The sequence below is a fragment of the Pangasianodon hypophthalmus genome, chromosome 22 (assembly GCF_027358585.1).
Source record: "Pangasianodon hypophthalmus isolate fPanHyp1 chromosome 22, fPanHyp1.pri, whole genome shotgun sequence".
Taxonomy (NCBI): Eukaryota; Metazoa; Chordata; class Actinopteri; order Siluriformes; family Pangasiidae; genus Pangasianodon; species Pangasianodon hypophthalmus.
In genome coordinates this window covers 7,558,259-7,619,204 of record NC_069731.1, presented here as the reverse complement: position 1 = coordinate 7,619,204, position 60,946 = coordinate 7,558,259, and the positions used below count along the sequence as shown (strand labels likewise).

The window sequence follows — 60,946 nt, the reverse complement described above, 5'->3', positions numbered from 1 at the left end:
ACATATTTATGTTTTTCATATATATATATATATGTATGTATGTATATATATATATGTATATATATGTATATGTATATATATATATGTATATATATTTTGCTTTGTGTATATATATATATATATATATATATATATATATATATGTATATATATATATATATATATATATATATATATACACAAAGTAAAAGTGACAGTTCATTTTCAATTTTCATTTATATCATAGCTGGGAAGAAAGAATATAATATTTAAAAAATAATATAAAATGATACCTACAGTATAATATTATTATATTAATTATATTATTAGAATAGAGATAGAGATAAACAGTCACTGGCTCAGTGGCACAAGGACAACCATCGCCATTCTTGCACTGGCTGTTTAGTTCAATTTGTAAAAAGTCCACATTGCGTAGCATAGCTGCCTCACAGCTCCAGGGTCCCCAGTTTGAACCTGAGCTCGGGTTACTGTCTACGCGGAGTTTCACAGGTTCTCCATGTGTTAGAACCCAATATGGGCTTCCTCTAGGTTCACCAGTTTCCTTCCCCTGTCCAAAAACAACTTTTAGATGGACTGGTGACTCTAAATTGCCCTTTAGAGTGTATTCCTGTGTATTCTGCCTTGTGTCCAGTGTTCACAGGATAGGCTCCAGATCCACCATCATGCTTAATGAAGATAAATGAATGAATTGCACTGGCAACAAATTAATACTCTATTTTTGCTCAAAACAAATTGTTTGAATGCTGCTTGACCAAATTTTCAGGTCAGGTTCATTACTGAACAAACCCAAAACATTGCTCAGCACGTATCATCCAGATGGAAACAGTTATTCTGGTCTCATATACTTAAAGATTCTAAAGAATCAGTGTTTGTTTTTAAGTAAAAACATCATGAAACGCTTCAGACCCTGAGCTCAGGCTACTGTCTGTGTGGAGTTTCGCATGTTTTCCCGGGGTCCATGTGGCTTTCCTCCAGGATCTCCGGTTTCCTCCTGTCTCTATATAACATGCCAGTAAGTAAATTAATGACTCCACATTACCCTCCGAAACTATTGGAATGGCAAGGCCAGTTCTTTTGTTTGTGATATACACCAAAGACATTTGGGTTTGAGATCAAAAGATGGATATGATATGTTCTCCTTTCAGTCTCCTCTTCACGAGGTGAAAGGGTTCTCAATTGGGTTAAGGTCTGATGATTGATTTGGCCGATCTAAAACTTTCCACTTTATCCCCCTTATAAAGTCCTTTGTTGTGCTGGCAGTGTTTTGGATCATTGTTTTGCTGCATGATAAAGTTCCTCAAGATTAATTTGGATGCATTTCTCTGTAAATTGGCAGACAAAATGTTCCTGTAAACTTCTGAATTCATTCTGCTGCTACCATCATGAGTTACATCATCAGTAAAGATTAGTGAGCCCGTTCCAGGAGCAGCCATGCAAGCCCAAGCCATGACACTACCTCCACCATGTTTCACAGATGAGCTTGTTTGTTTTGGATCTTGAGCAGATCCTTTCCTCCTCCACACTTTGGCCTTTCCATTACTTTGGTAGAGGTTAATCTTGGGTCCAGAACTTTTCTGGATCATCTCTGTATTTCTTTGTGAATTCCAGTCTAACCTTTCAATTCTTACTGCTGATGAGTGGTTTGCATCTTGTGGTATTGCCTCTATATTTCTGCTCTCAAAGTCTTCTTCAAACTGTGGATTGTGATACCTTCACCCCTGCCCTGTGGAGGTTGTTGGTGATGTCACTGACTGTTGCTTTTGTTTTTGTTTTTTTCACAGCTCTCGCAATGTTTCAATCAGATGTGGTTGTTTTCCTTGCCAACCCATTTGGTGTCTGTTGTTCACCAGTACACCAGTTGTTTCTTTCTTTTCCAGAATATTCCAAATTGTTGTATTCTCTATGTCCAATGTTTGTGCAATGCCTCTGATTGATTTCCCCTCTTTTCTCAGCTTCAGAATGGCTTGCTTTTCTCCCATAGATAGCTCTCTGGTCTTCATATTGGTTTATCCTTTTTTAACAAAGATTGCAGTCTTCACGGGTGAAAACCAAGAGTAGATGTTCAGAGCTATTTATTGTTAAACAATCAGTCTAACAGGACACACCTGGGTGATAAGGAACACCTATCAGCCACATGTTCCAATATTTTTGCTTTCCTAAAAATCGGGTGGTCTGATACAAAATGTTCTATGTTTTATTTTGTTTAACACATTTCTTCTCATATTCGTCTTTTGATCTCAAACCCAAATGTCTTCAGTCTACAGCAAAAACAAATCAATTGGCATTGCCGCTCCAATAGTTTCAGAGCGGACTATACATTGCCCCTAGCCGTGAATGTGTGTGCATGTGTGCGTGTGTGTGTGTCTGTGTCTGTTTGGTGCCCTGTGATGAACTATACACCTATGCAAGGTGTATAAATACATTTATTGACATAAAAGACAGACAGGCTTATTTTTAGTCATGCATGTATATACACTTGGACCTCAATGTATCCCACAGGACACCACATGGGTGTTACATACAGTATGACTACATACAAGCACAAATTGCGGGTGTTAATCTTTTGGATTCTTTTGTTCAGTTCCATTTAGTTGAGTATCGAGACATGACTAAATGCCTCACACCCTGCTGCCGCCTCAGGAGAGGCGGAATATGAATTGGGAGTGAGTATAGAAACTGTTTCTGGCCCAAACCCCTCACCCCTTTCGTCCTCTTTATGCTAAACCCAGACACAGTGGAATAAATTCCTCTCCTTCTCACTGGACACGGCTAATTAACTAGCACTAAGCATGGCTATTAAAGTCTACTTAAACTCTGACCAGCTGTAATAACCTCTATTCCTATCACCACCCACACACACACATACACACACAGTTCTAATAGCCATACCCAATTACCACTGAAGTGCTGGGGGAGAGGGGACGATGAGATCTCCTACCGGAGTAATGAAGAACCTACGGCATACCTGCCTTATCTTCATTCACACACACACACACACACACACACACACACTTTCACCTACATCAGCTAAATGTCAGTAGTGTTTCTTCTCTGTGTGTGTGTGGCATAGAGACAATGGCCAGGGGTCCTGTTCCCAAATTCATGAGCACACACACACGCAAAATGCCCAGTATGCCTAGTAGGATGTTAGTGGATAAAGTCAAAACAGTTTTTCCAATTGGAAAATCATCAACTTCACAGTGGTAACAGTAACTCTGCTTCATGTCACACTGCATCACACCACACCATCATTGATTATTTTCCTATAACCGTATGCCCTGTGTGGGCTTTTTGCTAATCTTATACGCAATACATTCAATACATTCGATATTATACCATAACATGGGCTTGCATGTTAAGATTCTTTACTCAAAATCTTAAAAAGTGTGACACTTATGTGTCTGACTAACCGGATTAGTAAAACTATTTAAGCAAATTTAACACACTTTAAGTCTTCAGTTAACCACACAGCATATGTATATTGCAGTATTATATATTGTATTATATACTTAAATAATTAAAAAAGTTAAGAGTAGCAAACCAGTAAGAGTAGAAAGAGTAGAAGAGTAGAAAATAAAAACTATTAACACAATGAATATATTTTCTCTATGGGAATCCATTTGATAAATATTGTATATAGCCTTATAAAGTCCTTCCTTACTGTATAATATTTATAATACAGGTTAGATTAATGCTGAAGTATTGAAAAACACATGAACGTGAAGGTTTATTTCACCATATTTACACATTTGAATTCAAAAAAATATGTGACATCATCTGACGTCTGAATATGTTATCACCTGTGAAACTGTGTCACGTCATATCCTCATGTACCTCATGACCTACAGAAAAAAAAAATCGCAAGTGAGAAAAGGAAAAGCACATGTGGAAAAATAAAAACACATACACTCCATGTGAAACAAATAACATGAAAATGAACGAATCATGAGAAAATCACAGGAGAAAAATAAAACCATAAGCACTGCATAAATAACATGTTTATATACCACGTGTAAAATTCACGTGAAACTTGTTATTGTACATGTGGAGTTTGGGTGACTTTTCTGTAATTGTATACACACACACACACACACACACACACTAGACTGTTATGCTTAGAGCACTGAAACACAGACATGGTAATGTTAAGTGAATAAGGTTCATGACACTTACAGTATATGACAAATACACACACACACACACGCACAAAAAGAGAACGTATTACTCGATATAGTGTGTGTGTGAGGCTTCATCTTCACTTGTCAAAAGTCCTTCCAACCTGACAGCAAAGTGATCCCTGCAGTGATGCCCATCACTTTCACTCTCACACTTACATGCACACACACACTTTCGTTTATTTTCTCTCTCATACACACACACACGCACACACACACAGTCACAGACATACGCAGGGATCGATTGAGATGTGTGTTGCTCACTGTGGACAGGTCTGGCCTAATCTCTCTGAGTCCCTGTTCTCCCTAGGAGCCCATTATGAGCACGCGCCTTGTATTAGCCCATTAATCTGCTGATGGTGTGGCACGTTAGATTCCTTCCCCCTCCCTCCCGAGGGAAGGTGTTTGTCATGATGGATTGAGCCTGTGTGTTTGTGTGTGTCTTTGTGTGTGCATGTGAGCGATCTCCGTCTCTTTGTTTGACCAGAATTTTAAAAAAAGATGGAGAAACAATATCTTACTTTGCTCTCTGTCTCGCTTGGAGTCTGGTCCTGCCCTCTGAATGAATTCTGATATACAGTATCATCTTGCTTTAGTCAATAAATTCAGACAAAACTATGATAATATCATATTAATGTTAACATGGTATTTGCATACAACCAGACCATTTTACACAGAATGATGTTAAATATCATATAACATAATCATATATTAAAAATCAAATAAAAAAATCAACTTTAAATAAGATAAAAACCTAATGCTTCAGTAATGTAATCATTGTAAACATAAAGTTAGCTCTGAATTTCATCTGATATTTTTGTTCTTTTAAGTAGGGTACTGGATTACTTTGTACAAAGTAAAAAAAAAAAAAACAGGATATGTTTTTAAAATCTTTCATATTTCAAGAATTATGCTGCACTGATGTTGGTATTGGATAACATTAACAGTACAATTGTTTCATATTCCCTTATTATTACACAATTATTTCAAATTCCAGTTCATGTTAATGATGATTTAAATTAATGTAAATTATTTGGTAATGTTTTTTTGTGCCATAGTCAGGAGTCCGAATCCCCAAGATGCCACAGCCATCCGTGGCCGGGAGCAAAGGAAACTAAATTGGTATGTGCTCTCTGAGTGGGAGGGATGCAATACTCTCTCACCCCTGTCAATCACAAAGACACTAGCCAATCATAGGCATCTGTGAGCCCATGTATGTAGAAGAGGGCAGATAGCGTTTTCTTCCAAGTGTGTTACACTGCCCTGTGATGCAGCATGAGCAGCAGTTTGGAAAGATGTGGTTGGCTGGCTTCACGTGTCTCAGAGGAAGCCTTCACCTTTCCCGGGTTCCAGTTGGTAGGTGTCACATGATAGGGGAAAGCTGGCAGGTGGGTGGCAGTTGGCATGTGGAAGAAAAATGAAGGGGGGAAAAAGAATGTCAATTATTTATCCTGTACTGTGAAATGCAGTGCTTTGTATTATGTTATATTATGTTTGTAAATTAAATGCATTAAAAGTGGTAGTTGTAGTTTTGGAATGTTTAAGATGGAGTAAAAGATATCTAATTAAAAGAACAATGCCCGTGATTCCTGGAGTGTGCGAGTACTATAACTGATCTTAAACTAGCTATGTACATATACCGAAATAGTATAGTCATAAGTATATTTTAACTGCAATTGACATACACTGACGTGAAAACTAAAGAAATTTCATAGCTACCAAGACATTATTATATTTTACAAATATAGTCCCTTAAATAACATTACATGGTTATTTGTCTTCCTGCCGGTCTAACACTTTTTTTTCTAATACATCTATTGTACACCTGTCTCTTGTTTGCTTTTCTGTATTTTGTCTTTTCTGTGTTAATGCAGGTGTACTCAGCTAATCTGATGGCTTCGACCAGGGCTGTTGGAACACAAACACTGGCGTGTTTTCCGATCAATAGCTCCATTAAACACGAATTAGTGCTAACTTGATCAAACAGCATGCCTTAGTGCCAATCTCTGTCAATTACCATGGTAACTGTGAGAGGCTCTTCTAACCGGCTCCAGGAGCCACTCGATCCTCAACGGGAGACGCCAATCACTCTCCACAGCCCGCAGCAAGAGCAGAAGATGAGAAGAAGAGAGAGAGAGAGAAGAGAGAAAGGAAAGAGAGAGAGGGGAAGTAGTCTCCATGGCGTACTCCTCCAGCACATCTCCAACTTCAAGAGTTCTAAGATGGAGGGAGGGGAGGATGTGGGGAAGAAAGCCATTTCTTATTTTCTAAGTCAGCTGGATGGTGGGAAGATTTCTGTGACTGTGGCGTTTGCATTTGATCCTGTCATTAGTGTGTCCACATACACATACACACACATTTTGTGCAAATCTACCACTTACATAATACAAATGCACGATTAACACATCATGTACCTTTGGTAATTGGTTTTGTGGTACAAATAGTTCATCAAAGTCATTCAAACTCTTAATATAAAATTATTTACGGCCTTCATAATATAATCCTAGTAAATAACTGTGTAAATGTCTGTGTAAGGTCCTCAGCTAAACATATTATCTGTAGTACGCTATCCCATATAATATATAGCGTGATACAACAGCACAGTGGTGTTGAATTCTCTAATCTGATTGGTCAGAAGGAGAAGGTGTGGATTAATTTTCAGTTTTATATAAGTTATAGTTTCTACAGTAACAACTAATTCACAGGGACTTGTATGGTGGATGCTCCATATAATCTAAGTTATTATTTTTTGTTATTATTTAACAAAAAAGCCCACAATGTAGTGAAATTAACTTCGTATATAACAGTCAGTATATTTTCCGACATGGGAAGCAATACCAAGAGGGTGATCCAAAGAGGTCAGGCACAGCTCAAAGGCACAATAGACATAAACAGGCTGACAAATCCAAAGGCCACATACAAATGAGAGAACAGGATAAGGAGGCAAGATCTAGGCAGAATATCACAGATCGGAAGTTTCACAAACTAATACAATCAGCATTATGGTATATGTGACCATGGGCTATATATAGAGAGCAAACAGGAAATGAGGGTAACCATAGAGAGTTCTCATATACGCTCTGGTGGCATGGAGGTGAAACATCATGGGCTGACATAACAACTCCTTACTTAACACATACTGTAACACAGTATAATATTGTGAAAAATTACTCAAAGTGGGGAACATCTTAGTATAACACGTAATCCTAGCCTAACACTGGGCAGCTGTTATCACTCTGTACAGTCTTCAGTTAAACACAGTATACTATATAGTGTAGTATTATAAACAGTACAGTTTAGGGATCTGTGTCACAAATACTTCTTCAAAGTGATTCAAACGCTTAATGAAATATATCATATATCTCTGATCATTAACAAATAAGCACTTAAATTCGTCTACTTCAAATTCTTCTTAACAAGAATAATATAGAACTGTCAAGAGATTTCATTTTCAATACCCATTCTTTAATTCTTTGGGTCCCTGGAGGACTAGTGGTTAGGCCTCCGTGCTCTCACTGCTGCAGCCCGGGTTCGATTCCCGGCCAGGGATCCGACCCCAGCCACTGGGGTTGCACAAAACAGTGCACTCCCAGTGCTGGTCCCAAGCCCAGATAAAATGGGGGAGGGTTGCGTCAGGAAGGGTATCTGTGCCAAATCAAATATGTGGACCAATGATGCGCTGTGGTGACCCCTAACGGGAGTAGCCAAAAGAAAAACAACAATAATCCGTTCATTAACTCTACAGTATAGGAAGAAAGAGACCAAGCCTCAGACTCCTGTTCTTAGCTGACAGGAGTGGACTCTGATGTGGTCTTCTGCTGTTGTAGCCCATCTGCCTCAGTGTTTAATGTATTGTGCATCCTGAGATGCTTTTCTGTGCACCACGGTTGTACAGAGTGAGTTACCGTAGGCTTCCTGTCACCTCGAACCTGTCTGGCAATTCTCCTCTGACATTTCTCATTATCAAGGTGTTTCTGCTCGCAGAACTGGACGTTTTCTGTTTTTCACACCATTCTGTGTAGACTCTAGAGACTGTTGTGTGTGAAAATACCAGCAGTTTCTGAAATACTCAAACCAAATTGTCTGGCACTAACAGCCATGCCAAGGTCAGTCACTGAGTTCACTTTTTTTAAACATTAACCAAAGCTCTTGACCTGTATCAGCACAATTTTATGCATGGTACTGCTGCCACATGATTGGCTGATTGAACAACTGCAGGAATGGGCAGGTCTCCCTATGGTTGTGCAGAGACAATACTATAGCAGCTGGAGGTATTCATGGACAGTTGTGTAGCACAATAAATCAGAGCAGTGCAATAAATAACTAATACTAGCGGCATTGTTAACTGCTCAATGGTTTAACTGCTTGTTCTCCTTATTCACACAGCATCATTTGGCTAATCGGTTCTTTTACTGGAGTAAGTCGCAGATGAGTGTAGCTCCAGGCCTGTGTATTTGATATATCACACCTTCGCTATTACACAGACATGTTATCTTAATAAAATAAAACCAATCATTACTGTAATCACAAGCACTGATGAGGTAGGTTATCTTTATCATTATCACCCCCCTCCCCTACACACACACACACACAGTGGTATGAGGAATGCCCTGTCGTGGTGTGTGTTGCTGTAATTGATGCAGATATGAAAATAGCCCACAGTAAAAGTGATGGCACTGCAGGTCCTCCATTGGCCTTTGTAACAATGATGAATAAATATCATCAGGCAATATAACTCTTCCAGTGAACAGAATACACACTTTTGGAACTATACCAGTGTGTAAAGGTGGTTTTGTATATTATTAGACTGTATATAGATTATGTAAATCACACCATATCAATATATCAAGGAATGCAAGATCTGAAGTTTTAAATCAGATTTAAATCAGAGAAAGAAGAAAAGGGGGAGGAGATAGGAAGATAATTGTGTGAAGAGAAAGGAAGAGTACAGAAATGGCATGATGAATAGAGCAACGACTGGGAAAATAAAAATGAAAATACAAGCTCTCTGTGCTTTTGTCCAGTCTGACCCTCTCTGCTGACCTCCGGTATCCCATCATCCCCCGCATAGTGTGGGACAGATGTGTGCTGTGCTGTAGAGTGCTGTGATTTCCCATGTGTTCTCCCCTCACTGAACCTCTAATTCTCTCTCTCCTCTCCTTCCATCTCTCAGGCTCATAGATTCCTGAATGAGGCTCAGAAGGTAATTGAATATGTTACGCCTCTGTTTAGATGATAACAGAGAAAGAGAGATGGATCAGACACCTGCTGTTTGTTGTCATTTATGAGAACACTTATGAAACTTTTAGCATTGTAGTAGGTCGTATTGATACATAAGTGTTAGAATGTGTGAGAAAGGATGCAGGCTTGCACAGAGGGTAGCACTGCTGCCTCACAGCTCACGGGTCCCTGAGCTCAGGTTGTGGAGGTGTGCGTGTTCTACATGTTTGTTTGTGGTTTTCCTCTGGGTTCTCCAGTTTCCTCCCACTGTCCAAAACATGATTGGCCACTCTGTGTGCTGGTGTAGACTGGTGTGCCATCCAGGCTGTGTTCTGGATCCACCACAAGGCTGACAAAGTTGTTGCTGAAGATGACTGAATCAATAACAGTGTTGGATCATTTTAAAAAAGAATCTTATTGAGGACAAATTCAGTGTGTTTGGGGGCCTAATGTCAATAAATGAATCTTGCTACACATATTATAGTCTACATTTATGAACACACACACACACACACACACATACACACACACAGATGGGAAGTTGCCCCAAGCTGTGATTATCTGTGCAGGCAGCAAAGGGACCTCTCACATGCCTTCTAACCCCTGCCTGCCAATAATTAGCCTGAGTTAATTACAGCCTTACTGCAGGTTAAACTAGTGAAAAAAATCACCCAAGAGATATGGTTATATCACACACACACACACACACACACACACACACTTGTACATACCTCCTGAGACTGGTTTTATGAGCTCAGTGTCTATGCTCAGAGCAGAGTTTGACAAGGGTCAATATAAGAGTGATGGCAGTTCAGACACACACACACACACACACACACACACACTCACACACACACACACACACAATGTTATGCCTGCACCTACATCTGCCCCTAACCTTAATTTTATATCTAACTGATAGCCATAATTATTATTTTTTTTCAATAAAATAAAAACAGCTTTCCTCATAGGCACCAGTTAAAGTGCCCCACGAGTTCAAAATAATCTTGTACTACTATCATCATGGGGACATTCAGCCGTCATAAAGACACATACACACACGCACACACACGCACAGAAATGGCTTCTTAAAGCAGCAATGCAAGGACATACTGGAAGAACCAATTAAGAAATGGCTTAAGGTCCCAACATTCTTAGGGGATGCGTTTCTCTCACTCAAACTACCCCTTTCTCACTTTCTTCACGTTCTCTTCTCTCTTTTCCTTCTTGCTTACTTTCTATTCCCTTTTCAATATTCAAGCATAGGATGTTTTCATCTACGAACACACACACACAAACTGTAACACACCCCTGTAATAACCTCACACAGTTTCAACTGCTCACTGCTGTTTTTAAAAACCCTGTTAACTGCAGGAACTTAACAATTAGCCAATTAACAGTTACAGTCTATCACTCAACACTCTCAACACTCTGTATGGGACCACCTCTTCTCTTCCAGCACCACACTAATTATGTATCACTACCATGAACATCTGGAATACAGTTAGACATATACACCAGACATATATAGACATTTTTACAAATAACATTTAATGTTTGAAGTATGTTTTAAGGATTGGTCTGGCACACAAATTAGTAACAAGAAGGATTACATTGCTGGGCAAAAAAAAAAAATGTACCAAGCCCAAAATGGCAAATATTAAGCTTTTAATGGTCTTAACAACAAATCATTGGTCAGAAAATGAGCAAGAATTAAACAAATGCACTCCTGAGACCTCCTGTGCCACAATTTGCTTATTTACTTTTGCTGCAGTGAAGTGTTTGGGGAAAAGCTAGAAACAGGGAAATTCACTTATATAGTCTTCTTGTGTGCGAAGGTTAAATCATGATAATGATTAAAATGTTTGATGTAGAATTCAAACTAACACGTCTGTTTTTTCTTAAAAGATTCGTCATTATTTGGTTATCTGCCACACCAGATGCAGCCCATCAAGGGCCACAACATTTAGGGCTTAAGCATTTAAAGTAATCAAAGGGGAAAGCTATCCCGTAGTAAGTTCCTTTATCTATTTGTTTAATTCTTGCTAATTTCCTGATCAAAGATTTATTGGTAAGATCATTAAAAGCTTCATATTTTGCCATTTTTGGCTTGGCCCATGTTTTTTGCCCAGGAGTGCAGACTTCTTGGTGGTAGAGGCATCCCCGTCAATACTGTTGGCATCGAGTTCGTGTTTATTTTCAATTTATCGTCCATGTTGTCTTCTGTGTATTATTAATATAGTGAGACACAGAGCTCTACTTTCTTTCTTCCTCAGAAACTGCTCTTTTTCATGTTCGTTTTTCTGAAATTTCTGATTGGTTAATGTGACGCCGTGGTGTTCTCTAGTGTATACGTTCACGTTGTGTGCCAATGATGCCTTGACGTGCTCAGAGATACACAGTCTCAGAAGGATAAACCAGCCCTAAGATGCCGCTATTATGCAAGTGTCACTGCTGTTCTGAAAATGGTCCAGTGCTCCCAGTAATATTCCCTGTTATCTCATTGAAGGAGTTTGACATATTGTGCACAGAACCAAGATGGGCTACAGTCAGTCAGGTACTTAGCTTCATATAGATTTGAACACCAGGTATCAGTTTTCAAACTTACAAGCACTTGTATGCTTGAACAGGTGTTTGATTACTAATAAAAAATAAATCAGTGCTCCACATTATCTTTATAACAGCTGCCTCCATGCAGTCGGCTTCACAGTTTTACCCTGTAGCTTCTTAATTAAATCCCTGGCATGAACATTTCTTTTTTCCTCTCCAGTCTCACCAACACACAAACACACAAGTACACGTTGTCTTACTAAGTCTGTTGTATATTTACGCTTTTGCTGTGTTTTGAATGAATGCGTGGCCCTTGTGCCCTCTCTCTTGGCCGTCTCTGTAATTCCCGCACTTCCATTAACCGCTGTATTGATAACAGTCATTAGCATATTTATGGTGATAGCAGGGCTGTTATTGTTTGTGCCGGTTATTAATCTTCCTTCCGAGCAACTGATCTGACAGCTCAATCTATTCTGCCATCGCACCGCACACTCACACACTCGCGCCACACTGTGCTTTTGTCTAGAGGTAAATAGGTGGAGTGTGTGCATGGAGGGGACGAGGGAAGAGGGAGGAAAGAAGTGTGATTGACGCGACCCCTACTCAGGTGAGAAGCTTCCTTCCAGCTGGGCCGTGGGCATTACTGACACCCTGCCAGCCGCTGCCAGTCTTGCGTGATTGTTCTAACTGATTACGCTCCCCTGAGGTGGACTCACAAACACACACACTATTTATTTGACATAAATGTATCACACACAAATGCATATTTGAGCCAGATGTTTGCTTCTGGCTGAGCCTACCATCTAGTGCACAGCATGATAGTAGTAGGACACGTGCGGGTTGGTTGGTTTGTGTGTGTGAGGTGGCTGGGTGGTAGTGGATGGATATTTGGGGTTGCTGTAATGTGTTTGTGCGAGGGTGTATATCTGACTAATCGGGGCTCTCTGGAGAGCAGTGAATACGGAGTGTCACTCTCACCGGCTGATTGACAGCTTGTTGATTAGGGGTCGGCTGAGGGCTGGAAACGAGCCAGTATCACCAGGGGCAATCAGCGGCTCCCACGGCTCATACTCTCTTTCGCTCTCTCTCTCTCTCTCACAGACGCAGACACACACACACACACACACACACACATACCAAGAACTCTAGAGGCAACAAGAGCTGATCATCTGAGACCAAAATGTGCTTGAATGGAAGAAAAAAGGAAGAGAAAACCCTCAGTGTGGATGAACCAAGTGTAGGATCAGCTTAAAATGTCTGGGCCAAGTGCAAATTATTGTACCTAGTTTACTTTGAAAATACACACATACACACACACACACACACAAACTCTTACCCACATTTGTATAGCAATGCTCAAACTCCCAGTACAAAATTATTAGCTGCCTTAGTGTACACTTTTGAGAGCAGTCTTAATCTCTTCGCACAAAACCCTCATATGAACGAGGTGTATTTGTTAAGGCGCACTAAACCTCTTTGGCTGCAAAGGAGAATTTTCTGATTTTATCATTTATCATCTTCAGTGATAAATATCTGCCTTTATTGAGCCTATCATTCCGCCCATAATGTTGCACAGTGATATATTAGTGATTGCTTTAATAAAGCGCCGCAGCGAGATTGTTTTATGCTACAAATGTAAATCAAAACCCATGCCACACAGTACATCAATTACCCAGGCTAGAAAAATGCTAATAGCGCCGAATATTTTATGGAAGCAGTAAAATTTGAAATCGTATACCATGTAAGAAAACACTAAAAGGCAGGTCATGAATACAAATAGTTTGAGGCTTGTCTTTTACATGCAGCAGGGATGAGCTATCACTCTGCATGTATGTCTGGAAGTGTGTGTGTGTGTGTGTGTGAGAGAGAGAGAGAGAGAGAGAGAGAGAATATTTTAACTAGTTTAATCCAGCCTGGCAAGACTTTGTTGAGGAATGAGTTTTTATAGCATGTGTGCTGCCATATACTGGCAGGTGAACAATTAAAGGAAAAAAAACAACATAAGGTGTCTTATTAAGCTGCCGGACCATCATACTGTTTTTGCTGACAGTCTGATCACATCCTGCAATATCATTCTCAATATCCTGAAGAACATTTGAGCTTCTGTTTTATCCTACACATCACACTAGCAGTACAAATATCTTAGTCAATAAATGTGTGCATTCCACCATAATTTCCAACCCTGTTTCTACAGAAACACTAGTGTGACTGTAGCTCCTGCCATCCATTCCCCAGTAATGAACTCATGTAGATCATCTCTTCAAACTATACAATTAATTGTTTGGTACTGAACAGAACATGAAGGTTACATATAGAAGCAAGATGTAATCACAGTGGCCAGTCACCTTTCAACCTTGAAAAAATTAGTGCTTTGTGCCAAGGACAAAAAGTTCAAATTTTGTCCAGAGAACCTTTTTCCACATTTGTTGAGTCTCCAACGTGACTTCTGGCAAACCTCAAATGGGATTTCCCAGCTTTGTTGAGGGTCTGGATCATGGTTGTCCTGCACCTAACAGCTTCTCCCAACTGAGCTGTGGATCTCCTCCCTCCTTACCCAGCCACTGACTTTTGGTGGATGGCATCTTGCAGGCAGAGTCACACTTGTGCCGTACCACATAACACTTTAATTGCACACAGGTTGACTCTTTTTATTATTTTTTAATTAATTAATAACTTTGCAAGCTATATTGAATACCCAAATTTTAGTATTATGGGTTCCTTTCTGTAGATACATGACATATAATCCTAATTACGTTCAATTCCATTATATACACTATATGGCCAAAAGTTTGTGGACACGTGACACTCATATGTGGGCCTTTCCTTAACTGTTGCTGCACACAATTGTATAGGATGTCTTTGTATGCTGTAGCATTACAATTTCCCTTTGCTGGAACTAAGATGCCCAAACCTGTACTAGCATGACAATATCCCTGTGCACAAAGCAAGATCCATGAAGACATGGTTTACCAAAGGTTGGAGTGGAAGAACTGGAGTGGCCTACACAGAGCCCTGACCTCAACCCCACTGAACACCTTTGGGATGAACTGGAACACTGACTGCATCTCAGGCCTCCTCACCCAACATCAGTGCCTGACCTCACTAATGCTCTTGTGGCTGAATGAACACAAATCCCCATAGCCACGCTCCAAAATATAGTGGAAGGCCTTCCTAAAAGAGTGGAGATTATTATAACAGCAAAGGTGGACTAAATCTGGAATGGGATTTTCAGAAAGCACATATGGGTGTGATGGTCAGGAGCCCACAAACTTTTGGCCATATAGTGTATGTTGTAAGCTCAATCTGGTGAATACTTGCTAGGGTAAGTATACACTGTACTGTATATTGATTTATACCTGTTAAATTCTCTATTCTGATTAGTCCGAAGGTGTTGATTAATTGTTTCCCTCTCTGACAGTAGTGCTGGCTGTCATTCAAATCACAGGATTATATTAACAATCTTGTTCTAATACATTATCTACAGCTAACTCACAGGAACTTGTATGGCAGACAGTTCACATAAACAAACTAAAAAATGTGTGTAATTGTTGCAGTGGTATTTATTTAGCATTTTTGGAAGGAGTCTCCAGTGTCAACTTCATAACAGTCAGAGGTAAATGTGTAGGTTTTCCAACACAGGAAATTCTGTGGCTTGGCCAGTACCAAACTTTCATTTATTATTTTTCTATATACTGTATGTCAAACACACTCCCTTTGGCTTTCAATTTTAATCAGTATGATAGGAAACTAATTTTTATACATAAAGCACCAGTAGCATATCAGAGCAAGATATAGTTGCTGAGCTGGACAAAGCCTTTCGGAGCGAGATATCTTGACTGGTGGTGACTGAGGCAATAACTTTCATGCAGGTTTCATCTCATTGTATCACTGTGCTGACAATCACCAGCTCCAACATGCCACACAAAAACAATGATCTTTGGTTGTTCTGCACATCAATCAAATGGCCTTATCTTGTCAACGTAGGCAGTTCATGGCGAAATTGGGTAAAGGAACCCAGTATACTGTCTGCTGAGATTTGTGTTTGTAGCACTCCTGAGTACTAGCACTTGTTCTCACACTTGTTTTTCACATTTTTCACATTCAAAACAAAGTTTGCATCCAAAGAGCTGATAATTGTATGAGAAAGAGATTACAGCAATGCTCTGTAACCTCTGCATTCTCTAAAGGTTATCATGTAACACTTCCCTGTGATATATGCCCTTGATAGTCTCATAAGCACTCTCTAATAATGCATGATTAAGACCCAATCAACGCCCAGATAAGCTCAAGACCTTAATAAGTCTTGTGTTAATGAGACACAAGAAATTGTGCTCTGAAACTGCCAAAAAGACAGATGCGCAGGCCTGAGCGACAATATACAGTATCCAACGCTAATAAGAAATTAAAGATGGTGCTGTCTACATGAAAAATATTAACTTGTACCTCCAGCTTTTCATCTTTAACAAAAACACATTTTGGTGCTTGGGGTTTTCCCTCAAATGTATTTACAGCCACCCAAGTATATCTTGTCTCACTTCAAAAGCTTTTTTCTTACTCGTGAACACCAAATGCTGTAAATATAAATGGTCTGTAGATTTTTAAGAAAATAATGTCATGTTTCAAATTTGTCTCTGATGATAAATTGGATGATGTTAAGGATCAGAACCAGGAGATGGAGAGGCAGAGAAAGCAGAGCAGAGCAACAGTAGCATAATAACAACCAAGACGAGAGAGAGAGAAGAACATGATAGACCTCATCAGAGAACTCAACTCTTCTCCCCTCAGATGCTGCTGATATGTCTCAGTGTTTAAGTCTAGGCTGAAAACATACTTGTTTAGTCAAGCCTTTTGGGAATAGTTTTTTCTTAGGTAAAGGAGCAGGTCTGGAGGATTTACATGCATAGATCGTTGGGGTGATCTGGGATGTTTGGATGCTGTCGTCCCCCACACTCGTGCGTTCACTCAGGTTTGTTGATGGTGGAGTGTCTGGCTGCTTTATATCCCAGTGTGCCGTCATGTCTGTGTTACCTTCTGGCTCTCCCTTTTAGTTATGCTATCACAGCTATTCTTGTCGGAGTCCCTGCTTGCACTCTGCAAGTACGTTATCCTTAACCATTATGGGACAAAGGCTTACCTAACAATCTCTCCCTCTATCTCTGTCTCTCTCTTTGTCAAGCTATACATGCTACTCCTGAGATACCAGTGATCCTGATCCCTTCTGCTTCCCGGACCTGCCCGATCCATCCTGATGCCTTACTTCTGGTTGGAGTTCTCATCGGCTGAGATCGCTCGCTGCTGCTGGGGGTGGCCCCACATAGACAGCCTGAAGATCATTGGGATTGCTGGGGATGGTGCCACTTGGGGGCCGGGGAGTTGGCTTGGGGATCTCATATGGAGAGTTGTACTGTAATGGCTTGGGACTGCGATTGCTGTTGTTGGCTTTGGGGCTGCACTTGCCACGAGCAGCTTCGTACTCAGGACTCCCTCAGTGGACAGTGGATAGGTTTAACAAACCAGACTGAAAACTGTGATGAATTTACTGGTTGCACAATTGCACTATTTGTCCATTTAGTACACAGTTACAGAAGGGATTTATTTATAATTGCACTATCCGTTGTCACCCAGATGAGGATGGGTTCCCTTTTCAGTCTGGTTCCTCTCAAGGTTTCTTCCTCATATCGTCTCAGGGAGTTTTTCCTTGCCACCGTCACCTCTGGCTTGCTCATTAGGGATAAAGAGTCTTGTAAAGCTTCTCATTCCCTATTAATTGACTCGTTAAATACAGCTGAGGTCAAACCTTTACATATGCTATTAAGGAACATGTATGGCATGCGATTTCAGAGATTTCTGCAACTGTTCTTTTTCTGTGATCAGAACACGTTAGGAACTAAAAAATTTAAGCTATATTTTTTAAAAATGTATTTAGGATTTTCTTAAAATTAGACAAAATCTGCTGGGTCAAAATTATAGATACAACACACCTAAGATTTGGTTACATGTCCCTTAGCCCATTTCACCTCAATCAGCTGCTTGAAAGCCATTAATACACTTCTGCCAAAACTCATGAAAACTTTTGACCTCAGCAGTATCTGAATTTGGTTCTTAGCTAATAATATACAGTAAAATACAGAGGTGCCAACATCTACAGTTCCGCTGTGGCATTTCTTTGAAATTTACTGAAGGGGAAAGGATGTGAAATGTGAACAGTGAACTTTGACCTGTGAAATCATGAACCTCAGTTTTGTGAACCAGCAGAAAAGAAGAGAGCAGGGCCGTGGTCTCTTTGGTCAATAAAAGCTCTGTTTATGATGTTTATTATTTATGCTGTTAACATGGAGCCTTCTCGTCCACCGACATGCGCTAGGGTTTTGTGGAAAAATTCAGTTTTTTCTCTCTGCCTGCTAGCATTGTCTTGTTAACAATGTTCACACCTCAGAAAACAGTATTACATCCCTCAAAGTTCCACTGAAATCACAACTTCACTGTTAAGCTATTGCAAAATTAACACCAAATAAGTCAGTTTGCATTCTAAATTACAGAAAATAGGTACCATGATGCAGTGGTTAGTGTTGCTGCCTCACAGATCCAGGGTCCTGAGCTAAGATTACTGTCTGTGCAGAGTTTTACATGTTCGCCCTGTGCCCATACAGGTTTCTTCTGAGTTCTCCGGTTTCCATCCACTGTCCAAAAAACAAGTAGGCTCCACTAAATTGCCCCTAGGTGTGAATGAGCGTGTGCTTACGTGGACTAGAGTCCCACCCCAGGTGTATTTCCTCCTCATGCTCAGTGTTCCCAGCTTGGGTGACGGATTCACCACTAAACTTATGAGGATAAACCAGTTACTGAAGATGAATGAAACTAGTGAACCAATAAATACCAAAATCTGACTGGAAAATATGGTATTGTCCAAAATAATACAAAAGAGAAAAGAGCCAGAATCCTGGAAAACTCCCAGAGACAGGAGGTATAGTGGTGGAGTTCATATTTAATAAAAAAAAAAACAAAAAAAAAACACACACTTCAGGTTTAAATCAAGCCCACTTTGGATTTAAATTGGAATACAGATATTTTGGAGCAATAAACAGATACAGATAGTGACATAACACCTCTAATAAGTAGCAAACACAATATTGTTCACCAATTCGTTTAATGATGACAACAGTTTCATCAAATTATTGACAAGGAAGCAAACAGTCAATAACAATCCCAAACCCATATATATAAATTAAAGAGGTAATAACATCTTAATAGGTCTGCTACTTAGCAAAATAACAGCTCTGTAAACATCTTTCAGTGATATAACTGCACAAACGCTAGGATACTTGAAGGTCTGCATGAAGATCGACTTCTGTCCCATAACCTCTCTATTAGTTCGTGGATAAAAGACATCCACATACACACTCTGAGATGGTCCAGCAAAGTAGAAATCATTAACCTCTGAGTCAGCAGCTGTCCACATTCTGGCTCTGTCCTGTACTGTCACTCCATCTCCAGTGTTTGACAGGTCAATTCCCTACATGTTCACGGCTCTCTTCTTTAATTAGAGAGTGCACTCTTTCAGCACCAGGTCAGTGGAATAACGGGAGGATGTCGAAGGATCAGTTGATCAAACTGATGACATATTGGTAAAGCTGATCGGTGAAAGCTTGCAAAGAGAAGCGCCCTAGCACCCTTTCCCTTCCTGCCTTCCCTACGCACTGCTTGAGCTCCGGGTCAACCACAAATCGCTGCATGGCTTCGGCAAAGCTCTCGGCTGTGGGCTGGCACAAGAAGCCCGTCTCTCCGTCCGCCACAGACTCCAGAGGTCCTCCAGAGGCTACGGCAATCACGGGGCATTGCATGTACATGGCCTCAACAGGTACGATTCCAAAGTGCTCACCGCTGGGCGTGTAAAGGACACAAGTGCTTTTGCTTAGCAGTGCCACCTTCTGGTGGTCAGAGAAGGAGCGCAGAAAGGTGACGTGCTCCTCCAGGCCAAGAGAGGCGGCCAGAGAACGCAGCTCAGCATAGTGCTGTACGTTCTCAGCCACCCGATCGTCATAGCCACCTGCCATAACCAGGTGTACCTGGTCCCAATGGCGAGTTGAAATCTGCTCCTTCAGTGCAGCCAGTGCTTGCAATGCTAACGGCAGATTTTTCTTTCTCTCATAGCGATTAATTGAGAGAAAAAGGAAGCGCCGGTGCTCAGGGATCAGCCCGTCAAGGTCTCCCACTTTCTGATCGAAAGAGGACGTGTTCAGAGAGGGGTAAAGGACATCTGTTTGGATCGCAGCCAGGTTGGGGAAGGTCTGTTTGAAGATGTTGGCGGTGAATTTGCTGTTGACTACGACGAGGTCGGCCATGCCGGTTGTGAACTCCTCCAGGCGGTCTATGGGCGCACGGTAGAGACGCTTGAGCAGAGAACGCCGCTCTGTTAGCAACTGGTCCGGGAAGTGGCAGTAGAAGAGGACCTTCTTCCTGTGGCGTGCCAGACGCAAGACAGGAATACATGCAGACACCTAAGAGAGACGTTTAACAAATAGTTTAATTAGTAACCTGTTTTATCCTTGTTTCCTCATGTTATGTTTGCAATAGCAAAACTTGGACATGGAAACAACTTTAAGTTTCAAAAATATCCACAAAAACTACTTTAACTGTTTCAGAGAATGACTTTTTGTGTGTAAATTTCCAGTTTTGAAGAGCAACTTCAGTGTTGAATATCACAGTGTAACCACAATCTTAGTAACAACTGATCCATAACTACTTAAGTGCTTATCGGCTCCATGTGGACTGGAGTGCCACATGGCACAACACAGTGTAAAAGAGGCAAAGACAGAGAGAATAAAAGTTTACCTGGTCACAGAAAACCACGTCATACTCCTCTCCGCTCAGAAACACCAGGTAGAGAGCTACATAAATCATGCGCAGGTAGGCACAGATGGCATGGAAGTACCCACACACACTGGTGGGCAACCAGTCGCCAACACACACCACGGGCAGGTCTGGCGAGAGTGTTTCTGAGAAGCAGTGCTGTGAATCATAATGCGCCGTCCAGATCTGGACACTGCATCCACGGGAGCGCAGGGCTACAGCTGCATCCACCACCAGCCGCTCGGCACCTCCTATTCCCAAATCAGGGTGCAAAAAGACCACTCGCACCATGCTGCTGCTGCAACACAATGTAAAGCAAAAGATTTTAAACCCCTACGTCAGGACTATTCAGCTTCACTAACAAGTCAGCCAAACTGGAAAATCATGCACTGTATGATGATTAGAGCAAGCCAGAATAGGTACTACTGAGGAAAAAAAAATTCTGCCTTTTTCGTATAGCTGCATTGCATTTTGGAACTTTGACTTCACCATCTCTAAGTTGGATTTCTCATTAATGACACTGAATGTCACTGGAAAATGGTTAGTGAGAAAACAAGCTTTTGCGCTTTTTTTTTTTTTATAGGAACTAAAAGCAAAATCTGACCGTTATCACTTAGTTTGAGTTTGTTCATTATTTTGTCTATTAAACTATATGTGTCTTATATTTCAGCATACACATATTTAATGTGTTTGAAGGCTGAGGTTTAGTTTAATTAACATGGCCTTTCTTTGTCTCACAAGTTTCATATTTGTCTGCCAACTCAGAAAATTTGTCACTAGATCACCATTCTTCCCAACAACCAATCACTGATCAACATTATTCCCAAAAGACTGATCACTGATCAACATTCTTCCAAAAGACCAATCAGTTATCAACATTATTGTCAAAGCCCAATCAGTTATCAACATTATTCCTTATGACCACTGATCAACATTATTCCCAATAATCAATCCCTGATCAACATTATTTCAGAAAAGACCAATCACTGATTAACATTGTTATCAAAGACCAATCAGTGATCACCATTGTTCCCAACAGCCAATCCCTAATCAACATTATTCCCAACAACCAATCCCTGATCAACATTATTCCCAACAACCAATCCCTGATCAACATTATTCCCAATAACCAATCCCTGATCAACATTATTCGCAACGACCAATCACTGATCAACATTAGTTCAGAAAAGACCAATCACTGATCAACATTATTCCCAACAACCAATCCCTGATCAACATTATGCCCAACAATCAACCACTGATCAACATTATTCCCAACAATCAACCACTGATCAACATTATTCGCAATGACCAATCACTGATCAACATTATTTCAGAAAAGACCAATCACTGATCAACATTATTCTCAAATACCAATCAGTGATCCACATTATCCCCAAAGACTAATCACTGATCACCACTGTGTGTCCCACTGCCACACTTCTTTATTCTCCATTTTAAACTCTCTTCTTGGTTACATTTACAAGTAATAAAATGTAGTTGTTCCATCCGTAACCTTTTCCTTTGTGTCTATTTCCCAACTATTCACTACCACTGCTTCATTTTGTCTGGATGGAAATTATAGTATTTTGGAAATACTTCGTTTAAATAGTTAGCTTTTGACAGAAGATGACTTCGTTCTATAATATATATAGTTCTGTAATAGTTATAATCTAGTTTTTTGTATTCTGATAAAACTCTGTTTTGAAATGCAAATGATCATGACGGTAAAATGAATATGCAAATTAGCTGATTGCGTCATCTGGAGACTTTTTGCGACAATTTGAGCGTGCATGAGCTACTCTGCCCTGAAAAAGTTAAGAAAAACTAGTTCTGTATTCCTAAAGATGGGTTAGCATACACTTAATCACAGCTTTATCTTTAAATAAATAAATTAATAATAATAATAATAATAATAATAATAATAATATGAGACTTTTTTTTCAGGAGTAAGTGCAGACAGATTCTAAAAAAATCAACCTGTCTAAGTGTATATGTTAAATCTCCAACCACAAATAAAATGCCTATATTACATCCAGTTTCAGTCTGACCAAACTTTTAACAAAATGTAAACAATGACACCACGCTAACTAGTCTAATAGAAAGCTAGGACAGAAACATTACTATTTAAACAGTTGTATTATAGTCAGGATATAAGCTAGTCTGAGAGACATGGCTAGATATCACTGTTATAAGATCTGATCAATGTCCACGTCAAACACACAAATGACAATACAATACAATCTATCAGCACTGAAGTCCAACTACATTAAAAGGTTCTATCACAATTATAAAACTCATACCTGAATACTTACCCTCAGTTACTGTATTAGTCTACGTGCTGTAACTAGCTAGCTGCCATAATGGCTCAAACATCCATACAGGTAATACAGAACAGCTGCAAACACCTATAAATAAAGGAAACTACGCTCTGCTGGAACCAAAATGTCTACCAGTTTTTCGCTTCCTCACCAGGTAGGGCACGTCATCGCTTTCTATTCTGCCGCTTTAATTTTGCCTGCTTTAATTTTTTTAATTAAACATCATATAAAATAGTTGCAAACAATACAATAATTATAATTTATAATGTTAATTAATAATTGAGGATATTATTCAATTAAGCTACAATAATTCAAGTGTTATTCGTTTCGTGTGTTAGAATTTTAAACAGGCATCAAATGGGCTGCTAAGCGGGTCCTTCCTTGAGTTGTCGTGGCCTTTTCAGTAAATCGTCAGCAGAAAAATAGCCCTCTCTTTACAGTCGCTTCATAGCCAGTGACCATCATTCTGCTCAGGTCTTAATCTTGAAAGCTCCCCAAAAAAGCTCAGAACAACATGGTAAGTACAGAAAAAGAGTCTTTTTCTCTTTTTAGAGATAAAAAGTGCGTTTAAAAGAAATAGTTATAGCGGTTTTAGTTACAGTAAGGAAACGAGGCTTTACAGTGTTACAGTGAGTGTAGCAGCTAACGTTAGCTACCGGTAACAGTTAACCGGGTAACAGTTATTTTTTGTCTTTTTTATGTTACATGTAATTCTTTTTTATGTCTTTTTGCGTGTTTTAGTAGGTAGTTCACACAACTTTATCGATATTTTTTGTAAGATTACTGCTAAGTACCATGGCTAACGCTGTGGAGTTTTGCATACGTGGCTTTTGGTTAGTGGACCACAGGAATAGTTTATACCATCAGTTTAATATACCAAACATTTCCCAAGTTATTTAAAACTCCTGTGTGTACACAAGTGCTCATTAATCATTATTATAAGCCTAAACGTATGTGATTGGTGTGTAGTGTATTTAAGCAGTGCATATTTTCCCCTCTAAAACAGTTTTCAAAAGTTTTGGCACCTGCACAGTTATTTCTGTAGCCTCCTCAGGATAGAGTAACAGCACTGAGTCTGGTTCTTGGTCCATGAAAACATTTCAAGCTCCTTTACACTCTCAGTTTACATTCTCTTGAATTCCTACTACGGGTTTTCAATAGGGGTTAAATCGGAGTATTGATAAGCCGTGGGTTTTGTGTTTCTCCAACCATTTCTATGTTGATTTGGAGTCATCGTCTTGGTTAAAGGTGGATGTATGCGAAAGTCTTATTCTGAAAGATCAAGGTCTTTGGCCTAAAATATCCTGGTATTTCAGTAACTCCAGAGTTGACTGTCAACGTTGATGGTTTCCTGAGACATGTCCAACTCAAACACTTTTTATATTTTGATTTCAGCCTGGACCCGCAGCAAGCGCATCTAGCGTAGGCGCCTCCGGTCGCTCCCCCAGTAAGACGGTGGCCCCGAGAGCAGCAGGATCCACAGTCAGACAGAGGTAGGAGCTTTCACTAAACCTTCCATCAACCACATTTCTTTCACTCTGAAGAACAAAAAACTGCTACCAGTTGACCAACAGCCAGCTCCAGGAGGATGATCGGGATCTCGATGATGCACAGCTCATATTTCCACCTTTTATAAATCACTGCAAAATCACAACTCTGTACATTATATTTAACCTTTGACCTTCCTTTGATGATTCTTGAACATGTCACTCACCAGGTTGTATATTCAGCATACACTGAACTTCTAACGCACAGGGAATTTGCATTGAAACATGCAAACTGAAAAGTATCACGTTTTATACCAATCTGAGTGTCATTAGTTATGTAAAGTTTACAGGGCAGCCAGTCATCACAATGTATTAAGAGTCAAACCCAGAGGTTACGAACACGTATACATTATTTGACGTGCAGTTATAGAAATGCAGCTACTTATATGCAGGATCGTCCACTGGTGGACCCAGCGAATTATTTCAGTGGACGGAACCAGGTACTTGAAACAGTACTGTAGCAGAGCTGATAAACATATGGAATAAAAACTGACTGTAGGTTAGCGACTCTATTTTTCTAAACAGCACGACTTCAATAGCAGATCTTCTGTAACAGCTTATCCACTCACATGCATTTATTTAAATTATTTAGCTGAACACAGCTCACTGGACTAGCTAGAGGGCCAGAGCCATTTGGTAAGAAAGGGAAGAAGTTTATTAAATCGCTCTGGTCTGGTTAGTGAACTGACGATGTGGCTTGTTTAAAATACGTCCATGTCGAAAACTGTCGTGTTAGTTGATTATCCAGACTTTTGTAAGCAAGGAATTTTATATAACTGGCCCTTGAAAAAATTTATTCAAATACCCCTGCTCTAGGATAAAGCATCAGCATCAGTGTTTATTTGTCTGTCGAAATTTACGAAAGTGTTTCTATGGATTCAAGCCTAACACATTCCTTTATTCTGCATAGTTATTTTGCAGCTGATTCTGGCTGAATATATTGTATAAGTGTAACTAAGACTTATTAGCCTTGAAATGAAAGCCAGTATTGTGTTTGCACATTACATGTCTATAGTATTGTGTGCATACAGGGAAGACTATAGCGGGCCTAAAACAGAACCTTGTGGGGCTCCATATTAAGTTTTTAGGCTCTGATAGTCTCCACTGACAAAATGGTGATCTTTCCATGCAAGATCTGAGGCCCTGTATGCATGTATATGGATAGTTTTAAAAACGGCATTTTCTTTATTTAATAAAAAAAAAAAAAAAAAAAAAATCCTGTCCACATGCCTAGCATTTACAAAAAAAAAATTCAGTCCACATGAAAACAGAACGATTTTAAAATGCTCATATGAGCACACAATCCAGTGATGATGCTTCACAGACTGTTATGTGAAACTAGCATCTCAAAAATTAGCATTTGCTTAAAAGGAAAAAGTGGAAATTGCTTAATTTAAAACAGCTGGATTGCTGCAATTTTAGGAATGACGTTTTCTGGGATGCTGTTGTTTTAACAGTCTCACAGTCATGATTAGATCAATCACCAGAAACGACAGTGACTGATTAGTGTTTCCCTCAGGAGTGTGTTTTACCTTTAATAGTGATTAAATCAGGCTGTCATCTGCCGGAGTAAGAATATCGGTTTCACAGCTGATGAATAGCATGAGTCTGTGTTGTAGTAGTTTCAAATTGTCTGATCTTTTTTTTTATATTTTTTTCCTTTTTTTTTTCTTCAGGAAAGCGACTGGCAGCGGTACACGGTCTGCAGGCAGAGCTACAGCATCAGCGGGTACAGGTGGCATGTGGCGCTTCTACACCGAGGACTCGCCAGGACTCAAAGTGTAAGTGAACACGCACGACACCAAACTGTTCACTCTGCCATCAAGCATTTGGAGCAAAGAGCAGCAAAGAGGTTTTTAATTTCACACACCAGCATGTGATCCTAAATTATAAAACCATTTTCAGCCATTTTGTAGCAACTGTCATTTAAGCGATGTAACCTACAGCGCTTTCTTCTCTTCTGAAAGATTCTTCTGTTTCATCTCTCTCTATCTCTCTCTCTCTCTCTCTCTCTCTCTATATATATATATATATATATATATATATATATATATATAATGTACACACACACATATATATAAGTATAAATAAAAAAGCTTTTGCTTTTTTTTTTTAACAAATAAAGCTAGTCAGCAGATATGAGAGGTAAATTGTCATTTTAATTTGTAGATAAAATAATTAAAAAGGCAGGTAAAACGATGGCTGTCAGCACAGCTCTAATACTATAAAACCATCACTGAGAAGTCTTTCTGTAATATTGCCAAATTCATTGTGGATTTTTTTTTTCTTTACTCATTACTACCAGGCAAAAATAGCATCCATTAAAGACATTTAAAAAACATCCTGAAACGGTAATCAACACAGATTTTATTTCCAAAATGTGCCGTGTTTCCGAGTGACAGGCTGTGTTTTCGCTCGTTGATCGCTGGCCTGGGGGAGGTGTTATGTTATTAGTCAGTATCATTTCAGTTTTATTTTTCTCACCACACACATACACACACACGCATGGCGACATTGCATTGCTTTGATGGGCGCAGAACATGTTTTTACAAAATCGAAATTTCTGTGTTTAGCCCACACATGTGTGTTTTTGACATGGTTAGTGTCTTCAATTCATGCTAACCCACTGCGAACATTTAAAAAACAAAAACAAAAAACAACACTTCAGTGTGTTGCCAAGAGACCTAACTGACGAGGTTAAAGTGGTAGCTAATGTAGTATCAAGTATTGCAAGCTAGTTAGCTAGTTAAGTGTGTTAAAACAAACTACAAGAAACACATGAGTTTGATTATCATCCTCTTCTAACAAATTTTCGAATGACGTCACATTTGTACCCTCGACAAAAGCTCAGCAAGTCATCAGCCGTTTTGAAATTTGGTGTTCTGTCCTCGTTATTTTCAGCTTTGCACCTGGGTTTTTTGCGCACTAGTAAAAATGTTTTTTTTCTTCCTCTCTCTGGTCGTTGAACCTGTTTTGTCTGCCAGGCAGCTAGGAATGAAAAATCTTAATAGCCCAGACATGAAGTCTGTCTGTCCCAGGTGCCAGGTTACTGCTTTGTCCACTCCTGTTCAAATAAAAAAATAAAAACACTGTCTTGCTGTAGCTATTTACTGCTTTATGTTCATAAGCTGAGCTAATGAATAAATGAATAGAGATGCTTAATCTGTTAACAAACACGCGCACACACAGCTACTCATTTTTAATTCATCCCCCAGCTCAATAGGAAGTGACACAGAAGGGAGAGGCCGGGGGATCTGGGAGGTTTAGCATTTATGAGGATAAACATTAAATTTTAACGACAGGAAATTGGCCTCTTGGGCGCAACCCCATCTTCATTTGATCGCTCCTGCCGACTGGCCTCCTAGACAGAGGTGTGTGTGTGTGTGAGTGAGTGAGTGAGTGTGTGAAATAACACTTACATGCTACACTTCCACCATGTATAGTTCTGTTTAAAATATTCTTTATACAATATATCTGACAGTTCGTTGGATATAACATAAAGTTTTGTCCACAGCCATTTTTCAGTGATATAGTTTCATAAAATATAATTATTTAATTATTATAATATAAAATATAAAAGAAAACATAATTATTTAATGATTATAAATTATAGTGATTATTGTAATAAACTAAAACCTAGAAAGTGCACTCTGAGAAAAGACAAGAACAAGATTCAAATTTGTAGCTATTCATAGCTATTCACACGGTACGGTTTTTGGCCCAATTTTAAAAACGCACGAAAAATGCACATTGTAAAATATTTCTCTGGTCATGAGAAGGTGTAATGCGACGTGCTCGCAGACAGGGATTAGAAACGTTGGAACGAAAACTGGGGGGGAAAAAAAAGAAAAGAAATTTATCATTGAACATAATCGAGAACATGAGTGAAATCACTAAATTGTTCCAGAGTCAAAACGTTATTTTCCCGTTCCAGTGTGATTTCATGAAAGTATAGCCTAAATTGCAACATTTTCCCAACGAAGCCTAAATTCCTGTCCAGAATTCGTCACTTCCTGCACAGCTACAGGAAGATACGAGTTTAGATAGAAGCTACAGCCGAGTTTCCGAAGATGGAGCGACAGCTGGGAAATTCGTGTAGGAAATATTTTTCCTGCAATTGTGCAAGCAACAAATTGTGCTGCAAAGTAGAAGGATGCTCTGAAAATTTGTAGTGTTGGTTTTATTTACGTAAAAAAATATTGTTTCTGTGCAGAACGAACCCAAATGAGAAATAAATCGTTTCTAATCCCTGGCGGATTTAACGGCATTGTGAACATTGGCTACGACATTCGTCTAAAATATGAGGAGGAATAGGAGGAATGTGTAGGATAACGCAAAACTCGAGACAGTAGAGGGTAAAGGAGAAACAAAATCATGCTAATGGACAGACAAAACAACCTAATAACCTCAAGCTGTTTTCTACATGAGACTGGATTGTAGTAGTAATTTTCTGGAATCGCGGGTCTATTGTTAGAGGATCTTCATGTGACGTGGAGAACATGTGATCGTACAGTCGGTTACAGTCGGAATTTTATTGGGACATTCGTATATTCGTTACGATGTTTTCCTAGCGTCTTTTATTGACCGAAGTTTCTCATATTATAAATACATTCCTCCCAGATGTGTTAACAACACAAGTCTAAGTGTGTGGATGTGCAGCCGAGGGGCCTCATGATGAGTTAATCTGTGTGAGCTCCTTTTGCTAGGCTGAGGGGTGTGTTTGTGTGTGTGTGAGTGTGTGTGTGTGTTTTGGAGCTTAATTAAAGTCCTGTCTGAAAAGGTCACATCAATTAAAGCCTGGGGGGTGGGCCTTCAGTCGGCATGGTTACACTTCTGCCTAGCGACCCAGGGGATGGTCAGTTCCTCTTTTAATAAAGCCGCTCGTTAGCCGCCCCACTCATTAGCACCATGCCACTCACCGTCGTTTATAAGCCTGATTACCCCTCCTCTGCATCACATGACCACGACGGCAAGAGCTGATTGGCCCAAGGGAAAGAATCATCGACAGACCAGAGCTGTCAGTCAGAGAACTTCTCAGCGCTGGATTTATAAGTAATCCACAGATAGATTTTTACCTTTCTAAATAGTCTGGTAGAGAGAGAGAGTTGATCTGAAAATCATAGAGAATATATTCCATGAGGAAAAAAAAGTTCTGAAGAAAAATGTAACTATAAAATTAACATATAGTATAATATGGTATGATTGTGTGTAAATATCATCATGTGAAGTTTTGACCACTAGAGGTCCTTCTGTTTACATGCACTGTTCAGCTTCATGAGGAAACATCACGCCAGCTCCCCTCTCTCTGTCTGTCTCTCTCTCTCTCTCTCTGTGTGTGTCTGTCTCTCTCTGTCTGTCTCTCTGTCTCTGTATCTCTTTCTCTCTTCCTCTCTGTCTGTCTCTCTCAGTCTGTCTTTGTTTCTCTCTATCTCTGTTTCTCTGTTTGTCTGTCTGTCTCTTACCATCTTTGGCCCTGTTGTGCTCTCTCTCTCTCTCTCTCTCTCTCTCTCTCTCTCTCTCTCTCTCTTTTCCTGTCTCTCTGGCTTTGTCTGTCATTCCCTTTGTCTGTCTCTCGTCTTTTTCTCTCTGTCTATCTGTCTTTATTGGCATGAATTGTAATTACGACTGTTGCCAAAGCATTAATAGAAGAAAGGAAACAAAAAGTGTAACAGTGGTCATGGTATTAGTCAGAACAAGTGAACAAAAATGAACAAAAAACATCTCTCTCTCTCTCTCTCTCTCTCGCTAGTGGCCCTGTGCCAGTGCTTGTAATGAGTCTGCTGTTCATCGCCTCCGTCTTCATGCTCCACATATGGGGAAAGTACACCCGCTCCTAAACCTCCTGACCTTTGAACTTTGACCTTCAAGTGATTATGAATTAAGCCATTGGACCTGGACCAAACTCTGACCCCATACAGCAAACCTGGTTCACCTGGTATTTTCATTTCAGAAAAGTAAACAAGGTTTACTTCCCTGCTACAAGTTTTCATTTGTTCTTCTTCTTTCTTTTTTTTTTTTAATCTGGAATAGGACATGTACATTTTTTGCTAACCTTTGTACAAACGCTTCTGTAAAATTGTACAATAATAATAAAAAAAAAAAAGACCACAAAATATGTTGCCTGTCAAATGTCTGTCTCTTTTTTTCTTCTTAGGGTGATGTGGGTAGCATGTAGCAGTGTTACATAATGCCCAGAGGCAGGTGCAGCAAGGTGCTATGCAAAGTGTGTGTGTGAGGAAAGTAAAAGAGAGAGGTGCTTGTGGGACTCCACCTGCCTCCGGGCAATTGCACAATAGCGTTCACCATAGCCTGCAGCTCTAGACCAACAATGTCTGCACCTCACAGCAGTTTGTGTCATCTGAGCAAAGCATGCACGCTACAGATTTACAAGGAAATTAGAACTACACTGAATGTGTTAGTGACAATACTGTACCTACCATGTCAAGAAAATATCCAGGTTTGCCATAATAATATAGATTTATGCCTTTTCTTTAGTGAATAATTTCACCTAGATGCTGTAGATTACTGTAGTGTGTAATGTAATGCTATTATCTGCATCTGCTTGGTGCTCAAAATATTTGTACAGTCAGGTCCATAAGTATTTGGACAGTGACACAATTTTCATAATTTTGCCTCTGTACACCACCACAATTGTTTTGGAATGGAGCAATCAAGATTTGATTGAAGTGTAGACTTTCGGCTTTAATTCAAGGGGTTTAACAAAAATATTGAATTAACTGTTTAGGAATTACAGCCAAATTCCTCAATTTTTTAGAGTCCTTCCATTTTCACAGGCTCAAAAGTAATCGGACGGTTGACTGATAAGCAGTTTCATGGCCTTGTGTGGCCTGTTTTTTTGTTATTTCATGACAAATTAAGGAGATAAAAGGTCTGGAGTTGATTCCAAGTGTTGAATTTGCATTTCATGGGAGCTCTCAATATGCAGTCCAAAGAGGTGAGGATACAAGTGAAAAAACAAAACAGACCTATCAGAGAGACAGCAGAAAGTTTATGAGTGGCCTAAGGAACAATTTGGTACATTCTTAAAAACAAGGAATGCGCTGGCGAGCTCAGCAACACCAAAAGGCCGGGAAGATATCTGGATGAATGGAGAATTCTTTCTTTGCTGAAGAAAAACGCCTTCACAACATCTAGTGAAGTCAAAAACATTCTAAAGGAGGTAGGCGTATCATTTGTCAAAATCTGCAATCAAGAGACACCTTCATGAATGTAAATACAGACGGTTTACCTCAAGATGCAAACCACTGGTAACACTCAAGATCAGAAAGGAAAGATTAGACTTTGCTAGAAAACATCGATTCTTTGGACAGATGAAACCAAAACTAACTTGTACCAGAATGATGGGAAGAGACAAGTATGGAGAAGGAAAGGAAGGGCTCATGATCCAAAGCGTACCACATCGTCTGTCAAACATGTGGAGGCAGTGTTATGGCATGGGCATGTTTGGCTGCCAATGGAACAGGCTCACTGGTGTTTATTGATGATGTGACTGCTGATAGAAGTAGCAGGATGAATTCTGAAGTGTATAGAGCTATATTTTCTGCTCAGATTCAGTCAAATGCTGCAAAACTGCAGGACAGCGCTTCACAGTACAGATGGATAATGACCCAAAACGTACCGTGAAAGCAACCCAAGAGCTTGGAAATGGAATGTTCTTAAATGGTCAAATCACTCACCTGACCTCAACCCAACTGAGCATGCTTTTCACTTACTGAAGACAAACCTGAAGGCAGAAAGACCCAAAAACAAGAAGCAACTGAAGGCCGCTGCATTAAAGGGCTGGCAAATCATCTCAAGGGAGGAAACTCAACATTTGATGTCCATGGGTTCCAGACTTCAGGCAGAAATAGTATTTGCATCTAAAGTATTTGCATCTAAGTATTAAAAATAATCCTAATATGTATGATTGTTAGTTGTCCAGTTACTTTTGAAAATGGAGGGACTATGTGGCTGTAATTCCTAAATGATTAATGCAATATTTTTGTTAAACCTCTTGAATTAAAGCTGAAAGTCTACACTTCAATCACATCTCGATTGCTTTTGCATTTCAAATCCATTGTGGTCCTGTCCAAATATTTACGGACCCAACTGTATCTATAGCTGTGTTCTGATTCAGACCGGAAGTGGGCGTTGTCTACATATACATATATATGTGTGTATGTGTGTGTGTGCTTGCATGTGAACCCTCCCACTGCCCCTGGAAACCCTGCAAAAAAATACCTCAGGGCTGCTTGGTATAAGAAGGGTATAAGAATTTTTTTCATTCACAATATATAACAACAAAACGCAATTTGCAACATAAATTTAACATAAATTTATTCAACTCCTGATCTTGTACATTTCCTCATCTTTTTTTAACCCAGGTTCTGGGTTTGGTACATTCCCGAAAGATCAGAAACGTTCAACCGAATCTACAAGTTGCAATGAATGTACGAGTTAATATATTTTTGAATTATTTTCCTTTTTCAAGTTATTTTTTATTAGATGTCTTGTTTAAAATGCTACACAAAAATCGATTTGCATTCAATGGTACTTTTGGTTAACATAATTGACACCTGATTTATTATATTAATATACTAATTTACATATGAATGAACATGGCCATGAAATGATTTGCACAAGAAAAGTCTTCTAGAAATAGTTGCACATGAAAATTCTACTTTGTGAATTCTCTGATTAAAGCTGTGTAGAAACCTTTAATGAAAATGTGTGTCAAAATGGCCTGGATGCATTCAGAGGTAACCTCCAAATGGTCTGTCAGAGATGTTTCTGAGAAGAATTTATTCTTTAAAAAAAAAAAATCAGTTTAAAATGTAGTGATAAAATGAACAGTGGTTATAGTTAGTGGTGGGAAATTTTCATCTTAAGTGTGAATTTAAAATAATTAGGCCTTATTGCTGTATTAATAATAATAATAATAATAATAATAACAGTGCACAATATTGTTTTTGAGTACAAAGCTGCATTAAAATGTTTAATAAAGTTTCTTTTCACTTGTTTGTAAAATCATTTCTTCTTTTTGACCTTACAGCAATACCTGCAAGGGGCGCTCTAGATTCCTACACACACACACACACACTCCTCAAGAGACTGCAGTAGGCTGAGTGTCCGCTCCACTGCTTGACTCTGTGTGTGTGTGTGTGTGTGTGTCTGTGTGTGTGTGTGTTTGTGTGTTCATTATTCATGCCCTGAATAATGAGGGTTAGGTTTCCCCACTGGTCCACTCTAATCCCTACTGCGAGTGACACAGAATTATTCAGCATCATCTTAAAAATAAATCCATATCAGGTGTGTGTGTGTGTGTGTCTGCGCGCTGGACGTTGTCAAGTATATTGGGTTCATAGACAGACAAGCTAAAGTGCATGTCTAACAAAAATAGCAATAAAACATAATAAACATTCTGCTCATGATGCATCCAGACATGCAAAGCCAAACACCCCACACACTCTCTGCACTGCTCCCACTCAGTCTGGGTTAAATCTGCTGATTATTTGGTCGTGAAAACAACTAAGCAGCAATGGGTTAAACTTTAGTGAAGATATTAAATATAGTCCAATATACACATTATATATTATACAACACATGTCCCTTATACATTATTAATGATAATACTAAATATCATACATTACTCAAACAGGTTAAGTATCAAGTCCTTCATGATATTAAAAAATCGTTGCTTTTCTTCTACCTAGACTACGTGTTATTTTAAATATGAAACAATCAATTTAAAAAAAAACGTTCTTGGAAATGAACAGCATTTTTGCATGAACGAGGGAAGTTGGAGAGATGCTTTCTTTATTTTTCTTTATGTGCACTTTTTTCTGTTAACCATTTCCTGAGCACTAAACCACTGCCTGTGTAGAGGGGCAGCCCCACAAGCACACATACACACACATGCAAATGCTTTCTGTGCACACACATATATACATCTATACATCCAATAACACTGCCATTGCATGTAAGGATTCAATAAAGAGTCCCATATTTCTAAAGGCACAAGGAATAATGAAGACACTTTAAAGGATGCAAAGCTGTTTTATAAATGCAACATTTTTTTGGGCTCCCAACACCCATGAGCACACATATGTTAATTCCTTCAGAGGAAGAGTCACAGGGAAAGTGTTTAAATAGGTCAGTGCCTTCTCTTTTTTTTCTCAGCTTGTTATTATTTATGGCACCTTCTTGTGCCCTGCACTTAACACTAAACTAAGTGTACTAGCCTTTTCTCTTTACTCTTCTGTTTAGTCCATGTGGAGTTGGCCAACATGAAGGAGTACTGAAGTCAGTTTGGGCTGCAGAAACAATTTTTTTTCAGTGGAGGGAAAATGCAAACTTGAGGAAGTGGACTGTTCACCCTATAAAACTGGGATAAAGTGGACTTTTCTGCACATTAAGGAATCCTAAATGCTAATTTTTGATTGAAGAACTCAAACAAAATGAAGTCAAGATGCTTTCACACTTGACTTGTGCTATAAGCTACTAAATATTTAATTTTCTAAGTATTAGGCAATTGAGAATCTTGACATGAACACACTAACTGTACACCGGTTTTCAACAAAAGAACAGAAAGATGTAGTCTGGTCTAAAAGCCAGCACCCCCAGCAATGAAAGATGTGTAATTTAATAACCTCACTGTTTAATTTGCTTCATTTGTAAAGAAATTTAGATTGTTGATCTTTCAGTTGTGCAATTTTTTTAGTTTTATCAAAATTAGATGTTACAATTCCATCCATTTTCCTTACCACTTATCCTACACAGGGTCGCGGGGTAGCCTGGAGCCTATTCCAGGCAGGGGACATCCTGGCCAGGGTGCCAACCCATCGCAGGGCACAATCACACACACATAAACACACTACGGACAATTTAGAGATGCCAATCAGCCTTCAACACATGTCTTTGGATGGGGAGGAAACCCCCAAAACACAGGGAGAACATGCAAACTCCGGGCATACAGGGTGGAGATGGGACTCGAACCCCCAACCCCTATGGTGCGAGGTAGACGTGAAGCCATTGTGCCCCCCAGGTTACAATTTTTAAAAGCAATTAGGGCAAATATGATGCTCTCTGATTGCTAATAATTGCTCTCCAAAGACACATAGCTAATTATGAAGCAGTGTGTAACAGTGTGGATTAGAAAAGACAGAAAAACTATGGACTAAAAATGATGGCAGTGTTCATTTTGATAGATTATGTTCGAATAGATTTTTCAAAGGAAATTCAAATGTATTCGATACAACAGGTGTGCTTCCCATCACCATTGTCACAGTGTGTGAGAAATACTAAGGAAATATCATGAACTGTCCTATCTGCTGCTTCTATCCCACTCATAAACAAAACATTCACAAGGAGAGCAAGGGGCATCGTGATTCCTGCCCAGATGGGCCTCGTTTAACGCTTGTTGTAGTTCCCATTTTTGCCACTAGGAGGATTACTAACTCTAGCACGCTAAATGGGGCAGTGAGCACAGCGATTATGCAACACACCAACAACTGAGCAACACAAATATGACAAATATGACCTTTATCTCTACACAAGGCTTAAAAGGCTAAAACTCTAAAGGGCTCTTCTGTGTGTATCTTTGAAGAAACCCTACAGTGAAGTGTTTCCCTTACAGAAATAGTGGCTAGTAGAACTCCTTTATGAATCTCAAAAATCTCCAAAGTATGTTTTTTATCCCTAGGAGTGTATGTTAAAACTTTTTTTCAACAATTGAAAGAAAAAAGGGGATTTTTGGTTTTGGCTGGGGTTTTAGGATTGAGCAATACATTATATCATGAAGTCTTCACATAAATAGAATGATGTGATGGCAAGTATTACACAGCTGCATTCATGAGTTCTACATTTTTTTTTTATTATAATAATGCTTTACTGACTTCATGTCATGTTTTCTCCAAATTCCAAACATGATACAAATTATAACCATTTCATTCAAACCAATACACTGAATGTACAGTTCTGTTGTCTGTCCTTTTGTGTAATCTGTACTTTGATTGGACAACATCTGCTTTATCTATCTAGTTTTTGTTTAATCTCCAAAGGCATTTTGAGGAAAAAAAAGGATAAATAGAGTAAATAATCCTTCTCATTTGAGTTCATTGCACCCACAACTGTACTTCACATGTGTCTTCTCAGTCAATGCTGATGACGTGTTACGGATGTGTCAGGGAAGCAGGCTGAAAAATATCAGCCCAACGGATGATCATGATCACTGTGTGATCACCTGCCACGACTGTCACTGCATGAATCTACGGTCTGAACTAGAAAAAAAATCAGCCCCAGCCTCAATTCTTCATACCATTCTGTGTGTTTTTCTTATGACCATTGGTGGTGCTGTTGCATGTGGTTCCACAAAAAAGTCTAATATAATCCACTTTAAGACAATGAGATAAAAGCAATAATCTGACGTCGATGCCAAAAATGAAACAATATTCATGTCTTTTCATCTTTAAAAGACAAGGGCAGGCCCCGCCTCCATGTTGTTGTCTACAAATTGTATTCACACTTGGACTAAATGACATTCTGGTCCAGGTTATCAGAAGTTATTACACAATCCTTTTAAAGTCATTGACTGTTACATCTTTAAACCAACTTGAGCAATCCAAAGCCTGACCCATGCTTGCAGTGCATTATGGGAAAATAGACTACACTTAAAGAGGGCACTTAAAAACACGTTGTTAGAAAGGTTTCTCTGGTTATCATTCGGGTCATGTTAATTTAAAAAAAAAAAAAAAAAAAAAAAAACTAGACACGAATTGTAGTGATCGGGACAGAGGCTTTATACCGTTAGACCCAAACAGGAAGAAGGGGTGGTGGCTTGGTGGTGACATGCTCCTTTAACACCTTTTAAAAGCCAAACTTTCCTATCAAGCAAGTCTGCATGATGCATTTCCTTCTGCACATTATCAAACAATACTGTTCTTATTGAAATAATTACAGTTGTTTCTTCACGTTTTTTTGTATTACAGTTATCCTTAAATCAGTAAATTATGAGTAAAGAACATTTAAAAAGGGCAAAAAGTTAGTGGGCGGATGGTAGACCATAGTCACATGAAGATCAAGGACATCATGTCCCTTGATAAACATATTTGTTCACACATTTGTTCTCACTTGGGCAAAATAACATTCTGGTCATGATGCATCCTGATACGCAAAGTGAAACACCCCACACAAACACACACACACACCACACACACTCCACTGCTCCCACTCTTGTCTGTCTAGAATCTGTTGCTTAAAATGTCATGAAAACAAAACACTAATGAGTTAGTTAAACCGAAAATCTAATTATATCCTCTGGTAAAAGTTGATGTACAGCTTCAGATTCTTCACTAAAGTTAAAAAATTAAAGTACAAAAGGACGCTTAAGTTTATTTAAAGTGTGTAGGTATAAGTACAAGATTCACAAAAGAGAAAAACGTCTGCCTAAAATCACACACTGATTTTAGTTACTGATGGCAATTTAGTGCCTCTTTCACCAAAGAACCAAGGAACATGAGGAAGCATTAGCTAAGGCTAACTAAGAGAGTCCTAACCTAACCTCTCAAATGCTAGCTAGCATGATAGTACCAACTAGTTCAATGCTAATCGCTAGCTATCACAATACAAAATGTTGTGGTACAATACAAAGCGTATGTAGAAGCAGATTAATTACAGTGATGGGTATGAAGTCTCAGTCTTGCTATCACATCTATCTTACATCAACTCCTTCACGCTGTCTAACGCTGATCTTTAGATATTTTGATCTATTTCTATTTTTAAAGTAGAGATTCTTAAAAACCAGACTTAACCACAGCTCGAAAGGAATGGGACTTTGTCACATCCCACGTCTACCTGTATTCTGCTAATTCAATATACCTTATGCTTACATAGCAGAAATTCTGCTTTCCTTCATTTGGGTTTTAGTGCAGGGAAAGCACAAAAATTTCAGCACTTCGAAACCACAATTTGACACCTGTGACCTAAATCACAATGTAAACATGTGTGTGTGGGTGTGTGTAGACATTATGTACTTACAGAGACACCCTCTTTGCACTTTATAGAAGACAATGCAAGTGCTAAGACTTTCAAAGTTTTGAAGCTAACATTGTTTTTATGAGCTTTTGTTATTGCATGTTTTATTGTCTGCAAGCATGTCCCAGTTCTGTATGTGTGTGTGTGTGTGTGTTTATGTGTGTGTATGCACTCATAATGTATGCCTCAGTGAGTTTTTTCAAGCAGTATTGGAATCCCCGCTCTCCTCAGGGATACAGGATGAGCAACTGGTGTGGAATGGCAGAAGAAGTGTGTGTGTGTGTGTGTGTGTGTGTGTGGGCCAACAGAGAGCGCCTGGTTTTAATGGATCATATGGTTGATAAAGCATGGAATAGAGCGCCAGCCATCATCGATCCTACACTCAGGCCAGTACTTCTGTGCTCCTTAGGGGATACCGACACACACACATACACACACAGACACACACACACACACACACAGACATAGATGGTACTATTCTTGTAAGGACCTTCCATTTAATGTAGCTAATTATTGCTATGCTACACCTAAATCTAACTCTAACCTTAACCCCAGTAACAAGCTTTTGCCTGGTTTAAATTTTAAATAAAAGCTGCAGGTTTTGTAACAAAAAGCAGTTTTCCTCTGGAGAACCAGTCAAATGTCACCACAAGGCCAAAACTTTTAATGTTTCTATCATTGTGGCTTCATTTGATCACCACCAAGATATAAAAACCTGCACATTCTCTCTCTCTCTCTCTCTCTCTCTCTCTCTCTCTCTCTCTCTCTCTATCTCTCTCTCATTCCTTATGACCTTCATATCAAATCAAGAAACTCAAATCCAAAATAATCTGAATAGAACAAAGTGTTAGTGTAAAGCTGAACATACGTAGAGGAGGTCCAGTATCTGCATTTAGCAGTAAATAGTCCATAGATTCAGGCCTTATTTGCTTAAAGGAGCAGTTAGTAATGTTTAGAGCGCTCTGCTACAAACTTGTTTCAACAAGCGCTGTTAAAACATATTGTTTAATGCAGAGCTGCTGAGCACATAGGCTGAGATGAAGCCTGTTTTGGGCCAGAAAAAAAGAGGGGGTAGAGGGGGGGGTGAAGGAATCAGCAGGAACCAATCAGAGGTGGGTAGAGTAGCCAAAAACCTTACTCAAATAAAAGTACTAAAACAGTTACTAAAACATAATGACTTAAGTAAGAGTAAAAGTGTAAGCTAGGTGACATGGCCGTCTTAGTATTTAGAATGATCATGGATCAGGGCTATCAAATTAAAAAAAAAAACAACAACTTTTAATTACATAGAATGCTTTTACTATTAATTAACCAGATAGAACCAACAGTTCTGCTACAGGAGTCATTCATATCACACAAACTATGGAAGATACAAATTCTCACTTTCTTCATCCAAGGAAATCACACAGTGGCAATATCATAATTCTATCACAAACTACTGATTATGATTTCTTTTTTCATGCAGAAAATTTCATGCAAATTTTTTTTTTTAATTGTGTATGCCCCAGGAAGGCACAGTTAGGTCAAATCCTGGCTTCGTATTCACTATATATGCTCACTACTGTGTGTAAAATAATAGTGACATTCAAGAACCTGCAGAGTGCAATACACACCCAGTGCCATTTGAGATTTAGTCACGAAACAAAATGTAGCAGGAACACAATAACAAACAAATTTTTGTCTTTTACAAATGTGATACTGCATGTGAGTATTTTGATTAAAACTGCTATTACAAATACAGTTTATTATAAATGAATGCAAATGAAATGGGGTAGATGTGATACTTTACTACCACTGGGTTCACAAATTCAGCATTTCTCTGAAGTTTTTTGGAAATTATACACTGTATATTAATTTCTATATAAAAACACTTTCAGAAATCCAAAACTCCACCTTTAATAATGACATGACGTATATTAAACTGAAAAATAGTAGTTCGCCTGTCCAGAGGAGTTACAACAGTGAGTGAACAGCCAGCACTTTGAGGCCAGAGTGAGTTGGAGAGGTGAGGATATGGTATCACCAGCTCTTAATTTGAGTGCTGGCAAGTTGTCAAAGTGCACTTGGCACGGCACAGGCTCCGGCTGAGAGGGTAAAATAAGCTCTCACAAACCCCTTCCACCCGCCTTCTCTCTCTCTCTCTCTCTCTCACTCTTTTTCTCCCTCTTCAGGAATAGCCACTAGCAGTGCGCTGAGGAGGCAGGAGCACCAGCTCTGATGATGCGCTGCATGTGACTGCTGCTGGAATGTGGCACAGGGGCACAAGCACGCGTGTGTGTGTGACCAGCCGCAGTATGCACTACGTGAGTGTGACGTGAGGGCCACGAGGAGACCCCGAGCAGGACAGTGTGAACCTCCCACCCTCTAATGCTATTACTGGCTGTGCTTTCTAATATTAACCTCCCATCCCTGACATGCCATGGTGTGTGAGGGTGTATGTGTGCTTGTTATTTTTAGGGTGCTTTTTCCACTATGCATTAGGACACACTGTCAGGAGGACAGATTCGGGACAGGGCCTGTGTTATGAAAGAGGGACATGAGCTATGTAACACACATACTCACATTATAACCCGCACATGATTGTAATAATATCACACTCTTTTTAGCACGTGTATATGTGATGAACTTGGCTTTGGACTCAGATTAGATCAGAGCAGGTGAACTCTTAGTTCTTATTCAGTCAGCTGATTCTTAAAACGAGAACATGAGAACTCAGAACCTTCATTTAAATATTCATAGTATAATAAAATATAGACAAAATAAAATATTGTATAAAATTTGCAAGGAATACCAACATAGTTACTATTACAATCACAAAGATGACTATTTTCCTATACCAGCATATGCTAAAGTGTTTTTTATTTTCTTATACCACAACAATTACAATTTTTACTTTATTAATGAACAACACATGCTTTTTAACCAGTTGTTTCCACATTTAATGTTGTACAACATCATGACAGGGAGACAAGTTAGCTCCTGTTATCACTTATGTGTCATCCCTTCACCAGCATGTCTTTTTTCTCTTTCTTAAAGTAAATAAGCCAAAAATGCAACTTGTCATGTCATGCTGAGAAACAAGAAAGTCTAAACATCTCTATCCTGAAGACTTTCCCGGGGTGGAAAACTTACTGACACTAGAGACTTCTTCTATAAATATTACATAAACATGCCCATTCAGAAAACAGCACCATTATACATTTTCCTTTGTTAAAAAAAAAAAAAACGTTTTAAAAATCTGTTTATTTTTAGATTACATGGAATCTTCTGGGTCAGACTGGGTCAAGTTTCCCTTAAATGCTAAAAAAAATTCTTCTGAATATTGACACAAACATAACATTCCACATCATACTACAACTACAAATATATTCAGTTTTTTTTTTTTTTTGTAAATTTAGACTCTAAGGAACAAAAGCGATGTCAACGTATAAATGTCCAAGTCCTACAAATAGTTAAACGTGAGGGATGAACCTTTTTATTTCCTTCACATTGCACCTAAGAGTCTTGTACAGCATGTACACTGTAATACAATAACTCTATTTATGTCTCTCTCTCTCTCTCTCTCTCTCTCTCTCTGTGTCTTTCCATTTCTTTCCTTTGTCTCTTTCAATATTAAAATATTTCTCTTTCATTCCAGTACCCAGTAGTGCCCCCTTTGATTAGTATTATTGTGTAGCACAAACTACAGAACTAATTAGATGATATTCATTTTTCTTTTCATGAAAATAGTGAATAAGAGTCTGATATTGTCCTATAAGAGGAAAAAGGATTCAGGACTGATGGAGTGTTAGCTTTTTTTTTACTAATCTTATCTTATTGCTAAACAAGCAAGATATTTATTTGTTCTCAGAACCTAGTGAAGGCTAGATTTGTCCTTGTTGGGGAATTTGCTGGGAAGTAGTTGAGCTACAGAACTCATGATTGGTGACTATAATGGGAGGTGTTGGTGCATTTCTGCAAATTTTTGTATTTCAAACATATCGGGTGAGCGTGAGTGATTCGAGCCCTCGGCTCACAAGATCTGTGTCTTTTTATACTCCAGTGTGGGTTTTAGCTGGCATGCTGATGACATGGTGAATAAAATTAGACAAAATACATAGGGAACACAGATTGGGGGAAAACATTACTAAGTGTTATGTTCTCTACACCATATTTTAGCTAGCTGTCTAGGGTTAGCAGGCTAGCTGCGTCTATTAGAGATGTGACCCTGAACTACAAACAGCGTGAGTATTTGTGTGCAGATGGATTTTATGTTTATGTTTCTAATAATGTTAGATTCTTTATTTCTAGACCATTTCTAACATGTATAGTCTAATAGTATTTCTAGAAGTTGTTCAGCATTAAACAAGAACACTTCCAACATCCAAACTCTGGGCCACACACTGATATTAACCTATGCACAAAACCCGAACACTTTTTGACCATTTCTTTTGTGTACATATCTTAAATTTTGGTATTAATGTAACGATACATACTACTCTCTACACATATACAGTATTTATTCTTTATATGTGCTTATTATGACATACATACTCTTTATATTACTGCAGCCTGTGTTGATATCTGTAAAAAAAAAAAGAAAAGAAAAGAATGTTGGAAAAAAAGAAATTATTGCATATCTTGTACTTGGTAAATAAAAGTTTCTATTTCTGATCCTGAAAATGAATATTTCCAAGGTGACAGCACTTAGCGCTTGGGCCCAACATAACATTCTCAAAAAGATGTACAATTATGTAACGAATACATAGTGTTCAGTTTAATGTCTAATGTATGTTGTATGTTAATTAATGTTAATGTTAATTGTATGTTAATGTTAAATTACTAATTATTGTCCAGAACAGTGTTAACACACCGTAATTTTATGTTATGATATCAAATAATCTTTTGAAATTCTGAAGACGCACTCAGCATGCATGTGTGTGTGTGTGTGCATTTTTTATTGATGATTTGAGATGGATTGTTATTAATTGCATTATTATTCAGACTTTCTATATTACTGTTATTATTGCAAGTTTTGATTTGCAGTTTGACTGATTTCTTCATGACTAGTGTTTCTAACTTTCCTGACTACAAGCCTATAGTCCAATCTATGTGTTTTAGTCATGGTTTCTTCTTACAACTTTTTTTTTTTTTTTTTTTTTTTTTTTTACACTTGTTTCTGCCTACTTGGGTAAAAATATCTGCCAGTTGAAAATGTATAAATGTATACTGGCCACCAAGTTGGCTTAGTGGTGTCCTAGCACCTATGTGGTTGGGGGTTCAAATCCCGCACTTCGCACCTCTGGGGTTGCCCCCGCTTGCTTCAGAGGTTTCCTCCCACAGTCCAGAGACACACTTTGTAGGCTGATTGTCATTTCCATATTGTCTGTAGTGTGTGAATGTATGTGCGATTGTGTCCTGCGATGGGTTGGCAACCCGTCCAGGGTGTCCCCCGCCTTGTGCCCCGAGTCCCCCTGGGACAGACTCCAGGCTCCCCTGTGACCCTGTGTAGGATAAGAGGTATGGAAAGTAGATGGATGGATGCCAAGTTGTGAGGTCAACATTACATTTTTTTAAATAAAATGTTTGATTTTAATTAATCTTGGAAAACTCCTCAAAGCAGTAGAAGAAATATATTTTAAGAAGTAAACCTGTTTACTATGGACTGGCCTACTAGTAACACATACATATAACAATAAACCAATTGAGCTATTCTGGGAGAAGCTTCATCGAAATGTTCAAGAAAAGCTGTTGTCCAGAAAACTTTATTTAATTCTAGGGAAGTCCTGCAATTATATTCCACAAATATATTCCACAAATATATCAATATTTAATATTAAATATTTCAAATTAGGATGCGTCAATGACTTACTGTTTTTTTAATATTGATACTGTGACTGATACCATGAGTAATGTACATAGTGTTAAGTAATGGAGGTGTCATGGAACAGTTTATTTATCTCTGTTTATGTTGGTTGCTGCCAAGTGCTGCTATTAATGACCTCCTTGTGCTGAGTTTTATATTTAAGATGCTATGCTGGCTAAAGAGAATGTTTAATAGAGAGTGTGACAGCATGCAAACAGAGCACACAGAGCAGTATGAGCAAGCGTGGTCATTAAAAATGTGCGCAAGATACCATGAATTGCACTTTAACTCATGAGTAAAGTGTAGACCTGAAGTGCATGTTTCTCAGAGCTCAGTGCTCGCTGAAGTGAGCTGAAGTGCTCACTGATTAGTGTGACGTGGTACACTACTGGCTTACATCACATAGTATTATGTGGCATCAGATGTTCATATCAGAGCATGTTTTATGAGTATGAATATGAGTAAATGAGCATGGTATTGATACTAGTATTGGTATCAATGCATCCATATTTTAAATATTTACATATATGGTATGCTTCATATATGATATAAACCTGATTAGTATTTAATACAGTGCCTTGTGTAAGTGTTCACTCCCTTGAACTATGAGTGTTACATGATCTCAATATAAATACACCTGGCCCCAGAACGCACCACCAACAATTCTGATCACTTGCCAGACAGGAAATAATGATCTGGCACAACAGTGACAAACAAAATGTTGCATTAAGACTATATTTGCAACAAGAAGCACAGATTAAGAAGACAAGTTAGTGCCTTTAACCTGCTTGAAATCAAACCAAAATAATCATGGGCTGACTAAACCTGTATTTTACTTAAGTCACACGCTGCACTGTACAGTTTTCTTTTCGAAAGGTAACCTGTAATTTTTCAAAACAGCTCACTTGAGAATGCTATTTCCTTGCAATATAACATATTTAGCCTCCAACATGTGCTAAGACACTTGAAGCCTTAAATGTTTAAAAAAGTAACAGACCAATAATTACAGTATAAATGTATATAAAAATTCAGATGATTTTTAGCTTTCTATTATCCTAAGTGAAAAGTCACACTTTGTCTTCACACAAAATGTCTTAATAAGGTGTAGCTTAAAGAGATTCCAGCTAAAAGAGATTCTACTTGTCTCTGGAACTGTACTGGAGGGATGAAGACCATTCTTTCAAAAAATAGTCCCTTAATTAGTGTTTTGCAGACTATCTACCATGATACTCCAAAAGGCTGTATAACATGCAACATGTAAAAGTCCAGTACATGAGCATGCATATACATATAATTAGATTCATGCACATCAATCTCTGTCCAGAAGACTCTCCCATGGCAGAAGACTTTACTGACTGTTTCAAAGCTCTGAAGTTTATCGACACCTTCTAGCCAATCAGATTTGAGAATTCAACAGCACTGCTGTATAAAAAGCAATATATAATTTATTAATTGTAATATTTAATATTTTAGCGTCTCTCTTTCAAAACTGGCTATTATGTTCCTGAAGGTCGATATGGTCCAATGTGGGAGCAGGAGTAATAACAATATTAATATTGCAAGTTGGAAGAATGGTATGAGCTGTTGGTGGATATAAGATGGAAAAGAGAGTGGAAGTATGGCTAAAGACTTTACTGCAATTACAAAAAAAAAAACCAACAACGCTAAGGCTTGCATTCACAAACGCCAAGAAAACATGGATGGTATCAAAGAAAACGCTGTGGTTTAAGTAGCTAACCTTATTGCCAGGAAAAACACCAAAAGAAAAACAAAAATGGCACCCATTCTCAAATCTAGTCTAGTGCAGGATTTCTTAACCCTTTACCCAGTGTGACCCCTTTTCGGTGTTAAAAATATCTCAGAACCCCCACCACCTTGTAAGGCGACTCGGTATGTTACCCCAGACAGCCATCATACTTTGCTGTGGTACAACAGCTGATCATGTTCAGCTGTTAATCGACATTTGCCTATCTTCTATCTCCTGGAGGTGGTGCCATTAAGCAGACATTCGCATACACCCATCAAAATTATTCTGTTTATCTTGTTTATCTTTTTTAGTACCGCTCTCACGACCACCTCAGGACCCCCAGGTTAAGAACCTCTGATCTAATGTATCGTTTTAATATTACCTACGTGTTGTGTAGGTGTGCACACAGTCTTACCTGTTCTCACTCCAAGGCACTGAGCATTAAACAGAGATAAACTAGCACACATTGGACATAAACAAACAAATAAACAAAATGGTGGTACTAGCCACAACAATGAGCTAACCTACACCTGACACCAGAGGGAAGGAGTAGATGTTACAGGACATATCAAAGTAGCTTACCAAGAGCAAACACTAGCGCAAACAAACCAACAAGCAAGCCGACTGGCTAACGTAAAGGCTCCAATGTGCAGCATTTAAATCCACAGCTCGGGCCCTTGGGTTGGGTCTCTGTCTTCCAGTTGCTCAGATCATGTCTGCTCTGCCTTCTGAGTGATCAGTCCATGTCAAACTGATAATGAAGAAAATTGTCGCCTCGGTCCACATGTAGAAGGAGAGCCAGAGAGCAAAGCGCAAACACTTTTTTCATTATGTTTTACTAGCTAATTGCGTATGTTGACTCTGTGACAGAGCATACCACGACATGCCCAACCGCTTTCCAGTATACACACACAGAGAAAAGACTAGGAAAACTGTACACTGCCACTGTACACTACACTGTACTCTGTGTGTGTGTGTGTGTGTTTGAGAGGAGTAGTATGTATGTTTTGCTTGTCTCAGGTTGTTTGATGTTCCATGTGGAAATTTGGCCGTCACACTGAGTTCATCCGTGCACGTGGCTAGAATGTGTATCCTGATGCCGGGGTCTCCCTGCTAATAAAATATGTATTACACACAGAATAACATCCCAGCAGTGCGGTGGTGCAACACACACACAAACACACACACACATTCAGAATTCTAAATGAGAATTCAGTGTGTGTGTATAAGGATGTCTGTATTTGTGTATATACAGTATGTATTTGCTCCTTGTAATTAGATGCGCATAGGCAAATAAGGAAGTTGGAATAGTCCATCAGTCATGCTCTCAACATTAAAGGAGCATTCCACCCATAATGACTTGATGTTGCTAATAATGAATGAAGTTTTTCATATGGATGGTCTCACATGGATATGCTAAAGATTTGCACGTCTCCAGAATAGTTTATGTCTAAGTCTCAGCCTTGTTTCAGTGGATAATCTCTTCTGGATACTGCAGATTTGTACCTAACTGCTGCTGTAATCATAAAGATGGTCCTGTGCTTATTCCAGGACTCTTATCCACATTGTGCCCATACTGATAATCCTTTCAATACACATAGTATTATTTGTATTTACTTTTGTACAAATGCATGCTGTAATGATTTGTAATCCCACTATCCGGTGTCACCCAGAAGTGGGTAGGTTCCCCTTTTGAGTCCGCTCAGGATTTTTTGCTCACATTGCCTCAGAGATTCACCTCTTGTAATAATAAGTTTAAGCTCAGGTCAAACACATTTCCTCTAAATGTTAGAATGTACTTTTATAGATAATTATCTCCTTTCTGTTGGATGGGGATCTGTGGTTATTACCCATAATGCACATAGCATATAGAATTTTTAAAATCAAGAAGATTTTTTGAGAAGTCGTCTGTTTTGCTAGCCAGGCTTCGAGATTTCTCTAGAGAGTCTGGTACTTTTTGTCATTAAACATCATCAAGAATCGTCTGCTTTCCCTGGTAGAGGCAGTTTGATTGACATTACAAACAACACATTTACTCACCACTAACTGATTCCAAAGTAACTTTCTAATAACCCTTTTTTATATAATTCGGTGGTGTCTTTTGACTATATTTTGGTCTATAAAGCTAGTCGAGTCACGGTTTTCAATACTGATGAATGGAAATGCGGACAGAGCCAATCAGATTGCAACCTTTAAGATTCTGAAGCTTGTGGCCAGCAAAGTGTACAAAAACAGAAAATCAGACAATCCATGAGCTGTAGCATCTGAGTCAGTTGGATATAGTTGCGAGTAAAATCTTTAATAACAATCCAAATAGGGAAAAACTGGATGAAAAATGGAAGAAGAAGAGAAAAATGGTCAAAATTGCAAATTAAAATGAAATGACAAAAACTTGCACATAGCTGAGTGAAAGTGTGCTGTTTAAGTGCATTGACTGGTTAACAGGAAATGAGAAACAGGTGAGGTAGAGCTCAGGTGAGCTAGAGAATTGTAAAGTCTGGACTGGATCTGGAGTGAGTGAAGCTAGATGTAACAACATACAAATAAATTGTAAAGTTAGCTGCGTTATCTATAACATTTGTAGCATCCTTTTGCCCTCTAATAGGATAAGTTGAGTGTGTTGATTTATCTAATTGTCTATCAGGTTAATAGCTAGCTGCTGAGTAATTTTCAACAAATCAAGATAAGGGTTTTCTAGCAGCTTTTCCCCACATTCTTTTAATTTTGCTCACTACTGTTTTATATTAAATAGAATACTGATCATACATTTTAGATAAAAGAATCTAAAGAATTGCAGTCTCATACCAACTTGATGCAATACCTAGTAAGAGTCAGACAAGGAAGATTGTGAAAGAGTTTGTTAATTGTTAAGTACTAAACATTCCCTATTACTAGGCGGTCCAGACATTAGAAATCAATGTTTCCTGTTGTGGGAAATCCCTGTGTTGGAGAGAACAGTGTGTGTGTGTGTGTGTGTGTGTGTGTGTGTGTTTATACGTTTTATGCAAGCTCACTCTCAGATCCACCCACAATGTATCACATCTCAGAAGTGTGCGTCTCTGCAACCACTTGGATATGTCATGATGTCGTCCTGGTTGTGATGACATCATCAAAGCATTGCACGCACAGAGTAGCGTCTGACACGACCCACATTACCACACACTCAACCTTCTGACCCAGACAGAACTAGACCATTGCGCATCAGGGATCAGAGGAATGCGGAGATTCTGCCAGAATTTCTTTTGTGTGTGTGTATGTGTGTGTGAGAGTGTGTGTGTGAGTATGAGTGCATGCATGTGTGTTTTCCCAAGTCTCATTCTCCTTCCCAAACTACGCGAGAGTGTGACATCATGGCCGCGTTGGACACAAGCTCTGTCCACAGCATCTGGATCGGGTTCCCGCGAGACAAATGGGAAAAAAGGCAGTTGCCTTCACACACATACTTAAACACACACACACACACACACACAGGGGTAGACGTATGGAGGCATATAAACACATAAAACCACGCGAAGACCAGAAGATCAGAAGTTACCGTAAGGGCTGCTGGTTTGACGTTTCCCAGCCCATGCATTTTCGCCTACATTTCATATGAATGCATCATCAAGGTCCACTCACACACACCAAAACACACACACCATGCACATCAAATAACGGCCTGTAAACCACAATCTGGGAAGTCTTCCACTCAACTAAGGGAAACTGCAGAGAAATGACAAAGAAAGACAAAACCTGTTTTTAAAGGGAAAGAGTTTTTAATCTAATGTGTATTTGGTGCTTCTGTGGAAGTCCTGAGTGGCAAGTTGTGAAAAAAAAAAGTTAGTTATTTTGATGTAAGATATCATTATTTCAACGTAGTATGTCGTTGTAATAATATCTCATTATTTTGACATTATTCTTAATCTCTGTGCCGTTTCCAAGAGAGTTAGTAAGCCACAGGTTGCTTTAGGGGAATTACTGTATACTGTACATCTAATGGTTGGTAATTCACTTAAACGCGTTCAGGTATGGACAAAGTTTTGACGTTTAAATTGATGAAATTCCGTAACAAGGCCAGAGCTCTCATTTTAGTTTGAACTTGACGTACTTATTTGTGGACAGGAGTGGAAAATACATGAGTATTTGTACTTCTGTACTATATCTAAATATTATTTTTGGGGTAATTATACTTTTACGTGATACTCGTTACAAATCTCAAGAGTCTTCTTCTCTCATCCAGCCAAAGATTGTATGCTATATGTCAATAAAATAGGCTCCAATAAAGCATCCAATCAAGTTCATCAGAAGTTCAAAATCTATCAAGAATCATGCCACTTTGTGGATTTACATGGCATTAGTCGTGCATATGACCAGCAAACTTACAAAGACTGAACAGTTTTTTAGAAGTAATAAAAGTACATTTTCACATGAAAACATGACATTACTTTATTTCATCAGTTAAAAATATTTGCTTTTTACTAATTTAACACATTTAAAAGTAGCAGCGTTCACTAAAGTACATTTTTGGCTGGATACTTCCTATTTTAATTAAGTATGTTTTTCGAAGCTATACAGAATAACTATAAAAATGTAAACATTTGTTATATTAGAATAGTTTATAAAAAATGTAAACATGACAAATGTAAATTCTAAATGAGAAATTTTTAATAATCATGAAAAAAATATATGACTGTATGCCTGAATTCCACTAACCACTAAACTAAAGTTTACTTATTTTCTAGGAAATGGCATATAGAATAAGAATTTAAATATTAAAATAATGACATACTGTTACATATATTAACTTGAAATGATGACAGTACTTCATGAATCTGCAGTTCAGGGCTTCCATACATGTATGATAACCATGGAAAACCATGGATAATTTCAACATGTGTCCATATACCTCAAGGTTTGATATATTGTGCTTTCTGGGATGCTTTTCTGCTCACCATGGATGTAAAGCGTGATTATCTGAGTTAGCATGAACCAGGCTGGCCATTCTCCCCTGACCTCTCTCATCAACAGACATTTCCACCAGCAGAACTGCCACTCAGTAGATGTGATGAAATGCTGGAATGTTCCTTTAGGGATATGTTGCTAGCCAATTATGGTGAGCAATCTAGATGGGACAGAAAGGTGAAAAATATTTCAACACCTATGAAGACTACAGATAAATTAATCTGCATAAATATAAGTCCATTTAGCTTCGTGTTCTCCTGATTAGCTCATGATTAGTAGTGGCCTTGGGATTAATAATCATATTTCCTATATTCCTATATTAACTTGGTCAAATATTACTACAGGTTATGTATTCACACACATTTCACATGTTAGTGTTTCCATAAGCTGTTAAAGAAAAGTCAGTGGTGATTAATGGGATTTGCATTTGTGTGTGTGTATATACATACATATATATATATATATATATATATATATATATATATATATATATATATATATATATATATATACATATATATGCATTTGTAAATGTGTATATTATATTATATTATATTATATTATATTATAAATAGAATTAAATCAAACTTCCACCATTTTGATGAAATTGTAAGTGTAGTGTTTCATGCAGAACGTAAAATAAATGTGCCATTAGGATAGTTTATTATACTTGCCTTTTTCAGTACATAATCATTTGGGTAATGATTTAAGCATATTCAATATAACATGTTCTTGTGTGTGTGTGTGTGTGTGTGTGTGTGTGTGTGTGTGTGTGTGCCTTTTGGTGACTGAGTATTTTGATAAATATGATCTGATAAATATGATCTGACAGAAATAGCCTGAAAAGAGAAGCATGTCTGGGGCATAAAGTGAGCAACAACAACAACACACACACATACACACACACACACACACACACACACACACACACAGTCTTGACTGTCCCACTGGAAGCAAATGTGAAACATGACAGAATATGGCTATTGAATGAGAGAGAAACTACACTGTCTACATCATAAATCTACTTCTATTCAAATAAGACTATTCTATTCTCATCCAACACCAGTCCACATGCGCGTGCACACACACACACACACACACACAGACAGTGAGAGAGAGAGAGAGAGAGAGAGAGAGAGAGAGAGAGAGAGAGAGAGATGAGAGGTCATGAGGTTTTTTCTGCAGGAAAGAGCATAATGGCAAAAAAGTCAGTTTAGGGCATAAAGTAAGAAACACACAAATCCTAACTCAAATCTCACATACACTTGAATATACATATCCAGTATCTATTGCCATCTATCTATCTCTCTATCTATCTATCTATATATATATATATATATATATATATAAATATATATATAGGGATGGAAGATTCAGGTGTTCCACATCAGCCGTTATCGATCTGGTTGTCTCTAAACCTGTCCCTCATGAAATAGACCCACAATCCACCCACCCCAAATGCATTCATAATGAATCTGAACAAGAGAGTATGTGTTAAACAACCTTTTCAGTTGTGTAGTTCATGTTAATCTATGTGCCAAAACATGTGACACCTGCTACAGAGATGCATCCTGTTACCTAATACATATCAGCTCTCTCTCTCTCTTTCTCACACACACGCACACACACACACACACACACACAAATATAACCTTAAGGGGACTGCATAAGTGAATATATATCAATTCAATTCAACAGAGCAAACAGACACACAGTGTGCTGCACCCTGTCTCTGATTCATTACATTAATTTAACATCAGAAAATATTACACTGCTCTCACCCAGTTTGCCTTTGGTGTGTATAGAATTAATGTTTGTCCTTTTAATGTCATCTAGACTGGATTTCTGTTACAAGGACAAATGATAAAAACCAGATCAAATGATTTTAATGTATCATATACCAATAAAGTAAATGCTAAAAAAAATTCAGATTTTTTTCAAATTATTATAAGATTATATCATTCTTCACTATCAGAGACAGTAAGTGTCTGCTGAAAGCAGTGGAGATGATAAATTATAGAGGTCAGTACTTAACCACCCAAGTACAGGTGTGGAAAAAAAAGAGAAAAATGGTGTGTGAACAGGATATTTGGATAGATTTCAATTTCAGATGGCTGTTTCTCAAAAAAAAAAAAAAATAGATTTGTCTCAGTTTTGTCTTCATACATACCATTGTAACCATTGTTACCAAGTCAATAAGATTTTGTTTTTACATTTTTACTTACTCATAGAACAAAAAAAGTTCTTGGTAATCAGTTCATTCTTTTGGATCCCCTTTTTTTCTCATTCTGAATAAACACAAGTCACAAAGTCACAAGTCCAGGCGCATGGCAGCACCTCTGAGTCAAGTCACCAGTGCCAAAAATAGCCTCAGTCAAAAACAGCGGAGACACCCTATCACCTTACACCTGTGAAAAGAGGAAAAAAAGGTGGGAGGGAGGGACAAAGGGAGTAGAGTTAGCATGTCCTGTCGTTTAAGGGTTTCATTATGTGCTGAATGCGTCACTGCCAGGAGAACATGAGGAGAAAAGGGGAAAAAAGAAAGGAAGAGTGTGAGGGAGTAGTTGGCAGGAAACTGTTACCAGAGGGGATTAGTGGGGTTCAACATATAAGTTGTTTGTGTGTGTGTGTGTGTGTGTGTGTGTGTGTGTGTGTGGAAAGTGAGAGTGAGTAACTCTGTATGGATTATGTAAAAAGGTGTTCTCTATGTCTCTAAGTTTCCTTTCCTCCCTTTCCTCTGTCTCCTTTCCCGTTCTTTCTCACTTTAATTCAGTTTTATAAAGCAGCTTTATAGTCATGGCCAGGGTTACATTTGGCAGGAAGGCATAGGAGCAGAGATCCAGCATCTTGGTTTATGTGAACAGCAAGTCAAGCTGAGCTCTAGTATTATAATCATAATTACGCAGTTTTTAATACTATCTTTACGAAATCCATTTAAAGTTGATGTAATAAATTACGCATACAAACCATTCCTAGAGAAGCTACTCATTACCTATAGTAATGTCCTCAACCCTTCTTTTCTATCATCCCATGATCATTTGAGTCCCTGATGACTTTTTTGGCACTGCTTGTTTACAACTATGATTTGTTTCATTTTGCCAATTTTCACATGCGTGGATGTTTTAGAGCATTTGAACCTGCTACGTAAATTGCATCCATAAACGGATGTATCAGCTTTTAAGTTGCCGAAATAATTGTTCTCGTGTCTTTTTCCTGTTATAATTCTATCTGAAGTAATCAGAGGCTGTAAACTGACACAAATTCTTTACTCAGGTAAAAGTGCACTTTCTCATTTAAATAAATCCTCTGGTAAAAGCTGATGTACAGCTTCAAATATTTTTTCACCCAAGTTAAAGTGGAAAAGTATAAACTTCACTTTACGTTTTCTTAAAGCATGAAAGTAAAAGTACAAGGAAGATTCACAGAAGGAAAGGACGTGTCCCTCAAATCACAAAAAGATTTGAGTTACTGATGGTAAATTAGTTCCCCTTTCACCAAGGAATGTGGGAAAGCATTAGAACAGCATTATCCCTAATCTCTTACATGTTAGCTAGCAAGATAAAGCTACCTTATATAGCTAAAAGTATGTGGACATCTGACTTTCACATCCCATTCCAAAACCATGGGCAATAATATGGAGTTGGTCTGCACTTTGCTGCCAAAAATGCCTCCACTCTTCTGGGAAGGCTTTCCAGTAGATTTTGGAGCATGGCTGTGGGGATTTGTGCTCATTCAGCCACAAGAGCATTGATGAGGTTGGACAATTCTGAATTCATCCAAAAGATGTTCAGTGGGGTTGAGGTCAGGGCTCTGTGCAGGCCACTCGAGTTCTTCCATTCCAACCTTAGCGCATCATGTCTTCATGGACCTCACTTTGTGCCCTCTTGGGCCACTTAGTTCCAGTGTAGGGAAATTATAATGCTACAGCATACAAACTCATCCTATACATTTGTGTGCTTGCAGCATTGTGGCAAAAGTTCAGCACAGACCCACATAAGGAGGTAATGGTCAGGTGTCCACATACGTTTGGTGATATAGTGTAGCTGTCACATTGCAAACTGTCATCATACATACAAAGTGCACATAGCAGCAGATAGATGAAAGTGACTTTACAAATATATCATTATAGAGAAATGCATTGTGGTTGAACACAGTGTGAAGAAAGTAGAGATTCTTCTTTCTAATTATAGTAAGTAAAAGTCAAAAGTATTAGGTGACAGAAAAACTGGACTTAGAAAGGAAAGAACCAGACTTACGTACAATAATAAAGTAACTGTACTTTCCCACCTCTGGAAATAATCCAAAGCCTTCTGTCACATGCACTGTAGGTGAATAGATAAAGAGCTAAGTAGCCAACGTTGCACATTGCATATCCAGATAAAATTCTAGCTAAATCAAACATGTATCTATACAGTATTTACCCCTCGGTCAAGGTTATACCAAGATGCAATTTAATAATTTAATAATTTAATAATTATTAAAATATTTAATAATTTATATTTTCACATCAAAAAGGTTATCTATAATAATATTTTAGTATAGATAATAATAATAAAATATTTTGAGGTAGGGTATTTTTTTCTAGAAATATATATTAAAAAAAGTAATCATAAAATAATAATAAAAGTAAAATGTAAAACGTATTTTAAACATAATAATAATAATAATAATAATAATAATAGGTCTATTTCCATATATCGCACATTTCAAACTAAATGCAGATCAAAATGCAATAATAAAAATAAAATAAAAATAGTAACAGAAATGGAAATATAGATATCACATTTCTTATCACATATCTTGTCATCATCTCTAATATTAACAATATAACCATTATTATTAAAATAGGAGTGTGTGTAAAATCACCTTTTTGTTTTAAAATGATTCTAAATCTATTCTTTGTGAGTTTGTTAGAGAAGACGAACCATATTGGAAAAAACTGTATTGGTTTTAGTGCTGTTCCACTTTTAGTCCAAATGTAATAGGTCACTTTGACACCAACAGGATATAATAGTAAAACAAAAGGACTTTGACATTAAAAAAAACAGTTGTGTGTAGTCTGGCAGCTCTGGCACAGGCTCTTCTTTGTGCTTTCCCTCCTCATGTATCACATGGCTTGAACCACTTCCTCATCCCGTGACATCATCAGAAATGGCCCAATGCCCCTGATGCTGTCACTGATGCTGTCTCCTTGCCAGGCCTCTCTCCCTTTTTCTCTTCCTCTTTTTTTTCCACTCCCCCATTCCGGTGGGTCTGCACGTCTGCTCTTGCGCGGGACACACACACGCGGTGAGTGTGTGACGCAGCCGGGCTTGGTCAGGCTCCCATGGCCTGGTTCTCAGAGGCAGCGCTGACTGGACCCTTTGTCTCCACACTGGAGTTAAAAATAAAAGCTGAGGGAAGAGCCTGCGCCAGTATTAGTGATACGTTACACTGCTGTCTGGGGATTATGGACCCCTTTTTTACACAAACACTAATGCATATGGATACACACTCACACACACACACACGAACAACACACATGCACATACTCTCCTCTCTGAGGAGCTGGAACCATGAACCCAAAATGAACTCAGATGGGAAAAAACTTCTCAGTGCGCCGGCACACAATGCTCTCTGGCTGAGACCCAGGCTGCATGTTCCACAAAACCACCACGTCTTGATGGAATACTTGTGTCATATTGCGTAAGACACACAAACACACATACATACATGTGGAAAGTCCTGTTCTCCTCTCTAGAGTGAGTGTGATTATATTCGGTTTAAGATCTTTCAGGGTTTGTGTGTTGTGCTGCACAGCTCAGGTATTACAATTTGAGAATCTTTGTAAATCAGTTGAACTATCTATTGTGATAAATTTCTCCGACAGCTAGACAGCTACATGCTAACTACAGCAACACCCCCAACCTTCCCTTCTTAACATTCCATCACCATTCAAGTCCTTTGCTTTTTTTTTGCCCCTACATGCTTATTAGTTATGGGTCCTCTTGTCCACTGTATTTCTGCAACTATGTAATCACCACTGAACTAACTTAGTGAAAGGTCTTCATACTTTAGGCCTATTTTATACAAGTAGAGCTTTAGTAAATGAAATGAAAACATGAAAGAATAGGACTCCCCCACCTCTTAAATATATCATATCCCTGTAGACACCTGTGTGTTACATGCATGTGTGTGTCTCTACTACCACCAGAGCATGGTACATGCTATACATTCAAGACACTCTCTCTCTCTCTGTCCCTCACACACACACACACACACACGCACAAGGAATACAGTTACAGAAGTGACACTGACATGTTATTCGTCTACCAATATATATAAGGATTCTTCGGCTTGTCGCTCTGGGAGAACCCTAAACCCTTCTATATAAAACCCTCTCAGAGATGCCTTCCATTTCAGAAAAAGTTCAAAGTAGAACCATATTAGAAAGTTCCCCATCTGTGAGCTCATGCATACAGGAGAGAGCAGATAACACTTTCCTCCAAGTGTTTTCAGCTTCCCGGTGACATAGCAAGAGCAGCAAAGATCATAAAGTCTTGCGAAAATGGGAAGCACGCACCATCTAGCCAGCACCATTCTCAGTCTAGCTGGAGAGTGACCAAAGTGGGAGAAAATGGGGTCAAAAGAAGTGGTAGCTATCCAAATAATAGCTAATACCCTTGAGGAACCTCTACTGCAAAGAGTGTGGTTTGATTTACTCTAGTACAGCAGTATTCCTGAGGTGTTTGAATACCTCAGCATCACTTCTGGTTTGAGAAGGTTACAGGTCAAGTAATAAACCTGTACATGGGAAACGATGAGCATTAGTGTCTAACTGTACACTAAGAAGGTAGCTGTGTCTAATAAAGTGGGCTTTATTGGATGGTGTGAATGCCCTTTCAGTATCACTGCTGAGAATGGGCCACCACTCAAATAATATCTGGTCAGTAGTCCTATGGTGGTCCATTTCCAGCAAATGATGAGGTAAAGGGGGTTGATAAATTGTGCATAGTGAAAGATAGATTACAGTCAATAATTGCTTACCTATAAAGTGCAGCTACTGTACATTTCATGAAAAAAGAACCAATTGTATAGTTTTCCGAGTGACCACAGACAAATTTCTTCCATTGTTAACTTCTCCCCGGTATTCCAAGCCCTTCCGCGGCTCTACTCCAAAGGAACAAGTCTCCAAAACATCATCGTCATCACTGAAACACACACCTTTCCCAATCCGCGCATCACCTCCTGCACCTGGACTGCTGCATTCCCCGAATTTCTTTCACGTTCAACACTGTTCCAAGTCTGTCCTTCTTCATTACTACCGCATTAGTTGTGCTGATCACGTGAGCCCAGAAGGAATTGGGAAGTTTGAACGATGGATTCCAAAGGCATTGCAACAGGAATTCCCTCCGTGCTAAGCCAACGGGTGCATCCCACACACACACGCACAAACACTTAGAGATCCTCTACCGGCCTTCTGAGCCAAGCAGGCCTAGTATGGTATGAAGAGTGAGCCACTACATACACTCAGACACAAGGATAGTGATTTGCAGCCAGATACACATCTGTCTGATCTCGATCCTGCTGATGCTTTTACTCCAGTGCACTAGTGTCTGAATCAAACCCATTCCACGACTATCTCGCTCTCATCCGATGAGGACATTGACTCACGTTTCCAGATGATGCAGCAAACTACTATCAGATGTTACTAAGTCTAATGGCATGTCCTAAGTTTCCTCCTTTAACCAGTGAATTCTGATCATTGTACAAGGATGAACGAATGGACTACGCACACATTACGATCATATCTTGGATCTATCTTGTCCACTTGGAAACCATCATAAATACCCCATCATCTTATCATTTCTGTGTCCATTACCTAAAGAGTTCCATTACCTCACCATATTATATATACAGTACATATAACTCAAATAAAGTATAATATTATTAGTGGTGTTAGACCAAATTAGAAATTAATTAGATCAGGTCAGATTTAGTTCATATTTATACCACAGCACTTTTGAATTCTCTATTCTGTTCTTTGTTATTTCACAGTAATGGAAGGAGACTCCAGTGTCAGCACTTTGTTACAGCCAGTAGGTTTTCCCCCATGTGAAAGTCTTCATGACCAAGGACATTGTGCTTTCCAGTTTTCTCTATAACATGACAAACTGTGCTTTTTTGTACTACTTTAACTTTAAGAGAAAGAAACAAAGGAAAGGCTGGTGTCTATGTACGCTAGGGGTGTAAAACAATTACACTATCTGTATCTGTTTAATGCTCCAAATATTTTAATCTGTATCTATACATTCAGATTTAAACCCAAAGTGGGTGTGGCCTAATCCAGAAAGAGAGGCTGGTGAGTGAATGACTGTTCATAGCTGTTATAATTTGTGATAACTTTGTTTCTCAGACATATCACAACATTAACTGTAACTATAAATGGTTACAGTTGGAAAGATAGAAAAGATGGAAACAGCATATCTTTCTTTAATACGAAAATAAAACATTGTTAGTGCTGCAAACTGCTGTGGAATTTATCACAAATATAAGACACTTCAACATGCTGTTATGGGAAAATAACTTTTGGGTGGTAACAATAACTTGGCTTTGCATTGGGCACCACATGAACACTTGATTGATTATTTTCCAATAAAAACCTGAACCTGCATGTTTTTTCCTTACTTATTTAATTTTCTTAATAATAGCTGCTAAGAGGAATAAGGCTCATATGGCATAGTTTCAAGTCATGCCATTTAAGAGCACACATATGGCATTATATAATAAATGTGTTAAGTGTCTGAAGAAGTTTATCAAGGCTAACAAGCAATGCTAATTAATCTGAAGCTATATAAAGATACCTGTCATTGATTAAAAATATACATTTTCACATTAATCTACTAAGCCTGAAAATTAAGCTCTGCTGTAGTAGGACTCTAAGAATAAAAATAGAGCAATTTAATCAAATTAGTTATTAACTGTGACGTAATGTGTGTGTCTTCATATATACACAATCCCCACCCAAGAAAGGTGGGTTCAACATTTTAATGATTCCCACCCATGTTCATGAAGCTCCGCCCCCATGATCTATGGTAGCTATAGAGTGTCTATACAATAACTGACAGTAGGCGTATCCAAACACAATCAAGCATTCCAGACTGGTTTTCTCAGTGACATTATTACACTTTTGCTAAGGCCACAATGTAATCAATTGTTTTTTTGTTGTTGTTGTTGTTTTGTTTTTAATCATGTCTTCCAGGTTATTTGTACAAGGCATAAAAAGAATTGACCATTGCACCTTTAATTTACCTTGTGTTTATGTAGTCTAATATAAATGTGATTTTACAAATTGATTCATTAGTTTCAGAAGTTTCATGTTGGAAAAATCATTTTAGTCAAAATGTAAAATTGTTCATTTGAATTGGATTCAGACCAAACATAGAGGTTAAAAGGGCTTGGTTGATCTATGTGCGAGTCATCTGGACAGATTGTACTTCAGTGTTCCAAAAAAAAATGTTCACCATGAGTACACACACATGCACACTCAGCACAAGTGAAGCGTAGCATCACACCATTGGGCTTTACAGATATAGTGGACGTGCAGTTGGGGGGCAAATCTAATGATATATACACACACACACACATACACACATGGTCATATTGCACAGCCCAGATCAGGCTCTCACAGCATGTCATTCCATCACATGCATACACACACAGCTGCTGGAACACACTGC

General features: G+C 38.6%; 2 protein-coding genes and 1 long non-coding RNA gene across 4 annotated transcripts; 1 reads left to right on the top strand and 2 right to left on the bottom strand.

Moving 5' to 3' along the window:
- Positions 1-18,142: 18,142 nt before the first annotated feature.
- Positions 18,143-23,263, bottom strand: alg2 (ALG2 alpha-1,3/1,6-mannosyltransferase). 2 transcript variants are annotated; one of them, XM_026924705.3, is made up of 3 exons: positions 23,111-23,258; positions 20,778-21,090; positions 18,143-20,443 (listed from the first exon to the last, which is right to left on the bottom strand). In XM_026924705.3, exons 2-3 carry the CDS (start codon positions 21,084-21,086, stop codon positions 19,544-19,546), a joined length of 1,209 nt encoding a protein of 402 aa, XP_026780506.3. In that variant the 5' UTR covers positions 21,087-21,090; positions 23,111-23,258; the 3' UTR covers positions 18,143-19,543. The 2 variants fall into 2 exon arrangements, with proteins under 2 accessions (XP_026780506.3, XP_026780505.3); XM_026924704.3 differs by having other exon boundaries at positions 18,889-20,443; positions 20,778-21,093; positions 23,111-23,263.
- Positions 23,264-23,483: 220 nt separating this feature from the next.
- sec61b (SEC61 translocon subunit beta) lies at positions 23,484-30,778 on the top strand. The gene is made up of 4 exons (XM_026924706.3): positions 23,484-23,633; positions 24,512-24,609; positions 26,340-26,444; positions 30,413-30,778. Exons 1-4 carry the CDS (start codon positions 23,631-23,633, stop codon positions 30,498-30,500), a joined length of 294 nt encoding a protein of 97 aa, XP_026780507.1. The 5' UTR covers positions 23,484-23,630; the 3' UTR covers positions 30,501-30,778.
- An 11,571-nt stretch (positions 30,779-42,349) lies between these two features.
- LOC128317195 (uncharacterized) lies at positions 42,350-47,254 on the bottom strand. Its single transcript, XR_008300716.1, has 3 exons — positions 46,869-47,254; positions 43,974-44,177; positions 42,350-43,257 (listed from the first exon to the last, which is right to left on the bottom strand). It is a non-coding gene; the product is annotated as an uncharacterized LOC128317195 (long non-coding RNA).
- Positions 47,255-60,946: the final 13,692 nt, after the last annotated feature.

Bases quoted from the DNA above. Each gene is read 5' to 3' on its own strand.
- alg2 (XM_026924704.3), bottom strand. From the start codon at position 21,086: ATGGTGCGAGTGGTCTTTTTGCACCCTGATTTGGGAATAGGAGGTGCC. The intron at 20,444-20,777 runs GTAAACTTTTAT...CGTCTCTCTTAG, and splicing joins ACGTGGTTTTCTGTGACCAG to GTGTCTGCATGTATTCCTGT.
- sec61b (XM_026924706.3), top strand. The intron at 24,610-26,339 runs GTAGGAGCTTTC...TTTTTTCTTCAG, and splicing joins GGATCCACAGTCAGACAGAG to GAAAGCGACTGGCAGCGGTA. The intron at 26,445-30,412 runs GTAAGTGAACAC...CTCTCTCGCTAG, and splicing joins GACTCGCCAGGACTCAAAGT to TGGCCCTGTGCCAGTGCTTG.